This window comes from Cavia porcellus, unplaced genomic scaffold (assembly GCF_034190915.1).
Source record: "Cavia porcellus strain 051 isolate PalLab524CR breed Dunkin Hartley unplaced genomic scaffold, mCavPor4.1 scaffold_7, whole genome shotgun sequence".
Taxonomy (NCBI): domain Eukaryota; kingdom Metazoa; phylum Chordata; class Mammalia; order Rodentia; family Caviidae; genus Cavia; species Cavia porcellus.
Genome location: NW_026947490.1, coordinates 32,184,822 through 32,256,910, shown reverse-complemented (window position 1 = coordinate 32,256,910; position 72,089 = coordinate 32,184,822). Strand labels below are relative to the sequence as shown.

The 72,089-nt window shown below is 38.7% G+C and overlaps 1 protein-coding gene and 2 pseudogenes across 1 annotated transcript; all 3 read right to left on the bottom strand.

The window, feature by feature from the left end:
- Positions 1-34,101: 34,101 nt before the first annotated feature.
- Positions 34,102-50,335, bottom strand: LOC134476676 (endogenous retrovirus group K member 13-1 Env polyprotein-like). The gene is made up of 2 exons (XM_063252268.1): positions 42,633-50,335; positions 34,102-40,251 (listed from the first exon to the last, which is right to left on the bottom strand). The coding sequence occupies exon 2, from the start codon at positions 37,851-37,853 to the stop codon at positions 35,679-35,681; it is 2,175 nt and encodes a 724-aa protein (XP_063108338.1). The 5' UTR covers positions 37,854-40,251; positions 42,633-50,335; the 3' UTR covers positions 34,102-35,678.
- Cavporv1r-ps679 (vomeronasal 1 receptor cavPorV1R-ps679 pseudogene) lies at positions 34,856-35,161 on the bottom strand (annotated as a pseudogene).
- On the bottom strand, positions 43,235-43,862 carry Cavporv1r-ps680 (vomeronasal 1 receptor cavPorV1R-ps680 pseudogene; annotated as a pseudogene).
- Positions 50,336-72,089: the final 21,754 nt, after the last annotated feature.

Sequence of the window (72,089 nt, the reverse complement as noted above, 5' to 3'; positions counted from 1 at the left end):
TATGGTAGTTATTTCTTGATTTGTGAAATTTCTGTACAGATTTCCATAATGGCCATCCCACTTTATATGGCCACTGTTTGTATAGAAGGATTCCCACATCTCTATATGTGTACACAAGAAACACAGATGTTATTCTATGGCCTCAATTTGACCCACAGAAGCTATTTCTAATAAGACTGCAAACATAAAAAAATTGGGAAATTTTGGCCTAAACATGGGAGTCTTCCATTTTTGACAAACTGGAATGTCCAGCAATGTGAACTCCTGTCCCTATAGTGAGATGTGCCTGCCTCAGACCTGTGAAGATGATCTGCTCTTCTTAAACAGTGTGCAGGTCCAATTGATTATCTGACATCCAGTGATATCCAGTTTGGCACCAGTGATGTCTCCATGTAAGCAGACTTCCCCAAGTTGGCAAACACATCGAGAAATCCAGCTGTAGAATTCAGGGACTATCTGACTTTAAAAAATAAAACTACACATAATTTATTTTGCAAATGGCATCTATCACATCATTGAATGCATAAAATGAGACTTTGTGCTAAGTAATAACGTGAAGTATAAGTACACAGTCAAATATTTTACCATCCAAAGTGAGTTGGTCTTTATAATGGATAAAATTGAAAAGGCAACATAAGGAACTGGGAAACATGAAGTCTTACAAATTAAGTGGAAATGGGAGAAACAAGACAGTAAGTATGGAACATTTATGAGATTTGTTCATGAGTCCAATAAAATGTGTCTCATACATAAAAATACAGTAAGCTTGTGACAGTATTTACAGCTTTACACTACTGCACTATGCAGTAAGCACACAGCTGCACAACTGTGACAATGTCTGGTAGACACTTGAGCTACTCTATCACATCTTCCAACCTACAAATATTCTTTGTGAGGGTCCACTTGCCTCTTTCAAAGTTCAGAACTTGAAAGTTTGTAAGCTCGGCATATGCTGTACTGTAACATTATCCCAAGTTATCTGGCCATCTGAATAGTATTACACTTTCTACATTCTTATTTCATAAAAGGTTAATGGGTCCACAGCAAAAAAAGAATGTGTGCAGGTATTAACATGAGAAAAGAATCTCTTCATCAAGTAGAAACAGTAATAAGTATGTGATGCAGAATTCATTGGTTTTTCTTTTCAGTACAGGATTTGTCCGATAACAGCTTTTGAGCCTTACTCATCCCTTTCTCTTCTGATCTACATCTGGGAAACCTGGGAAGAAACACTGTAGGCTGACTCCTTCAGCAGTAGTGGGAAGTTTAAACCACAGTAAGGGGCCGCACCTAACGCCAACCTGATCATAAGAGTCCAGCTACACTTCCTTCCTTTGACACTGATATTTAAACTGTCTGAGAAGATCACCCTGCTCACTGCAGAAGCTCCTCAATATGAATCACCCATTTCCATACTATTGGAGTGTGTGTAACCCCATCACACTCAATAGATAAGCAAAATTTTGGATTCAAGACCATTCCACTTCTGCACAAAGCAGAAGTGAAAACTAATTAAAATGTTTTAAGGGAGAATATATAATTTAAAACAAACCTTAAACATGTCTTTTATTTTTAGGGTGTAACTCAGAATCTAAGTCATGATTCTTTTTTTTTTTTTTTTTATTTAAGAGGAAAAAGAGAAAAACACAAAACAAACCGAAGCGGCGTAAGGGTACACGCAATACAGAACTACAAAACAAAACAAAACAAAACAAAAAAACATAACAGTAAGAAATTACCTGCTAGTAGATTACACACTATCTTCTTGAAAATAGTTCCTCAAATCACAGTATCAAAGAACACAAGGTGGACATTCAAACAGGGAGACTGCAAACAGCTGTGTTCAATGTTCCAAAAACATTGATAAAGTCAGCTATTTAACACCCCCAAACACACTTGCTGTTATATCCGTTAGAGCTCTTTTTCTTTTTTTTTCCCTCTCTTTTTTATAACAAAATTTACACATATTGGATTTTATTACTCCTTAGTGCTTATTACTTTCTTTGGGGGGGGGGAGAATACAGTCAAATATGGCAAAACAAAGCTGTCAGTCAATACCAAGGATAGACATAGCACATGGTGTAGAACAGAGTACAAGTTTATCAACAATGGTTATCAACGTTGTCCCTTGTTTCCTTAAAAAGAATTGTCTATCTCATTAGATATTATAAAGTTGGACAAAACAGTAGAGAACAAGACCAATAAAACTTAGGCATTGTAAACATTACAGGACTTCCAAAGAAGACAATAGTCAAACCAGAATGGGTATCTTAGTGAATCTTATTGTCTTCAAAGTAGTTGCCTATGTTTTCAAACTTGATACTATCATATAGAATGGAACAGAGTCTAATCAGTCAAAACAAGATCGTGGGAGTACTACAGGACTTCAAAACAAGTTAATAGGAAATCAAAAAGAGTTACTATTTATATATCCTAATTTTTTTGAATTTTTTCTTTAATTAAGACAAACATAAGAAATGACTAAATAATTTTTTTTTGAAACAATAAGGGGGAGATTGAGATAAAACAGGACATAACAATATAACAATAGAGGTCACAGCATGACTGTTTCAACAACCTAGTACTTCACCACCTTATAACCTGACTTAATAGTAGTTACCATAGTGTCTTTTTCCTTGAAATATTTGGATAAAACTTCATATACTCTAGCTTCAAATATTTTCATATCAAGAAGCCCAGAATAAAGCCTTTCTAATTAATGAGTGAAAACTTTATAAGGCTTCAAGGCCACCTAATGGGGAATCATGATTACCACATATTTTTATATATTTGAATCATTATTTACATTAGGGAAACTATTCGGTATTCACACATGCGAGATTGATTTATTTCACTAATGAGTATGGTTTCAAGCTGCGCCCATTTATTGATAAATATCTCAATGTGATCCTTCTTTATAGCTGAATAATACTCCATTGTATAGAAATACCACAACTTTTTTATCCATTCCTCAGTTGACGGGCACTTGGGTTGTTTCCAAGATCTGGCGATTACAAATTGTGCTGCTATAAACATAGGTGCACATATATCACTGTGGTATGATGCTTTCAGTTCTTCTGGGAATATGCCTAGAAGTGGAATAGCTGGAATAAATGGGATTTCCAGTCCCAACTTTTTGAGAAATCTCCAGACAGATCTCCACAAAGGCTGTACCAGTCTACACTCCCACCAGCAGTGCAGGAGAGTTCCTTTTTCCCCACAGCCTCTCCAGCATTTGTTGTCGGTTTTCTTGATCCTGGCCATTCTTTCAGGAGTGAGATGGTATCTCAGTGTGGTTTTAATTTGCATTTCTCTAATGACCAATGATGATGAGCATTTTTTCATGTATTTATTTGCCATTTGCATTTCTTCATCTGAGAAGTGCATATTCATCTCAGATGCCCATTTTTGGATTGGATCTTTGAATTTCGGAGGTCTGAATTTCTTTAATTCTTTATATGTTTTAGACAAGAGGCCCTTGTCTGAGAGAGAGTTCACTAAAATCTTTTCCCAGTTTGTGGGTTTTCTTTTCACTATGCTGGAGATTTCTTTTGACATGCAGAAACTTTTTAATAAGAAGTGGTCCCAGTTATTGATTCTGGGAAGTATTTCCTGTGCGGTTTGAGTCCTGTTCATGAATTCTTTACCTACTCCTATGTCTCCAAGGTTTCTACCTATTTTGTCTTCCAATAGATTTAGTGTTTCTGTTTTAATATTCAGATCTTTGACCCATTTAGATTTTAATTTAGTACATGGTGATAGACATGGGTCTAGCTTTAGTTTTCGGCAAATGGAGAGCCAGTTTTTCCAGCACCATTTATTAAAGAGACTGTCGTTCTTCCAGTGAACCTGCTTGGCTCCTTTATCAAAAATAAGGTGGTTGAGTGTGTTCGTAGTTGTGGTTGTATCTTCTAATCTATTCCACTGATCTTCAGCTCTGTTTTGATTCCAATACCATGTTGATTTTATTACTGTTGCTTTGTAGTATAACTTCAAGTCAGGGATTGTGATGCCTCCTGCTTTGTCTTTGCTGCTTAGAATTGCCTTTGCGATTCTAGGTCTCTTCTGGTTCCAGATGAAATTTAGGAGTGATTTCTCTAGATCTATAAGGTATGTTGATGGTATTTCTATTGGGATTGCATTGAATCTGTATAACAGTTTTGGGAGAATGGCCATTTTCACAATGTTTGTTCTTCCTATCCATGAGCAAGGGATGTCTTTCCATTTTCTGAGATCATCTTCAATTTCCTTTTTCAGTGTATTATAATTTTCACTGTATAAGTCTTTCACTTCTTTCGTAAGAGTAATTCCTAAATATTTCATTTTTTTGCTTGCTAATGTGAATAGTCCAGTTTCTCTTATTTCCCTCTCTGTAATTTTGTTGTTCGTGTATAGGAATGCTATTGATTTCTGAGTATTGATTTTGTATCCAGCCACATTACTGAATTTATTTATTGTATCTAAGAGTATTTCAATGGAGTTTAGGGGGTCTTCTATGTAGAGTATCATGTCATCTGCAAACAATGATAATTTAACTTCTTCTTTTCCTATCTTTACCCCTTTTATTCCTCTTTCTTGCCTAATTGCTCTGGCTAGTACTTCCAGTACTATATTAAATAGGAGTGGTGATAAAGGACATCCTTGTCTTGTACCCGATTTTAAAGTAAAGGCTTTCAATTTTTGGCCATTTAGCATGATGCTGGCTGTTGGTTTGTCATAAATGGCCTTTATTATATTGAGGTAAAGACCATTTATTCCAATTTTCTGTAGAGTTCTTATCATGAATAAGTGTTGGACCTTATCGAAGGCTTTTTCTGCATCTATAGAGATGATCATGTGATTCTTATTTTTGGCTTTATTGACATGGTGGATTACATTTATTGATTTGCGTATGTTGAACCATCCTTGCATTCCTGGGATGAATCCCACTTGGTCATGGTGTATAATCTTCTTGATGATTTGTTGGATCCTATTTGCCAGTATTTAATTGAGGATTTTTGCATCTGTGTTCATTAGGGAGATCGGTCTATAGTTCTGTTTTATAGTTGGGTCTTTCTCAGGTTTTGGTACTAGAGTAATATTTGCTTCCAGGAATGACTTAGGAAGGATTGCTTCCCTTTCAATTTCATTGAATAGTTTGAGGAGTGTCGGCATTAGGTCTTCTTTATATTTCTTGAAGAATTCTGCAGTGAATCCATCTGGGCCTGGGCTCTTCTTGGTGGGCAAGGACCCAATTACATTCTCAATTTCATTAGCAGAGATTGGGTTATTCAACAGTTGTATATCCTCTTGATCTAGCTTTGGTACTTCATATGCTTCTAAGAATCTGTCTATTTCTTCTGTGTTATCAAACTTTTGAGAGTAGAGGTTTTTGAAATAGGTGTTGATTATCCTCTGTATTTCTATTGGGTCTGTAGTGATTTCTCCTTTTTCATTTCTTATTGCATGAATTTGAGCTTTTTCTTTCCTTTTTTAATAAGGTTGGCTAGGGGCTTATCGATTTTATTTATTCTTTCAAAGAACCAACTCTTTGATTCGTTGATTCTTTGGATTGTTTTCTTAGTCTCTATTGCATTGATTTCTGCTCTGATTTTTATAATTTCCTCTCTTCTTTTGGCTTTGGACTTGCCTTGCTCTTCTTTTTCTAGCTGTTTGAGGTGTAGCATCACGTTATTTATTTGTAATCGTTCTGTTTTCCTGATGTGGGAACTCAGTGCAATAAATTTTCCTCTCAGAACGGCTTTCATTGCATCCCACAGATTCCGGTAAGTTGTATCTGCATTTTCATTTTCTTTTAGGTATTGTTTAATTTCTTCTTTAATTTCTTCTGTGACCCACTGATTACTCAAGAGTGTGTTATTTAGTTTCCATGTGTTTGCGGAATTTTTGCAGTATCCTTTGTCATTAATTTCTAATTTCAGAGCGCTATGATCCGATAATATGCAAGGGATGATTTCAACTCTTTTGCATTTGCTTAAATATGTTCTGTGAGCTAATATATGGTCTATTTTAGAAAATGATCCATGTACTGCTGAGAAGAATGTGTATTCTGATGTTGTTGGGTGGAACATTCTGTATATGTCTATCAAACCCATTTGTTCACAGGTGTGATTCAGTTCTGTTATTTCTTTGCTCATTTTCTGTCTGGTTGATCTGTCCCTTGGTGTCAGTGGTGTATTTAGGTCTCCTGTTACAATTGTGTTACTGATAATTTGAGTTTTCATTTCTGTTAATAATTGTTTTATATAACTGGGTGCTCTGGAGTTTGGTGCATATATATTTAAGATAGTTATCTCTTCCTCTTGGAGTTTTCCCCTTACGAGTATGTAGTGACCTTCTTTGTCCTTTATGGTCATTGTTGGTTTAAAGTTTGCGTTGTCTGCAAACAGAATGGCTACTCCTGCCTTTTTTTGGATTCCTGCTGCATGAAGAATTGTTTTCCATCCTTTGATTTTCAGTCTGTGAGTATCTTTCTGGGTTAGATGGGTTTCCTGTAAACAGCATATGGTTGGATTTTGTTTCTTGATCCATTCTGCTAGTCTGTTTCTTTTGATTGGTGCATTGAGACCATTTACATTAATGGTTATTACTGTTAAATGCTGGTTAATTGTAGGAATGTTATCTCTCTGCTGTTGCATCTTTATCTTTCGGTTCTGTTTAATTATTTGCTTTGCTTAGTGGTTTTTTCGTTTGTGCATCTAAACTGTCTTTCAATATTTTTTGCAGGGTTGGTTTGGTGTTCATGAAGTTCTTCAGCTGTTCTTTGTCATGGAAGTATCGTATTGCACCATCTATTTTGAATGATAGTTTTGCAGGATATATCAGTCTTGGTTGGAAATCATTTTGCTTTAGGATCTGGAATACTTCACTCCATGCTCTTCTTGACTTTATCGTTTGTGCTGAGAAGTCTGCTGTGATTCTGATAGGTTTTCCTTTATAAGTGATTTGTCTTTTCTCTCTGACAGCTTTTAATAATCTATTCTTGTGTTGGATTTCTGGGATGGTGATTATTATATGTCTGGGTGTAGTTTTATTTTGGTTATGACGGTTTGGAGTTCTATATGCTTCACTGATCCTGATGTCAGTTTCTGATCTCATGCTTGGGAAATTTTCAGCTATTACTTCTCTAAATATCCTCCTGACATCCTTCATGTTGTCTCCCTCTCTTTCATTAATCCCTATCATTCTTATGTTATTCTTCTTTGCATCGTCTTGTAGTTGTTGAATTGTTGTTTCCTGGTTCCTTGTTATTTTCAAAAGATCTTTCCTTTCCTGTTCACTAGCTGCAATCCTGTCTTCAAGGTCTGAAATTCTATCTTCACTTTCATTAAGGCGGTTTTTACAACTTTCAGTGGAGTTTTTTATTTCCTGTATATCTCTGTGCATCTGCATTATGTATTCTGTTTGTTTCTTATATTGCTCGTCTAGGGATTCTATCTTTTTGTTTAGTTCCTCCAATTTTTTATCTGTGTTTTCTTTAGATATATTTAGAATCTCTTTCATTTCTTTTATCATTTCTTCTTTTATCTGGGAGATTATTTCGAGTTTGAATTTCTTTAAAGCTTCCTGGATTTGCTTGTCAATTTCAGTGGCTATTATGTCCGATATATGAGGTGGATGGGATATATTTTCTTCTATATACATTGCTCCTAGGGTTTCTTGAGATGGGCTGGAGGTTTGAGGTTGTAATTTGGTCTTTTGTTTTGTCATTTTCCTATATTTCTGTGTTTCAAGTGTTATTTGAAAGCTTCCTCAGGATCTGTTGAAAATCCCCTTCTATGTTTGGAGCTACTGAGACTCTGGTGCCACGCTACCCCAAGCCATTAGGCCTACAGAACCAGTGGCCCTCCTCTGCCTGCTCAGAACTCCGCAGTTCCAGACAAGCTGGGCCTCAGGGACACTGTGCGCCCGCCTGCCCCTTGGAAGCTCCACAGTTCTTCAATCGCAGCCGGGTTAGGGTACTCACGACAGGCCGCAGTGGTTCAGGAACCTGTGGACCCTCCCTGGTTGCAGAGATATCCACAGTCCTCCAGACACATGGAGAGGCCGATGCAGGCACCCCAAATCTGCCCAGCTCCTCCTCTGCAGACCAATGGCCAGGCGCGGCAGCTAAACAGGCTGGGCTAGGCTGGTAGTGTCGGCCAGCCCACCTATTGGGAGCTCAGCAGGTCTCCAAATGAAGCCGGAATGGGGAGGCTAATGTGGAAGCCTCAAACCCACCTCTCCCCTTCACTGCACCTGGAAGCCTGAGGGAACTCCAGCAGTCTGGGTGCCGATATCCAGAGTCTTCCAGACACGCAGAGAGGCCGGTGAGGGCACCCCAGATCTGCCTAGCTCCTCCTCTGCAGACCTATGGCCAGGCGTGGCAGCTAACCAGGCTGGGCTAGGCTGGTAGTGTGGGCCAGCCCACCTATGGGGAGCTCAGCAGGTCTCCAAATGAAGCCGGGAATGGGGAGGCTGATGTGGAAGCCTCCAACCCACCTCTCTTCTTAACTGCACCTGGAAGCCTGAGGGAACTCCAGCAGTCTGTGCGCAGATATCCAGAGTCCTCCAGACACGCAGAGAGGCCAGTGAGGGCACCCCAGATCTGCCCAGATCCTCCTCTGCAGCCCTATGGCCAGGCGCGACAGCTAAACAGGCTGGGATAGGCTGGTAGTGTGGGCCAACCCACCTATGGGGAGCTCAGCAGGTCTCCAAGTGAAGCCGGGAATGGGGAGGCTGATGTGGAAGCCTCAAACCCACCTCTCTCCTTCACTGCACCTGGAAGCCTGAGGGAACTCCAGCAGTCTGGGCGCAGATATCCAGAGTCCTCCAGACACGCAGAGAGGCCAGTGAGGGCACCCCAGATCTGCCCAGCTCCTCCTCTTCAGACCTATGGCCAGGCGCGGCAGCTAAACAGGCTGGGCTAGGCTGGTAGTGTGGGCCAGCCCACCTATCGGGAGCTCAGCAGGTCTCCAAATGAAGCCGGGAATGGGGAGGCTGATGTGGAAGCCTCAAACCCACCTCTCTCCTTCACTGCACCTGGAAGCCTGAGGGAACTCCAGCAGTCTGGACGCAGATATCCAGAGTCCTCCAGACACGCAGAGAGGCTGGTGAGGGCACCTCAGATCTGCCCAGCTCCTCCTCTAAGTCATGATTCTTTTCTAATTATTCTCATTGGTGGAAGGCCAATGTGATAAATATATTCATATTTATTTCTGAATTTTAAAATACCTTGACAATCTTCGTACGTTCAGTGTATTTTGTTAGTTTCACTACATTTAAATCAACACATTGCGAATGCAGGTCGTGTTTTCTCATATAACCACATGGCTTGTATCATGGATGGTAAAGCAGCTACTAGGAACACATAGTCTGACATTGTCGTCTCTGCTATTTCCTTTATCAAATTGTAAATATCTCTAGAATAGAAGTTGGAGAGAGTAACTGTAAATGAAAATTTGAGTACACATATTATTTAAAGTGCCTATTAGCCATGTTGAAAAAGAAATTTCATGTATACTGTCCTGGGACAACTGAGCTCTGGTGCATGAGAACAGTTACCAAGATGTCAAGACACAGGAGAGGCAGACAGAACTAGGACTGCGTGGAGTAAAATATATTAGGGAAATTAGAGATGTTCAGTCTTGGGCAGCATGAAGACCAGCTAGAACCCTGAAATTTGTGTTCTAAATATAGGCAGAGGTATGAGATGGGCACCCATGCATTCATTCAAGCTAGAACAGTAAAGTACCAAAGAGCCAGTCAAATTCCTGGCATGTGTGTGACTGCAAAGCTCTGAGCAGGATTTCAATTTAATAATTTGGTCATCTATCTTTATTTGTGAGTCTGTCCCAGGCCAAGGCCCCTTGTCTAGAGATGGGCAGCGGATTCATAGCAAGTAAACTGCTATGAATCACTGGACCTGATTGATGCCTGCAATGGCCTATGATCCCATGATTCCTCAAAGAACAAGACAAGGTCACAGGTGATGATGCCCGGCTCCTAATCCAATTAACTAGGTAAGAGCCCTTCACTGCAGGACCCACACTGCTTCAATAAATTTCAACCTAGACATAAGATAGTTATCCTGATTGACATAACGTATTTGTCTTTGAACTGACTCCAGAGGTCCTGCTCAGTTTCTGTGTTTTCATCAGTATTGCCTTCCTTTGTTTGAAAACCAAAGAAATAAGGATCATTCAGAGATGTTCTTTGTCTCAGACCCCCAGAGAATGGTGCATTCTGCTAGACAGTTTTGATCCTCATGGAGGCAGTACAGTCACACCACTTGCCTTTTTCATTTAATCCTTCACCAGGCACTCACTTGGGAGGCTGAGGGCCTCATCAGTCTGTGATAATGGACATATTTGTTCGTTTATAAATGTCTAAATATTATTTTCTATTTATATTATTATTTTCTGTTTATAAATGCCTGTAACCCTCTGAAGAAGAAAGCTAACTAGTTTTACTCTGAGGCAATCATGGCTGATACAACTCCAGATGGCTATAGTCAACCTGAATCTATACGGATACCATTCAACAAAGGAGTTGAAATAGGCCTGTGTTGTTCAAACTGGTTTAAGATTTATGAAACATGATTGATTTTTATTCATTGTGATGTATGGTATAAGATGTTTATCACAGGGACCTGTGACACCAGTCTGAGCTCAACAAATCCTCATAATTAGAATGTGTAGGATAAATGAAGTTCTCACAGTATAAAATTGTGACTTGGTGATATTATGCTAGTTAAGTCTCTGAATGAATAATTACAATACTAGCTAAGTTGGAGACTTTTTAAAAATAAAACAGGTGTTTTTGGTCAAAAGATTAGAGCTGGGCATGCCTATAATACCAGTACTCTGCAAGGCTATTAAAAGAGGACTGTAAGTCTGAATCCACTTGGGCAAATTAGCAACATAACAAGTTGCTGGCTCGAAATAATAAACATAAAGTGCTGAAGGTACATAATTAACATAAGGCTCAGGATGATGGCATTATGTTCAATTTGCAGTAAAAGATTAGAAACTATAAGGTACACTGGTATAAGCCTGGAATCTCAGCTATTCAGGAATCTGAGGCAGCAAGATTGAAAAATGAAGCACAGCCTGGCAAATTAGCAGAACTTTGTTTCAAAACAAAAAACAAATATGTACTGAACATATAGCTCAGTGATAAAATTCCCTGGTTTTCAACCCTGAAACTGAAAGAAGTTTTTTTTAAAAAAAAAAATTATAGTGAGTACTTGTGAAGATACTTTGAATTACTGTATACACATTATTTTCACTTCCCTATTCAATTTAAGTTGCATGTCAAATAACAATTTCTCAATCTTAAAATAATAAAATTAAAAGAACTATATGATATACTCTAAATAATATGCTACTGAAATACAATTTCAGTGGTAAAATAGAAATTCTACACATTCTACACTCTATGCTGATTCCTCAGGCTATTGTTTTGATAACTGGTATCTTTAGTTTTATATATTAGGACTAATTTTTCATATATGCTACAGAGCAGCAATTTATTTCCAATGAGAGAGTAACCATCACTTCTGTTATTTGTACTGCAGAAGTAATTCCCAGTAACCTTTCATACTCTCATCATGACATTCAGTTTCTTGATTTATTAGTCTGTTTCTGGCTAATGATTAAATTAAAACAGTACTTCCTAAAAATCACAGATACCAACAAATCTGGGGAAAGACGCTTTAACAAATTGTGGTGAACTAGACAATAGCTCTACATCTGTGATCTTCCACTTACTATGACCTCATTCAAATTTATACCATACGAAATTAATGGGAATGTACCATATACATTAGCTTTATAGTGTTTTTCATCATGCATTTTCTGATGTCTAGTAAGATTTGAAAATTGCATAAAGCTTTGCCACATTTATGACATATGTAAGGCTTCTCTCCACTGTGGAATCCCTTATGTTCTGTAAAGCTTTACATAGACCTTACACTTCGAGGGTTTCTTTCCAGTATGAATTCTCTGATGAAAGGCAAGCTTTGAGTAAGGACTGTATACATAGCCATCCATTACATTTGTATGGTTTCTTGTCAGTGTGAATTCTCTGTTACCTTCCAAGGTGTGAGAACAAGGCTAAAGCACTTGTCACATTCAATGCATTTGAAAGGTCTCTGTGCTGAATGAATTCTCTGTTGATTAGTGATAATTGAGCTTCTAAATACTCTCCACACTTTTACATTTGTTAGGCTTCTATCTAATGCAGATTCTCCTATGTTCCAAAAGGCTTCAATGCTCAGGAAAGGCTTTACTGAAAGAATTGTATCTGTAAGACTTCTCCCCATTATGAATTTTCTGATGATTTATAAGTTCTGAGTTTGAACTATAGCACTTGCCACAAAAGCTACATTTAAATGATGTGTCTCCAGTGTGGTTTCTCTCATGCCTGGTAAGGTTTGCAAACTGGGTAGAAGCTTTGCCACACTCATTCCATTTGCTAGCTTTCTGCAGAGAATGAATTCCTTGGTGAATAGTAAGGCTTGAGCTCTCTTTAAAAGCCTTATAGTGCTAGCAATATAGCTTAGCTGCACAAGTGCCTGCCTGGCAAGCACAAGGTCGTGAATTTGATCCTCACTAGAGCTGGGGATTTAGCTTAGTGGCTTATGCACCTGCCTGGCAAGTGTGAGATCATGAGTTCAATCCCTGGCACCAAAAAAAAAATCTTCATTTTAAAAGAAAAACACTCATTTTTCATGGCATACTCCTATAATCCCAGCACTCAAGAGGCTGAAGCAGGATGATCATTGCAAGTCCGAGAACAGCCTGAGCTACAAAGTGAGCCCAAGACCAACTGCACAGAGAGACTATCTCAAAGAGTCAAAAAAATAAATAAAAGTCTTCCTGCAGACAATATATTTATAAGCTTTTTCTCCATTGTGCATTTTCTGATATTATATAAGCAATGATGGATGCATTAAAAATATGTGTTTCCTGGTAATTTTATTCTCGACATAAGAAGTTCTTTGAAGTGATAAAGCAGAGGAGGAATGATTACTGGTGAACTCGACTTTATTACTGTTGTAGTCAGGAGTTTCCAAGGGAAAAGATTACAGGACACAAAACTGATAGTATTATTTTATGATATTCACCAAAGTACTCAAATGCTGAAGAGAGAAGGAGATCTCTCAACACACTGGAGAACTAAATCACCCAGCTGGGGTCCTGGGTCTCACAGAATTGTCATGGATGGGTCCAGCTGAAGACCTGGAGTACACGGTAATGTCTCATACAAGTCTGAATCAAGTATCTGTACTGGAAAGACCCACAGGTTAATGGAGGAAGCTAGAAAGTCTGCATCAGTGGAAGGAAGGATCTGTGCCAGCAGTTAAGGGGATGCAATAGAGACAGGAAGCCACACTCAAGGTAATAACAGAGTTCCCCACATAAGAACAGCAGTCATGCTCAGTGACAGTGAGGACAAGAGCTCCTCTCTGACGAGAACAGCAGGGTTCATATCAGGAAAGCCAGTGTGACAAGCTTCTACAGGAAAATTAACAGCACCATCTTCCTCTCTGATTCTTTTTATGTTGTGGTCAATAATCTTTAGGTGGACTTCCACACCCAGCACCATGCAGACTCAGTTCACCTGGGTGCTATGAGTTGACTATTGTTTAATCCACCATAATTACATTCATAAATTTTTCTTCAGATTCAAGTTTTTCAAGTTCAGCTCTATAGGGCTGAAAGCCTGTTTCAAAACATTTCTTATACTTGTTTGCTGCATAGGGTAATTTTTTATTTTGTTTTAATAAATATCTCATATATGACTTCTGTTTATGATACCAATACACATATTTCCTTACTGGAGCTTTCTGCACTAAAGAGACATCATTCCAGAACCTGTAATGTGGTACATCTCTTGAACCAGTGGGGCTTATTTTATGAGTCATAATTAATGCTTTGTCATTTTTTTCATTAGGTCCCCACTGACACTCAAGTTCCTGCATATTTTGCTAGACTGGACTAAAATCAAAATCTGCAACATCATTTCATTCATAAATTTCCAACATCAATGTCTGGATTAATTCTCCTAAGATCTTTCTCTGGTGATAATTTCTTAACAATGTACATTTTAGAAGTGTCTGAAAGATAAAAATCCTTGGGTTTCCTATTAAGTAGAAGTGAAAATAAGTATTTTATATTGAGAACCATATTACCTCATATTGATAATGAACAGAGGTATGAAGATTCTCAAAGTTTGCCAATGTTTAAAAATATAAACATAGGATATCTCATCCAAAATGGAGTACTTGTATAAAATTCAAATTATTTCCAGAAAAGCATCATCACAGTACTTTATGACCAAACCATTCTCAAAATAATTTATGTTGGCCTTAAGTCAATAATTACCTTTTTTTCAGTACCCTATTCATGTACCAATTGGTAGTAGACATGTGTATTTATCATATTAGAAGACAAAAAAATCAATGCATATTTCATGCATAATTACTGTTCCCACAAGGAAAACTAAAGGAGTGCATTCTCTACTACTAGCATGGAAAATAATCTACTAGCTTACCTAGTAAATAAATGATAATTCATAATTTAAAAATACAAATAGTATAATCAGGGAAATGAATTTTAAAATGCCTGGCTGAAAATTAGCATGCACCCATCTGAATTATAATTATAACACACAGATGTTAAAATCCATAGTGCCAGTAATGTATATGGAAAAAAGGGAATCAGCTGTCAATGAAATACAATATGGTATCTAAATATTCATTTACTATACCATGACATGAATGATGAATCTACACAAGGATATTATTAGAAAGAAACATTTAGAAACACATAAAATATCATTAAAATAGAAATAAAATCTAGTAAGTTCTATTTAGAAAAAATATATATTAGAAAATGCAAGGCATCTTACATAGTAATTATTGGTAAATCCATTCACAATCATGTATCACATAAGTTTTTGGTTCATTTAAGTGATGGTGTTCACATGAGATTATGTCACAGTATACTATGTGATGTCCATATAATGACAGATCTGTATAACAATTAATTTTTTAGAAATTGTCCCAGTCTTTAAACAAAGGCTGGCTATCATGGCATTTCTGGGATGAACATGCTGAGGTCACAACATATTTGCATTCTCAAAGGTTCCCATAACTCTCAATCTTAAAATTCTAATCAATTGGGTAAGATATTTTAATAGAAAAGACCAAAATAAAGTAAAACAGGGTCTAAGAATGTTTTCATAAAATTTTACAGTTTGAATAAGATTGAAGAAACTGATGCTAAGCCATAATTCTCTAAAAGGAAACCATAAAAGAGGTAAATCCTTTAAAATACATAAAATGTAATTATCAGCCAACCCAAGAGACAAATTGCACATATGAAACAGAAAGTTCTGTTGGCCATCAAAACTACAGAACAAATGAATAAAATTATTAATGTTTGTTTAAAATATAGGTTAATCATCAAAAATCCAAAAATATTCAAATATTCCAATGTCTGATAACTCTAACCATGATGAATTATGGTCAAATTCTAACATTGCTGTGAATATTGCAAAATCCTTCAAAACCTAAAATCTGAACATTTCTGACCTCAACCATTTTGGATGAAGAATACTCTTAATACATTTCTTCAAACTGCTACATCAAAAATGTATTTGTGTACAGAGAAGGAACAACTGTGTGTAAATGGCATAAACAAGTAGACATCAACAAGAGTTTAATCAACAGCCTCACAGGTATGAAGTCACTCTCCTCAGGCTAAATTTTTATACCTGTGATAGTCAGTTCCAACAGAATGATCACATTGCCACCATGTCCTAGAAAGAAATTCCGACACTGCCATTATATCCTCAAGAGACAATGTGATACTTCACAAAGCCAAAAGATGACCACTGATCTCCTAAGATTTCCCAATATGTGAAATGAGCATGAAAACCAGGCAGATCCTGATCTTAGAACCTTGAAGCAAGGATCACATAGTACAGAAAAAAATAATAAAAAGGCAAGTGGGACGCTATATAATAAACCTTTCCAGCCCTCTGAAAGTCAATAAAGCAAAGGGTTCACAGGAGCCAGATATCACAGTGTTACACATCAAAATGAAGATTTCCCTTGGTCTCTGCAGAAGGTAAAGAAATCCAAATAGGGCTAGGGATTTAGCTCAGAAGCATAAGCGCTTGCTTTGCAAGCGCATGGTCATTGAGTTCAATCCCTGATACCGACCAAAAAAAAAAAAAATCCAAATTGACTAGAAAATAAATGTACAATTCTACAGAATACGGTGGTGATAGGAATGGAAGCTTTCCTTTCAAAGATCATAAGATTGTTTCCATTCCCACAGAATTCTCATTTGTGGAGGGTTTCCAAATATGTAGAGGAATACAATAGCTTCCTCTACCCTCATCTGAGCTCTTACCTACATTCATACCTTTGCCACATTCCTACTACCTGACTGTATTTTCACTTTGATTACCAGTCTACAGCTTTTTCCTGTTCCAAAATACTCCAATAATACTCCACGCATGGAAAGAGATGCCTGCTTTTTAAAAAAGAGGAATATGATGAACTATGGCTTATCTGTAATACGTACCCTGCCTTTTGTTCAGTCAACAGGAAAGGATACCATATACAGATCTGGAAATATTCCAAAATTTTGTCTAGTGACTGTCTTTTAAATGCTCAGATACATTTTAAAAATACGCATATCTAACTCATCGTCAAAGAACTACAAAGTCAAAACACAGGAGAAAGATCAAGGAATTAGAGTACTTTTAAACACTGCTAGGTGGCTTTATGATTTCAGGCTTTATGAGGCCTCACTAATCTAGCATGAACTGGGGAAGTATCTGAAGATAGGAGAAAGTTACAGTCCAGGTATGACTCTGAAAGCCTTTCTTTTTCCATCAACATGGTTTCCACTTCTCCCTTAATAGGAAAGATCTGAAATTCAGTGAAGCAGGCTCCCCAAAGATTCATAAAGGTAAACACAAAGATGCACAGGGAAAATCCCAACCTCTAGAAGGATGTCATCTTCAACCAGGGGCCAGGTTCCTGCAGTACAACATCACCTCACTGTGTAAAGCAGGGTCCTAGCATTTCCACTCCTCCGTGGGGAATTCATTCATTCTCTCCAAGGACTTATATGAAAGCTCATTTCTGTCTTCCTTCTTTCCTATCTTTCTCCAGGCTTTTTTCTCAGGTAAGGTCAGTCTGAAGAAGTCAATCATGAGTGTTGAAAAGAAGATATTCAATGCTTAAGATTCCAACTATCTACCTCCTGCTACAAAAGCACACATATAGACCTCAATATGTAAAAGGTGGTCCTTCACTGCCTGGCAACAGGAGGGATTTGGGGACACACAATCTCACCAGGGACTTATTTAGTCCCCAGAGCCTTGGCCCTCCTAGTGAAGCCACACAATCCATTGATGCCTTGGTGTCCAGAACAGACCTTCATTCCAAGTCACGGTCTGGTCTCTGAACCCAACTAGTGCAGAGGACCAGCCCCAGATAGGGACTGAAGACAGTGGAACTTAGGGAATTAAGTGATGTATGAAAACTACGTGAAGGGCTCTGCACTAGGACAGAAGGTAGCATACTGCAGGCAGGAAAATAATTTCAATTACACACCCATGGGGGCCAAGACCTAGGGGAGCAAAGAACCCTGGAAGTATCCCACATAGCTGGCACTCACCAGGACACCGACAAGGTAGGTACCGTGATATTCAAGTCTGCAGAGACTCAGGACCCCAGGTTTATAAGTCAGGAGCTCCTGGAAAGGGAGACTTGGGTTTGAAACCGAAATCAGGCACTTTGGCTCCAGTTGTTCAGCAGGTCAATTAGAATCACTTCCAGGTCTGCAAAATGTTGAGCATGCACAGACGAGATAGGAAGCCAGCGTTAGGGGGAGCCAAAGCAGGGAATGGAAAGGGTTAGGGTCCCGGGTGGCCATCTTTGATTGGCTCAATCTGGAGATTGGGTCCATCTGAGTAAAAGTGCTCAGGTGTGAGGCTAATGCAGGCTGTTACTTGCTTTCCCAGGGTTCTGGGTCATTTGTATACTGTGAATAACCAGTGGTACCTGCTTGCTTGCATTTTAATGTTTGTGTCTGCTTTCACATAGACCCCGCATCTTGTCTGATTCAAAGTGTGTTTTCAAACGAAGGAATAAAGTTGTGAAGAACACTTCTGTGGGAACCAGAGATGTTTCTATCAATTTGAACCCACCTCAGATCCAAAAGCTCTGTGTGCCCATCCCTGGGAGAGTATCCTGCGACACCTCAATGTGAGGTGAGAACACTGTTGGAATAAGCAATATCACAGGAGCCCCCTGCACAAGGTAATTTCCATTTCTGATCACCTCTCACTTGCGAAGTCCCTGGGATCAGTTCCAGTGACACTAGAGGCCAGACTCTGGGCAGTGGGAGTTGAGGAATCCATCAAAAGAAGGAATGATTTGCAGATTCTTTTTAAAAATTGTATGTGCCAATTTCATGGCACTTCATATGAATTTTACATATGCTTAATAGACAATGAAATACACTGACATGGAATTCTATATTTTCTTTCTCTTGAAGAATATCTTTTATGTTACATTTGATAGAAAAATTGCATCACACACTTGAAAATGTTAGACCCACTCTGGGCAGTGTGAATCAGTATTTGTTACCTGGCTGGCACCAGATGGGCAGAAAGAAGCACACTAGGAGACATGTCTGGAGTGTGTTCTCATTTACATCCTGATCAAGGCCATTAATGTGGGTGCATCTTCCAACTACACTATGAGAATACATTAATAATTCCATGGGAACACACACCTTCACTTACAGATAGAACAGTAAGTCTATTGCTACAACCTCAATCAGCAGTAGGAACAGATATTTTGCTCCCCAATCTCCTCAACCCTATCAAAGGCCAGGAAGAGTCATTTCCCTTCCCTTCTCCAGAAATCCGTGTTTATCTTTTCATCCCATCCTGGTCACTGACACTATCAGGAAATGTGAAGTATCTTAAACTGCACACTATTTGAAAAACAAACTGTTAGCTTGTAAGTTTCAAGAATCCTCAAAGAAACCATGAGACCTGTGGATCTGACACGTTCAGGAAACTATTTCCTCAAAGAGTGAGAGAGAGACAGACAGACAGACAGACAGAAAACAGATTGTATAGATAGAGACTTCCACTATCATGTAAGGGTTTCTGTTTAACTGCTATTAATAAAATATATAATGTAGATTGCAGCTCATGTCACATATAAAAATAAAAGAAAGGCAATATGCATAGGTGAATGGTTAAGAGCCAGATACCACCCATCTCCAGTGAGCTCTGCACCATTTGCAGACTGTGGGGATGAGAACAAGAAGTCAACAAGAAGCTAAGACTTCGTGTGAGCTGGTGCCTTGCACAGGTGATATGGGGGAAGCCAGAAACCAGCCTTTTGGGCATATGGGCATGGAGACAAGAAGAGCCCACACTTTCCCCACAATATTCTGCATACCTTCCATAAGCAACTGGATGATCTGGAGAAACACAGACTATGATGATAGCACATGAGGTAAAATAGAACTTAATGCATGTAGCATTTGCTATTTCACAGACTTTGCAGGCCTAAAGCTGGTAGTCTGATCATCTATTCAGAGTATAATAGTATGCAGTGTAGCATATATGGAGGATCTCCTTTTGAAGGTGGAAGCTATTGTTACTTCCCTGTTTTCTTGATTGAAGGCCCTATATCATTCTCACTGATTTTTGGGGGGTTTTATACTGTTTTATCTTGATTGATTTTATTATGTCTGATGGCAGGGGTAGCTATTTCAAGGGTAACAGGACACAATATGATAGTCATTTTGGATTTACTATGTTTTGAGTCCTATATTGCATTCATTGTTTGTTTTCATTGGTACTATTGTTTTTTTTTTTTTGTTTTTTTTTTTTTTTTTTTTTTTTTGCTGTGTCTGAGTATATGGGCAGCTATTTTGAAAACAATAAGAATTTTGCTAATCTTTGTTGATTTCATATTATCTTGTTTTGAAATCCTGTGTCACTTAAAATGTCTTTTTTGATTGACTTTATGTTATTTTGTTTTGCTTATTTTTTATTTTCATTAAAATAAAATTCTAAAAGAATTTTTTATAAAACAGAAATACCCACAAATACTTGCATTCCACAGAGATTACTTATTGTTTTATGTAGTAAGTCACTAATAATGTGAGGAAATAAGGCCTTCTGAAGATTCAGATTCAGTAACAATCTAAACATTTTAGTGCTGTGGGATCTAAAAGACCAAGAAATAAAAACGATATAAAGGCTACTGGACACCTCCTCACCTAGGACAGGAAGAAAAGGCAGAGTGAGTAAAATTGGGCGTCCAAATATTTTTAGAATAAAATTGTGTGCCTGTTTGACAAAAGAAAATTAATAGTGGAACAAAACATAAGTCTGTTGTTTACATTTCCATATACTACTTTTCTATTGTTTCTTCCCTTACATTTAAATTTTACTTTATTTTCTTTACTCTTCTAATGAATCTTAAACCTTATGAAGTAATGAGAAAATGTAATGAATACTGTGCCTCAATGACCCAGATTAAATAACTCACCCTTTTCAATACATCTGATTTCATGTATAACTTTACCATCATCCAGTGTACACAAGAAAAATCCAAACTTTCTATAAAGGCATATCACACATCATCTGGAGTCCAGCAGTCAATTAAGTCCTTTTTCCTAGCAGAATCCTCTTGACCCTGGTCTTGCTGGCAGAATTTGAATTCTGGTCTTTTTCAGTCTGACAGAATTTCCTATCAAGTGCAAGATAAGGCACTCCAGCTCTACCCTTTTAGCTAGTATCCCTTAAGGTTTCAAACATTTTCTCCTAGCCATTCCCAAAGCCTCCTGAACCACATGGTCAGGTAACGTCACAGCAATGACACCACTTGTATACTATCAAATTCTGTCTTAGTTATTTTTCTCATTGCTGAGAAAAAAGATCCAAAACCCATAGTTAAAGAGGAAGTGTTTATTTAGCCACACTTTGTACAAGTTTCAAGTTTTTGTGATAACAACATTAAAACATGCTATTGGTAGTTTCCCAGAATCCAAAACTTTGCCTCTAGTATAGGCACAGTGTTTTACCCTAGATGCATTTAATTTACCCCTACCTACAAATATACATCGTTTCCCAATATCACATATAGGACAAATCCTGGTGACTAACAGTCTGCTTTTCTTTTCTTATTAACTATTTGTTTTATTGAACTAAAGTGTGGTTACCACATAACTTACAAGATTTTAGCACATTGACAGAATTGTACAGCCATGAGCACAATCAAACTTGAAGGATTTTTGATATCCCCAAACAAAACACTACTCATTACCTATCATCTCTCAATCCCTTCTCCCCAAATCTAAGAAACCATTGAGCTACCCTCTAATTTCATATAGCTGCTGGTCTGGAAATGCAGTTTTTATTTAAAATAAACCATGTTCATACTAACAATAAAGACCTTAGCATACACAGAGAAATGAAAATGCTGCAGTGAGGTCTCACACCACACTGGAATGAAACCAGAAGCTGACAGTAGAAATACACTTAGAACACAGTGACTTTTTGTCTCTCTTTTTTCTATTAACTTTTTCATGTAAAAGAAACCTGTGATATTCAAGCATGTGCATCTGATTTACTCTGCTTAACATTGTGATCTCATGGGGCATCCAATTTCCTACAAATGCTTCAAGTTTATCTTTCTTTTTGGCAGTATAGCACTTCATTGTATATGAACTTCTAATTTTCTTTATCCATTCATCTGTTGATTGGCTTTGCCAAGTTAAAAATATTACAAATTGTGCTGCTATAAACATGAGTGCACATACATCAATCACAATGATAACAGTTTTGGGAAGATACTATTATGGCTTGCGTCTGGATGTCCCCCCAAAGCCTCATGCAGTTATGGGGCTGGGCTTTTGTGAGGCAACTGGATCTAGAGTTTTTGATTGATTTACGGACTAATGCTGTGATTAAGGGTGTGAGTACTACACCTGCTCTCAGGAGGGTAGCCTTGCACACATTATAAAGAAAAGTTTCTCTCTCTCCTTCACTCTTGTGGCTTTCAGTGCCTTCCATTACCATCAACAGCTGTACCTCTGCTATGCCTCCTGCCTTGGAGCCAGCAGATTATGGACTGAAATCTCTAGAAACTGTGAGGTAAGTAAACCTTTCCCCCTTTAGCCTATGTTGTCAGGTGTTTTGCTTCTACAACAAGAAAAGTTGCTGAGACTGAATTCTCAAAGAAGAATAGCTAGGCTATGTGGAATTTCTATTTTTAGTTTTTTGAAGGCTCTCCATGCTGATCTCCATAGTGCTTTATCACTTTACATTCCCACCAACAGTGAGAAAGGATTTCTTTCTCACCACAGCCTCACAAGCAGTTATTCTGTGATTTTTTGAGAGAAGATGGAATCTTAATGTTGTTCTGATCTGCATTTCTCAAATGGCTAGTAATGTTAAACATTTTTCATGTATGTGTTGGCCCACTGTATTTCTTCACCTGAGAAATCTTTAGTTTTAGAAGCTCACTTTTGAAAAGTTCTTCAAATTAGATGGGTCCTAATTTTTTTGATTTCTATACATATTCTAGCAGTTAGTCCTTTATGTGAAGAGTTCATTATATAGGTTTTGTAGAACTGATTGTTCTCACCCAAGAACTGACCATGAAAAGAGACAAGAGATTATAACCATTTTACTGATTCTGAATATCTGTTTCCTGTGACAATGCCCACACTGTAGTCTAGAAAAAATGAATCCTGTTAACATTTAATGGAACTCCTATTAAATGTGCCCCAGACATTCTACCACTCACTGAGGCGCTTCACATATCTGGAGAAGTTTTCCTTGTTCACTCCCAGGGACATTTAAAAGGAACTGATCCTGTTTCTGTGGGCCAGGGAAAGATGAGTGAGAAAGGAAAGGCTGCGGCTTTTCAGCAGCTAGAGGGCCCCCTCTCGTGGCCAGCCAGGCTATTGCCTGCTATTCCCCCTGTTTATTCTGATCAAGAAATTCTACAAGACAAAAACCAGGGATGGGCCTTAATTGGTGGGATGTTGGGACACTCCCAAGGGTTGCCTCTTTGTAGCAAAAGGGTGGCACTGAAAGTAATTGAAAGTATCCATTGTACTTGTCCTACAGGACAGAAAAACACCATTATTGCAGTTACCAATTCCTTTCCAGGGGAAGGGCTAGATGACATGATACAAAAGGTGGTTAAAGGATGTGAATTGTATCTGAGGACTGTTTCTCAGAGAGCTTCATTAAGACCATCAGGAGTAAAATACTGAGGCAGTTACCGAGAAGACTAAATGATCAATTTCACAAACATGCCAGGAGTCTCCATACCATCAGTTCCTCTTAGTCCTAGTTGCTTCTCACAGTGGTTGAATAGTAAGCCTTTCCAAACCTTACTGAGAAGGCTCAAGAAGCAGTCAGAGCCCTTTTTCAGCAGATCATTCCAAGGTTTGGAGTGCCATGAAATCCCCAAAGTTTCTATGGGCTCATCTTCTGCACTACAGTCGCTTAGGGAGTCTCAAAAACTCTGGGTACTGAATATTAGTTGCATTGTGCTTGGTAGCCCCCAAAATGGGGACAGGTAAAACAGGTTAATGGGATACTCAAAATTCACTTGCTTAAGCTAGCACAGTAATACAATGCCCCTTGCAGGCAGCTCCCTCTGTGGCCCTTGTGCAAGACAGGAGCACACCCAGGTATCAAATGGTTGTCTCCCTTTGAACATCAGGATGGGAGACCTTTCCTCAGAAATGACATTCTAGGCAATGGTACATCCAAGGGAGCATGGAAAGCAGTTAGTTCTTTGGACCAGTTCCATCAAATCCTGTCGGCCTTGAGGCAGATCCCAGATTCACTCCACCCACCAAGCCTTTCTTCTTCCCTAGGATATTCATGCTAACCAAAGCCGTAGACATGCAGGATATAAGCAAACTCCAATGGAAAGGTCCCTATACAGTGGTCCTTTCTACCCTCACTGCAGCTGAGGAAACAGGACCTGACTACTGGATTCATCACACTTGAGTAAAGCTTTCTACTGCCTCCAAGAGCAACAACAGCAATACATTTCTGGATCCTTCGTAGACCACATCCTAGCCTACAGAAGATCTCAAGTCCTTCTTCAAAAGACAAAACAAAGCTAAGTGAAAATCTATTACAAATCTGTTCACTGTTCATAGAGATGATGTCCACTAGCTTACCCCACATTCAACATTTCCTGTGTGTCCTATTTCAAGAACGCCAACTTTATTCTAAAGAAACAAAAAAGGACCTGATGAAGCCATACATAATCTCTGGTTTCAGGACTCTTTTTCTGACTCTGCATCAACACAAATAGAATTCTTTGTCTTTTACACTGTCATCTTATATCAACTACTGAGGGAAAAATAAGTGCTGATGATTGATAAGGAGGGTCCTAAATATTCTGTGTTTCTGCAGTATGTTTTCTTGTGAGTTTTACTTATAATATTTTAATAACTCCAGTTCTTTCATCTTTTGCCTCAGCAATGAAATCATATCTTACGTTCATGTTCTACTTAGCCAGAACCAACCTCTGTCCATTTTCAGTGGTACAGAGACAACCATTAGGACCAATGGGGTCACATAGGAATTCACCAGATAGGAGCCCTGACCTCAGGATGTCTCAAATTTTGGTTCTGGTTAATGGACACTGAGGTGATCACAGCACTCACTTGGTAATCCTAGAACCTGTAAATACCCACAAGACTTTATTAATGATAGTCCCTGGTGTCTGCAAACACCTTACTATTCTCTTAACAGATGTTTTAATCTTAACAGGAGTCATAGAAACCTTTGATATATTTGACTCAACATGGTACACAAATATAACAACATATTTCTCCATTTTCCACTATGCAGAGAACCAAGACACTCACTAAATTGCCCTATGACCTCCACATATACCAAAAATTAACTCCATCCTATTCATCAATAGATGCACAGAATTTATAAAAAATAAAAAACTTCTCCCTGATTACTTTATGATACTTCTGAAGCACATTAATTTCCAATTCACATCCTACCCAGCATGAAATTCAGACTTTGTTCCCGCTGGCATCCAGCTGCGGTACTCATGGCCAGTGAGGATTACACTAGAGCACATCAGCAGTCACCAGGATTCAGCACAGGATCCTAGTCCTATAGTCCCCATCTGCCCACGGCTCCAGAACTGCTACTCCTGTCTTGTGTGGCTTTGGTGAATAACAGTCTTCACGTCAGAACAATCTGTATTCACACAAGAGCACTTGTCAAGAATCTGATGCCCCCACTCCTATAGCAGGCTCAACTCTCAGCCTGTAAGAAAATTCACCTGTCCCTCTTCCTCTGGCAGGATGGAGACCTCAGTGTGACAGAGACACAGCACGGGGCATGAGAGAAGACAGAGGCAGATACAGAGATAAACACAGGTGATAATGTGATCTCACCTCTCCCAGGACACAAATGGTTAATTCTTCTGTGGTGGTAATGACACCCTTGCTTCTGGTGTTCTGTATCTGAAAAGTTTTTCATAGCTCCAAATTCCCAGAATAAATTAAAAGTTCTTGGTGGTGGTGGGCATCTCCAAGGAGCAGAGGAGCCTGTGTTGGTGGTGCCTACTTTCCATCCTCCCTGGATGCACATTGTCATACTGAGGCAGAAAGAGAAGTAGAGGCTGAGGCTGTGGGGCAGATAGAAAATCACCTGGGTCCCCCTGGATCTAGAGCTCCTGTGGGAAGCTGTAGGCCCCACAGACTGCATTCTGTGCTTTTCCACTCTCCTATACCACACCTTCATGGATGTTATGATTAGAGGTGTGCAGAGACCTTACGGCATTATATAATATTCTCACAGTCTGTAAATTAAATTATTGGTAGGAGATTATTTAAATGTGGAATTAAATATAATAGATGTACATGTATTACCCAAAAGAACTAGAAAATATTAACTACAAACTGGCATAAAATAAAAAATAATTACAGCTCATAATCTAACAAATGGCTTCCAAAGAATTATTAAAATATTTTAGTGACACCATGTCTGAGGCCCATGGGGACCAGGAGTCTGCTCTGGCAATGCTCAGTCAGGCTACTGGTGCCTGGCAAGCTGGGTCAAGCAGCCCACTCACACCCAGACAGCATTTCTGAGCCCCATGAGGACTGTGAGTTTGAAACAAGTGATCCACAGTCATCCAAGGACCCTTGCGACTGGGAGCCTGTATCTGGCAACTCACAGTCATCTGGAAACCCTTGGTGAGGCCTGCAAGGACTGGCAATCTGTGCTCAAGCACCCATAGTGTATGATTCATGAATACACGTGGCTGTGTCTGTATTATGTGTTCCTAGGGTGGGTGGCCACGTGACTCTCTCAAAACACACAGTTCAAGCTACAGAATCAATCACATATCTCTATCCTATGAAGACTATTGGGAAAGTAAAATCAAAGCCACTACATGAGAAATTAAATAGGAAGGTGTAAATTAAATAAAACATGTGTAAGAGAGTGAGACTAAATGTTAAAAGTCTCAGTATCATTCTGAATTCATCATAGGAGAAAGAATGCATCAGACATACCCATGTATAGGGAAAAGACACACAATCTTAGGAGTATAGAAGGATCCTACATATGGGGTTGGGGGAAATACTGCACATGAACCCGAGGAAGAGAAATCTCCAAGAGCCCTACAAGGGCCCTATAAGGGCCCTGTGCCTTTATTCCCGCTCCCTGGAAGAGGACTGGCCTCTGATCCTGAGGGTGCTGGCCTAGAAGAGAAAGGGAAAGGAACTGAGAAGTGGGTGGAGAGGGGAGCCAGTGAGGAAGGAAGGAGAGGGTGCTGAGCCAAGAGTCCAAGGGACGAGGACTCCTGAAGGGCTCCACTGCCCTCTGGAGCAGGCATTGCAGCCCCCACACACAGAGAAGTTACTTCCTTTGCACAGAAGAGCAGGCAACCACACACCCTGCCCCCCAATCAGGGAAGAGGATGGCTGCAGCCTGGAGCTGATGCTGAAAGGAGGAGTCTGTGCTCTTCCACTGTTGGTCTCAACAGCCTGGCTGGCTGTGGCTCCCAGTTTACTCCCAAAGCCTGGCCTTTATGTGCCCCTTCCCTGCCCTTCCTCTTCCCTCCCTTCCCCTCCCTTCTCTTCTTTCTCTTACCCTCACTATGCTACCCTGCCCCATCACTTTCCCCTTCCCTGGTAACTCTTCACACCTCCTTCTCTTCTACTCCCCTCTCCCCACTGTTTCCCTCTCCCCTCTTCCCTTCTCTTCTCTACTTTCCACTCTCCATGCCTGCCCCTTCCCCTTCCCCTCCCCTAGCCTCTGTTCGCCACCCCTTCCCTCCCCTTCCCCTTGCTTCCCTTCTCTTCACCAACCCCTCCATCTTTCTCTCCCTCCCTTTTCTGTGTCTCCCCTCCCCCTCCTTTCCTTCTTCCTCTTTTCCCTCCCCAAATTTCCCACTACCTTCCTTTCCCCTCTACTCTCCTAGCATCCCTTCCCCTGCTTATCTCCTTCTACTCACCCTCCATAACCCATTTCTCTCCCTTCCCCTCTTTTCATTCCTCCCTCCTGGGAACAGTCACAAATGCACATAGAGCCCTCCTTCAGCACCTCCATTGTGCTTTATTGTTCAGACTTGGTCTGGGTCAGTCCACCTGATTCTTCCTCTGACCCTTCAGTCTTCGGGGGCCCTCTTCCCTGCAGCTCCTCCAATCCTGCAGGACATGGCTCATGGGCCACTGACCCCCTCCATTGTGGCCTCAAGGGTTGTCTTGTAAATCTCAGCCACAGGCTTCTCCTTAGGTGGCTCCTGAAACTCAATCACAGGCCTCTGCTCTTCCTCACTCTCTTCTTCCCTCTTCACCTTTCCCCGTTTGTACAGCACAATCACAGAGCATTGCAGTACCTGTGGGGACTCTGGTCCAGCATGAATAACACTTCATCAATGACACTTTGCCTCTGGAAGGAAAGGAGAGAGGATGTCAGGTTATTCTGGGCCTGGAAGGGCCTGGCCTGCCCTTCTCTGTCCTTCCCTCCCCACTGTGAGGAGGGTGGAGGAGGCCGAAGGGCTGGGTCCAGAAGGGCAGGAGGGCCAGGGGCTATGGGCCAGGGTTCAGGCACCTGGGAACCAGAGGCCAAGAGCAGGACACAGCCAGAGTCTACTCACATGCTCTGATTCCTTGCGCTCAGACTCAGCAGAGCTCTCTGCTTCCTTCTTCCTCTAGGCAGTGTTTCCAGTTTCATCCAGCTTGTCAATGGGCTTCTGGGGATTAACCCAAGTAACCACCCACTTGCCCTGTACCTGATGAATTTCCTCTGTCATGGCTAAGGCTTTAGACCTCTGAATCTCAGGTCAGAATCCTGCTTCTGCTGCTTCTCAGCTTTTCTGTGGCACTGGAAAGCTATGGAGCCTCACCCTTCCTTTGTTCCATCACTCAGCCTCTGGGTCAGCCAATGGGAGCCCTGGCCAGGCTGAGACATCACAAAACTCTACCATGAAAACCCTGGGGGGAGGGCCACTTGCCTGGCCAGAACTCTAACAAGTGCTCCAGACTCACCTGCTGCCCTGTCTCAGCTTCCAGTGTTCAAGTCTCAGGGTACATGTGACAGTCCCACGGCCACCCTCACTAGTATTCTGGGGTTCAGTAGCCCTCCCCATGGCCTGGTGTTTTCTGGCATCTGAAATCCCTCCAGGACTTTGTCAAAGGTGGGAACCATTACATTTTCTTCTACAGATCTGTCACATCCTACTTGGAACCCAGCTACTCCTAGGCTACTGCCTGGCAACATTTGACCTCACTGGCTTGGATGAGGTAGCCACACAAGGATCCCTCCATTTCCTCTTTCAGGTGTGAAATCACAACCCCCCTTCTAGCAAGGCTCCCAGTCTAAAGACCCACCGCCCACAAGGAATGTCAGCTGAACCACTGCAAATACTTGCTAAGAAACCATAAAATGCTGCTGATATTTGTACAAAAACACTGCAATGGATACTTTTTTGTCCCAGGTCTCCTGCTCTTGATTGCAGATGGGGTATGATGTTCATGACTGCAAAGGTGCTGTCTGGGCATCCACTGGATCCATCTGTGTGAGAAAGTGAAGAGGGAAGCAGATGTTCCTATGCCAAAAGTTCTCATCCACACCTACAGTCACAAGGCTTCCAATGATCTCTCAGGGTTGCCAATCACAAATCTAGTTGGTCTCAGGGATTAACAACTGGAAAAGTTTTTCATCCTTGTTCTGTTTCCCTAAGCCTGCACTGTCATTGCCAATAAAGATGAAATAATAATTGAAGTTTTATGGAAAGACAAGGTCCCAGAGTCACAATACTTTATCTCAAAGGAGAGACACAAATGTTTTGGCTGATGACAACCATTACACTTCGGACTGTGCAGTGAGATGCTTATTTCATCCTGGAGCAAAGCAAGTAAGATAAGTAGGCGTAGCCACCAGATGTAGGCTGTGCTCTATAGTGTCACATTAATGACTGTTGGCTTTTCATTTTGCATATTGTAATAAATATTTCAATTATTTATGATGCGGCTTCAGGTGTATGTATGACATATATGCATCATATCTAAATCTATCTAGTTAGCTATCTGAAAACTGTTGATTTCTCACACTTAGCATGTCAGTGGTTATTTGAATGCCTCCAATTCAGTGGTACTCACTTGAGGGAATGTAACAATACAGTGTTCTTTCTGAATTTAACTTCACCCATCTGTACAAGACACTTCAATTAGATTCCAGAAAGTTGTACAATTTGGTCTGTAATGGATTTTAATATCCATTAAAATGTGTCATGAGTTTAATATCCATTAAAATGTGGCATGACATCCTCACTTTCTTGGCTGTCCTTGCTAGGTATTTTTCTTTATCTTTGATCAAAATATAGATGATGGTGCAGCTTGGGAGACAGCGATGTAGGGAACAAGGATTGTGAAACAAACAGCTTCTCATGGGTGCATAACATCTGGGGACCCTCCTACTTTCCTATTTCATTCTCCCCAGGCTCAGTTCTCCATGTTCTCTGCTGCCTTCCTATGTCTGGCATGAGGATGCAAAGGGACAGCCTCACCACACACTCTCTGCTCTTTGGAGACACCCACCACAAAAGACAAACTTGTAATTTTCGATTTTTGGGGAGCTGCCATAGTGATTTCAATAGTGTACTAATTTACATACCTACCAGCAAAGTGGAAGGGTCTTTCTTCTCTACATCTTCACAAACATTTTTTTTTTGTTTTTATTTTCTTCACTGTCTTGCTGAGCAGGTTGAGATGGAATCTACTGTAGTTGTGATTTATGTCTCTGATGTCCAAAAGGTTTAAAAAAATTTTTGTACTTACTGGTTCTTTCTACTTCCAATTTTAGGAAGTGTCTTCTCAGTTTATTTGCCTATTTATTGACTGGGATATATTTACTGGGTTTTTTTTTATTTCTTTGAATATTAATCTTCTGTCAGATGAGTAGCTGGTAAAGACTCAAATTTTGTAGGCTTTGTAATCAATTTTTTGTTTCTCTTGTACAGAATTGTTTTACTTTAATCCAGTCTTATTTGTTGATTCTAGCTATTTTCCCCATACTATTGGACTTCTATTCAAAAGGTCTCTGCCTGTGTGTGTCTTCAAGTGTCTCCCATAAGTGTCAGGATAACTAGGACTTTGACCATTTTCAATCGACATTTATAGAGTGAGAAAAACTTATCCAGTTTCAATCTTCTACAAGTGTACATCGTTTTCACTGTTCCATTTGTTAGAGACTGTCTTTTCTCTAGCATGTATTTTTTCCCAGTGTGTATTATTGACTCTGTCCAGAATCAGATAGCTGTAGTTATGTGGGTTCCTTTCTGTGTTTTCTCTTTATTCATTGGTCTATATATCTATGCTTTTTACCAGTATAATAAACAATGTGTTACCATGGCTCCGTAATATAGTTTCAAATCAGATATTAGGATTTGTTTTTTTTTTTTTTTTTTTTGGCTTGGGTTAGCTTTTGATATTCTGTTTTTTTGTGTGTTTTTATATAAATTTTAAGATTTTCTTTTTATTTCTGTGCACACTTGTCATTTGTGTTTTGATAATGATTGCAATGAATCTTTAGATCATTTTTGATAATGTAGAAATTTGGGCAATATTAATTCTGCCGACCTGTGAACATGGGAGGTCTTTCCATCTTCTGGTGTCTTCTTCAGTTCTTTGCTTTAGTATTTTGAAATTTTCACTGTACAGTTCTTGGAGCATTTTGGTTATATTAGACCCTTAGTATTTTATTTTATCTAAATTTATTGTACATATAATTGCTTTTTCTAATCTATTTTTTATCTATTTGTCAGCTAGGCCATATAAAGCTACTCATTACTTACCATTGATTTTATAGCCCAATGGTTTGCAGACCTCATTTATCATCTCTAAATATCACTAAATATTTAGTGGAGTCTGTAGGGTATTCTATGTGTAGGTTCACATCATCCACAAATAAGCAAAATGCAATTTGACTTCTTCCTTTCCTATTTGTATAACTTTTTTTCTCATGACTGATTGCTCTGGCCAAATTTCAAAAAACATATTGAAAAAGATTGGTGACCACCATGTATTTTGGTGCAAGTCTGTAATCTCAGCACCTGAAAGTTTCAGTGGGAGGACTGACAAAAGTTTGAGGCCAGCCTGGGCTACACAGTCAATTCAGAGCCAGCTTGGACTACCTAGAGAACCTGTCTCAAAAAACAAAACAACAGAGTGGTGAGAGAGGACATTATTGTCTTGTTTCTGATTTGAGAGGAAATAGATTCAGCTTTTCCCCCTTTTCAATGATGTTTGCTGTGGGTTGGGCATTCATGGCCTTTACTGTATTGAAGAAAGATCCTTGAGCAGTTAGTTTCATTAGGGTTTTTCTCACAATGGGCTCGTCATTTTGCCCAAGGCGTTTTCATCGTCAATTGAGATTATCACGTGATTTTTAATCTCAGTGCTACTTATGTGTGTATTATGTTGATTAATTTCAATGTGAACTATCCTTGTATGTCTCAATTAAACTTGATCTTGCTGTATAATTTTTAATGTGTTGTTGTTTGTATATCATTTATGATTTTTACATCTACGTTCATCAAGGATATTGATCTATGATTTCCTTTTTCATTCAGTCCTAGTTAGGTTTTAGCAGCAGGGTAATGTAGGTTAGATTTTAGAGGCAGGGAAGTGAATTTGGGAGCACCCTTACTTTTGTGTCTCATTGAATACTTGTGGGAGCATTGGTATTATTTTTTCTTTAAAGATATGGAAATCTATTATGGTAGTCATTTTGATTTACTACCATCTTGCTTTGGAGTCCTGTATTACATTCATTGTTTTTGTTTTTTTATTAGTTCAATTCTGTTCTGTTTTGTTTGAGTTTCCTATGTCTGAAGGTCTGGGCAGCTGTTTTGAAGACAATGAGGAATCATGGCAACCACTGGTGATTTCTTAATTATATTGTTTTGAAATCCAACTGTTTTGTTTTGACGGGCTTTAGGGCACTGGATTTACACTGCTGGAGACATCTGAATACAGCAATGAACCTTGGCAACCAACTTCACAAAATTATAATGTGTAAAAGGTTTCTTTAGCAGCAAATATATAGACAGAGAAAACACACATACCTTAAAGGATATGTTTATTGATATCCGCCCATGTCCATGCATTTATCTTCTGTGTAGATGCTAAAATTTTTTTCCAAACAAATTAAGGAAAGGTAAAACTTGCAGGTTCAAATGGCTTTGACTTTGGTGATGGTTTCATGGGTGCAAATTTATCTCCAAATACATGGAATTACACACATTTAAACTCTGCAGATACCTTGCGCATGCGAGCCTGCAATCAGCCAATCTCTTCAGGCAACCCACCTGTAAGGACTTTCTATCTCTGCTCCTACACAGGCAGATTTACTTAAATCAAACATCTTTTTGACACTACTTTCAAGTGACACTTCCCAAAATACCTCTACTGCCACAAATCCAATAAAGCAGTCACCAAGGCACATGACAGGACTCTGTCATCATCAGCCATTCTGCTCTCAGATTTGACTCTCTTCTGGTCTCTACTGTTAGAGACTCAGATCAAGAAACATCACTCCTTCCCTGTTTTCTAAACCCATCTCAGATGGAAGCTGGAAGAAACTGGTGTACATTTCGTCTACTCAAACCATACTTTAATTTCTGGACACAAAACCTTGCAAATCCCAAATCTGAGTGGTCTCAAGGCATGTGAAGGGATTCACAAATGGTGAACACCACAATGAAATCCACCAGTGTTTTCTGTAAGATATGAAGAAAGATAACACTCAAAATTGTGACATGATTTCCTGAAATGTGGTTTAAGAGCATGGACACTTCAAATTACGTTGAGCAGGACATGGGGTTCAAGCTTGTAATTGAGCAGCTCAGGAGACTCAAGCAGACAGATCCTCACAAGTTCAAGGCCAGCCTGGGCTATATAGTGAGTTCAAGGACAGCCTGAGTGACACAGCAAGACCCTGTCTCAAATGCCATCCCTCCGACAAAAAAATTCTACCTGGAAATTAAGGACACATTTTATCATGAATTAAAGGATGGGATGTAGAATGAAAATTCCATTTTCATTTGGCTCATCTCAATCTGTAAGTCCAATCAAGAACTAAATCAAAATGTTCGCATAATTCTAGTAATACACATACATTGGAAGGAGCTGCTATTTATAGCTACAGTGTTAGTGTAAATCCTCAATACAGCCTAACCCGATATACTAATTTAATGCTGATATAACCTTGATAAAGTTTCACATTGTTCAGCTACAACTGGTCGTTTAGAAGCTAAAAGATTTTTCCTCTCATTTTAGGCTTCATATTACATGTAACCTATTATGCAGTAATCCACATGGCCAGGACAATGGACTGGAACAGACCCCAAAACCCAAGAAGCATGGATAAACCTTGCGTCTCCTCTCAAAGACAAGTGGCAAGCATTTCTCATCACCTTTCTCACTGACCACAGTGTCACATCCATTTAGCTAAAGTGATGCCAGTCAATAAAAACTGCATTGATCTCAGTTAATTTCAAAATATTGCTTTTTATTACAATTAAAAAGTATACCCCAAAAAAGTGACAAATCTTTCAATTAGGCAAATGTGGGAAGTAGCCAAAATTGTAAAGGAAGCACTCAGGAAGTAAAGACTGGAAGCTAACATGTTTACAAATATGTTCAACTCTGTCTGGAAATAGTTTTTGAAAAGTATGGCTAAGAAGCTGTACATATATAAATATGTGTTAATCATACAATAATGCAAGTTAAAATTAATAGTGATGTGTCAAAGTATAATGACTTTTTAAATAATTATTTACATAAAATAGATGTGGCATGGTAAAATGTAAGATGGAGGTCAGCATCTGACATATTAGGATACACCAAGGATCCTGCAAGAGTGGAGAGAAGAGACAAAAAAATACTAAATGATAAAAGACTGACTTAAATGTGTGGTAATTAATGACATACACACTTACACAGAATAAAAATATAATAAAACCCCTTCAAATTATTGAGGGTTGCAAAGAAATTCCAAATCAACAATACTCAAAATTTAAAATAATATTGTGTCAAAAAATAAAGGTTGTCAAAAAGTGAAATAAAGAATTTCACTTAGTATTGCTACTAATCAATTGATCTGGCTATCACTTTTAATAGACATCTCTCCGCAATCAGACTGGTTCATGATTGCTCTAAGGTTCTGTGACATTTGAGTTCATCCAAGACTGAATGAATGAAAAGTAGACAGAGTCAAAGGTCTAGAGAACTGAGATATTTGCTCACTTCTTCCAAATGAGCCTATATACACCAACTCCATGACTCTTGAGAATGAAAGGGCTCCTTTCCACAGTAGTGGGAAAAGAAGCATTGATGAAGGATGAAGTTCTGGTCAGCCACCAGGTACTCTCATCATAAAGAGAAAAAAAAGCATGGTTGACAGAAGACAGGGTGTAGAAGAGGAGGAAGACACTCACCAGGAGGAGGACACCCTAAGCGGCTTTGGTCTAGGGGGAAGGTTCTGAAGAGATGCTGTGTCTGCAGATATGGTGGATCCACTGATCATGCTTGTACAGTGTCGTGAGTATCTAGGGTACTCTGAACTCCGGGAAAGGTAAACACGCAAACACGCCTGATCGGGACACGGGGGGTGCAGCACTCGGAAAGGAAGACAGGAGAGACACGGCACCTTTACTGCCTGCACCGCGTTGCACTGCACTGCACGCACAATCTTTATTTTAAGATTCATATATAGTAAACCGGATCAGGTCACAGAGCCCAGATAATTAAGTAGTGAAAAGGCATTCTTTGTGACAAGCTACAATGTGACAGACTACAATGTTTATTCTAAACTATCTAAGTGAAGCAAATAATCACAATCAGTTCTCCTAACTTCTCTAGCCCAGGAAGAAATTCATTAGCTCAAGAATGTTGTTAATTTGTCTGCTGTTAGTGTCACAAAGGGTGGCCAGCCACTTCCTCAAGACTTCTGCAAAACAAAGCCAGCTCACAGTATGGTTTCCAGAGGGTGAGAGATCTCACTGATAACAGGCATTCCTGTCCTACCTCGGTCTCGCATACCGGGGGGCTATTGTAAATTGCAGGTTAGAGGGGGTTGGGCCTACAAAGTGACACCTCGTCCCCCACACTTCCTTCCTTTTTATTTTTTAACAACAATTTCCATAAGACCAGGTTATTAATAGTATTTCGTCTTATGCAGTAAAAATACACAAGAACTATGGCAGTGAAAACTATAATTAAACTAAGTCCCATGCCACTTAAAGTGTGGGTTATGCTCTGCCAGATTCCTTTGGAATCTAATCCTTTCAAAGATTGAGCAAGCAATTGCGCGAATTGTGCCAGGGATTCATCATCATTTTGCTTTGCAAAATCCTTGTCAATTTGATTATGCAAAGATTCTATTTCCTCCTGGGCAGAGGTGTTTCCATTTAGATACATTTTAATCACTTCCCATTCATGTTCTGTTTGATTATAAGGTCGTTGGGTTATACAGAAAGTAGTTGAATTCCAATCACATTTTAAAAACACTTGATGCTGAAGAGCCAATATTTTTCTACCCATCCATTCAACTGTTTGTTTAAGGAGGTCTATTTGCTGCTGTAGTTTGGCATTTATTTGCCACTGAGTTAACCAAAGTTCATGAGAATTTTCATGCCATAATTCTACAACATGTTTTTCTTGCAAAGAGGTTTGTAAAGCTATTCCTGAGACTGCTGCTAGGGAGACTACAGTTATCAGACTTAACAGTACAGCAACCACTATTCCAATAAATCTTTTTGTACGTTTTAACAGATGTTGAAAAAATTCAGTAGTAACAGAAATTACTGGGTCTTGAGACCATGGTCGAGTTAAATTTACAGGCAACCAAATATGAGTTTTTTGTTGTAACAGCATAGCTGTATAAGGCTTAGTGAAATTCAATGTGCTATTTAAACAGGTAAACAATTGACAATTTAAACAAGTACAAGAAAAATGTGTAAAATTAAAAGTTCCCACTAAAAAGACATAAGGCAGAGGTGCACAAACAGTAATATTATACATTTTAAACCTAGTAAAATTATAAGTAGTAGATACAGATCGACTAGTCCCTGAATAGGAAACATTGTACAAGGTTACAGGTTGCATAGCGGCTGGAATCTTCCAAATATGATTTTGGAGGTGATGAGGGTATTCTTCGGCTGCAACAGCAGGGTTAGCGATTCCACCATCTCCCCACCACAAAAGAGGCGTCTTCTGAGGCAAGATAGGAGCTCCGTCAGTTATTTTCTTTGGATCTGGAAGACTATACACAACAGAGAGATTACATCTTGTCTCATTCCATTCAGCACATCCATTAACGAATTTTCCAAATGGTCCCCAAATAATATATCCATCAATATTTTTAGCAAACTTTCCCATACACTGTTGCCAAATTATGGGATAATAAGAAATATTCTTATAAGTGAAATCAGGGCATACAGGAAATGTATCTGTATCAGGCGCTGTTAAATTTCTCCAGGTAACATTAAAGGTTTGAGCAGCCAAGGCTTGAAGCCTTGTCCTTTTGCTGCCTGCTTTTATTCCATGTTGAATCCAATACTGCCATCCCAGAGGGATGCAAGGTGGTTCTCCAATGCAAATAGGCCTTTGATTACCATAATAAGTAAAATTGAATAATGTCCCATCATCTTGATTGTGGGGGGTTAAATCAGCCCACGGTGCTGACAAAATTTCTCTAGGTGTAGTATAAAGTAAAATATCACTAGTTCCCCATTTTACAGGTTCTAATAAAGGGGGATTTGGAATATAGGCCCAATAAGAATGTGGGGGTACCTCAGTCCCCGATGCAACGGTGAGCAAGGCACATAAAGCTAAAAACAAGTTTTCAGGGTTTAAAGGCTTTCCTGCTTGAAGGACAAGCCGTTGCCCTTCTATGGTCAATTTCTTTATTTGCCCCCATGTAGGGAGGCGATTTAAATTTGGTCGCTGTGAGCGGCGGGAATTTCTTAGCTGTAATCTGGCCATGGCTGTGACAGGAACAAGCTCAGCATCCTCAGCCTCTAGCTGGTTTCGCGCTCGCTTCTGAAGACACGGTTCCTGGGGGAGTTGTCTCCGGGACTGGCGAACAGGGTCTGGAGGTGCGGATCCTGATCCATCGTCCAGGGACCCACTGCTGAATTCCATGTTCTGTGGAGATATAACCAAAACCTTTCCCCTTATAGAGCAGTGTGCCCTTCTCCCATTCAGCCTCTGGGGCTGTTTTAGTCCAAATAGGTTCATTAATTACATATGGCTGTTGTTGCTGTTTGAAATGTCTTTCAGCTCTTGTTAATATTTCACCTTGTGGTAAATTGAGAAAATTTAAAATAAACAATGCTTGATGCAGTAATGTTTTTGGACTGTTTTGCAATTTAAACAGTATTGGTATCTGAATATCCTCCTGACTCCTCCTTTTTAATTTTTTAATTTGCAACTTAAGAGTGCCATGTGCTCTTTCAACAATAGCTTGACCCTGGGGGTTATATTCAATCCCTGTAATATGAATAATATTATGGAGATCACAAAATTGTTTAAATGTTCTGCTAGTATAAGCAGGTCCATTATCTGTTTTGATTTTAGAAGGAATTCCCATAACTGCAAAAGTCTCCAATAAATGTACAATAACATTTTTAGTGGATTCTCCCTGTTGAGCAGTAGCCCATAGAAATGAAGAATAGGTATCAATAACTACATGTACATAAGAAAGCCGACCAAAAGAAGATACATGTGTAATATCCATTTGCCATAACTCATTAGGTTGAGTTCCTCGAGGGTTGACACCTGCGGGAATAATTCTTAAATGTAATGGTCTACAAATAGGGCAGGCTTTTACAATCTGTTTAGCTTCTGTAAAAGGTATCTTATATTTAAGATGCAAATGTCCTGCATTCGCATGATTAAATTGATGTTCTTCAACAGGTGTAGTGAACATAACTAAGGAATCCACTGTATTGTTACCTGATACTAATGGTCCAGGTAACTGAGAATGAGAACGTAAATGAGTAATAAAATAAGAATGATTTCTTTTTTGAACATGTATTTGTAAATTCTGAAATAAAGACAATAAGGCAGGCTTATTAGAATATGACACAGCTGAATAGATATTTGTCACTACTCCAACAGAATAGGCTGAATCAGCTATAATATTAATAGGTTGATCAGGAAAATCTAAAAACACTTGCAATATAGCAAAAAGTTCATTTTGTTGCACAGAGATAAAATTTGTTTGACGTACCCAATAAGATTTTTGAGTCCAATATGCAGCTTTATTTTTAGATCCATCTGTAAATATAGTCAAAGCTTGTGGAATTGGCTGTACAGCTAATAAAGTATTAACCACAAATTGTTGACGTCTAAAAAAATCCCATAATTTACTTTTAGGAAAATGATACGAAAAAGTTCCCATGAAATCTGCTAAAGCAATTTGTAAGGTTTCAGTAATTGACAACAAATATTCCCATTGTTCCTTAGTTAAAGGGATAACTATATTGTTTATATCTTCTCCTATCAGAGTTATAGAATGAGTTCTACCATTCATAATTAAAGCTGCAACCATATCGATATACGGTGTGACATTTTTAGATTGCTTAGTTTTAGTGAATACCCATTCTACTGGCATAGCATTCTGACCTAAAACTGCAGAGGGATATTGAAAAGTATTAATAATATATAAAGTTAAAGGCAATTTAGGATCAATCCTAATTAAAAATGCATCCTTAATTCGTTGTTCTACAAACTGTAATTCTTGCTCTGCTTTTGCTGTTAAAGAACGAGGGCTGGATGGATCTGAAGAGCCCTGTAGAGTAGCAAACAAATGCTGTAATGCATGGGTAGGAATACCTAGTGTGGGACGAAGCCAATTAATAATAAGCCCCTAATAATTTTTGAAAATCATTTAAAGTGGATAACTTATCTCTCCTAATAGACATTTTCTGTGGAATCACCTTTTGTCTAGTAAGAATATATCCCAAATAATGACTAACTTCTTCCTTTTGAATTTTATCCTGTGCTATTACAAGTCCAAATGGAGAAAAATATTGAGGTAAAGTTTTTAAAATATCTTCTAAAACATTTCTATCACTATATGAGAATAAAATATCATCCATGAAATGAGCCGTATAAACCTGAGGCCATCGTGCACGCACTGGTTTTAATGCTGCATCAACATAAATTTGACATATAGTTGGGGAATTTTTCATTCCTTGGGGTAAAGTTCTCCACTGATATCTTTGATAAGGTCTTTGATAATTTGTTTGAGGAATTGAAAAAGCAAACCGTTTTCTATCTTCTGGATGTAGTGGTTGTTAAAGAAACAATCCTGTAAATCTATAACATATACAAACCAACCAGCGGGGAGTGCTGAGGGTAAAGGAATGCCGGGCTGAAGTGCCCCCATTTGAAATAAGGATGAATTTACAACACGTAAGTCTGTTAAAAGTCTCCACTTGCCTGATTTCTTTTTTATCACAAATACTGGAGAATTCCAAGGAGATGTGGATGGTTCTATGTGATGTAGAGAAAGTTGTTGATCAATCAATTCCTGCGCTGCCTGTAACTTTTGAGTAGTCAGAGGCCACTGATCTATCCAAATTGGGTCATCATTTTTCCAATTAAGCTTTAAAGGATTCATTTCCCTAAGCTGTAGAAACATGTAAAATATTAAAAATGTATATGAGCTCCCCATTGTTCTAATATATCTCTTCCTAGAATAGAAACTGGCACCTCTAAGATATAAGGTTTAATAACAGCAACTTGACCCTCTTCATTTTTTATACGTATATGCATTGTGGCTTGTCCAATTGTATTTACTGGAGTTTTACTTACTCCTTTTATATTACATGGAATAATAGTATAAGTAATATGAGAAGGCCAATCAGTAGATTTAACAATAGTAATATCCGAGCCTGTATCTATAAGAGCCTGAATTTTCTTATGCTCAATAAAAATATTAATAAGAGGTTGTTGTTGAGATAATTTAGCTGTCCACATTACATTAATAGGGTTAGTGCTGCCGAACCCTCCTGTTCGCTGAACAACAGAGGATCCTATTGGGATATAAGGCAGTAAAATAAGTTGAGCTATACGTTCTCCCTTTAATAATTTATAATCTGTAAGTGAAGACATCAAAATTTGAATTTCTCCAGTATAATCTGCATCAATAATTCCTAAATGAACAGTAATGCCTTTCTGATTTAAACTAGATCGACCCGTGAGCAAGCCAAAAGTTCCTGCAGGCAAGGGACCAAAAATTCCTGTAGGAATTCTCACGGGAGATTGTCCTCCTATTAATTTTACATCTTTTAAGGCTGGTATATCCACTGCGGCGCTGTGTTGGGTGGCTGGCTGTAGGGAGAATACGGTGGGTTTACCCCATTGGTTTGTCCGGGGCCCGGGGTAAGGCCCGCTCTCCCGTTTCCCTTCTGTTCAGCTGAATTAACTTGTTTACTCCTGCATTCACGAGCCCAATGATTTCCCTTCTGGCACTTTGGACATAAGCCAGGAGCTCTAGATCTCTTTCTTTGATCATTGCCTAAAAGTTTTGGACAGGCTCTCTTTACATGCCCTGTCTGACCACAATTAAAACATTTTAAAGACTGTTCCTTTTTAGATTGCAAATTAGTCCACGTGGTTGCCATGGTTTCAGCAAACAGTTGCATTTTCCTAGATTCTGAATTTAAATCTTTACATTGTTTTATAAAACTGTCAATCATTCCAGTATCTTTAATTGGAATTAAAACCCTTTTGCATTCATCATTAGCATGTACAAAAGCTAAAATTTTTAAGAGATGTTGTTGTAAGTCTTGTCCCACTACTGTTCTTTCTATAACATTTTGAAGTCTTGCAATGAACTCAACATACGGTTCATTGGTTCCTTGCAGAACTTTAGCCCAAGATCCATATTCTGATCCTTTAGGCCGTATTTTATCCCAAGCTTCTAAAGCAATATTTTTTAATTGAGCATGAATCTCTCTTGGAGCTCCTGCCTGATGCTCAACAGTATCAAAGAAACCTGTACCAGAGAGCATGGGATAAGAAATGAGTCTAATATTAGGATCTCGATCGTCAGCATTTTGCCTTGCCTTTTCTGCACAACCTTCCATAAACCACATGTGCCACTGTAAATATTCTGGCTCTTTTAAAAGAATTTTGGCCAAGGCTTTCCAATCATAAGGAGCAAGATTACCATACTGATCTGCTACCGACATTATTAATTCTCTAGTGTAATGAGCCTGAGGGCCATAAAGGGTTACAGCTTTTTTAAATTTTGCTAAATCATCCATATTAAATGCTTCCCATCTAGGGGGAACTGCCGCTCCATCTACTGGCTGCGGCCTGATTACAGGGAAAGCAAAGGCAGACGTTTCCTCGTCAGAATTCCCTAATTTTGGTAGATCAGCCAAAGCTAGTTTGGCTTTACTCCAATTAGGGTTAGATGGAGGAGGTGCAGAGGGAGCTATAGGCGGGTTCTGCTTAACGGAGAGCTGTTTTACCTCTTGTGTTAAATGCTGTATAGCCTGTAAAATTGGGCGATTGTCATAATTTGATGTTGCTGCGGCAGCTAAAGCTGAGTCGGCTGCAGCGGATTTTACTTTCAGTTTGGACGCCTTTTCACTACTTAAAGCAATAGCGTCATTTTGAACTACATTCTGCTCCTCCTCTGTGAGGGGCAATTCCTGAATAACTGGTTTAATTTCTAGTTGAAGATTTTCTACAATATGTTCATCTTCCATAGCTTTTAATAAAGAGTACACAACCGACCAAATAGCCCAAAAACGTAAAGGAATCTTCTCCTCCTGTTGCATAGCCCTTTCTATACTAACCCTTGCCTTCCTCCATACTTCTACATCCAAAGTTCCTTCATCTGGAAACCAAGGATTGTATTCTTTAATTGTATCAATACACATATCCAAGTCAGCTGACCTGAGCGATATGCCATATATAGATAATAAATGTTTAAGAATTTTTAAGAAAGGAGAGGAAGCAGATTGTCCCATATCCCCGTAATAAAATTATACTTACCTTCCTAAGCAACCTTCGGAGTCCCTGAATTCGGGCGCCACTTGTCGTGAGTATCTAGGGTACTCTGAACTCCGGGAAAGGTAAACACGCAAACACGCCTGATTGGGACACGGGGGGTGCAGCACTCGGAAAGGAAGACAGGAGAGACACGGCACCTTTACTGCCTGCACCGCGTTGCACTGCACTGCACGCACAATCTTTATTTTAAGATTCATATATAGTAAACCGGATCAGGTCACAGAGCCCAGATAATTAAGTAGTGAAAAGGCATTCTTTGTGACAAGCTACAATGTGACAGACTACAATGTTTATTCTAAACTATCTAAGTGAAGCAAATAATCACAACCAGTTCTCCTAACTTCTCTAGCCCAGGAAGAAATTCATTAGCTCAAGAATGTTGTTAATTTGTCTGCTGTTAGTGTCACAAAGGGTGGCCAGCCACTTCCTCAAGACTTCTGCAAAACAAAGCCAGCTCACAGTATGGTTTCCAGAGGGTGAGAGATCTCACTGATAACAGGCATTCCTGTCCTACCTCGGTCTCGCATACCGGGGGGCTATTGTAAATTGCAGGTTAGAGGGGGTTGGGCCTACAAAGTGACACCTCATCCCCCACAGTACAGAATGAAAACCATGGCGCCCCTGGCCCAGACATGAGTGCCCAACATGAAATGTCATGAAATATGGATGTGCCAAAATCTGAACCTGAGTTTCTGTCAGGCAGGGCACTTGCACAGAACTAAAAATTGATAGCTTTCGTGATGTTTCTGGTGTTCCATTTATGGGTCACAAGCGTAGGAACTCTGGTGTTTAGCAGCATGTGCAGGACCCAGCAGAGGCTATTAGCCAAGCCAGGGCACTTCAGGGCTCTCACTTTTAGCTCTGCCCACCTGGAGCTCCTGGGGCTGATGGTGATGGCCTGGAAGACACTCAGCAGGCAGGTGCTGTCCATGGACACACCCTGCCCACTCTGTGAGCACAGAAAACAAGTTTGCATCCAACATTTCTGAGGAAGTGTCTCAACCCAAAATCTGACATGGTCTCTGGGAGTCCGTGGGAGAGAACAAGGGAGTTGTCCACCATCAGGTACCTGAGGATCACATCTATAGACCTGGATCTGCATCAACAGAAGCAAAGGAGGCAATAATGATACAAGAGTGCAAAATTCCCCGGGGTTCCGATGACGACTTGGAGAAGGAAGATCACTCCAAATTCCCAGTCCACTGAAGCCATTTTACGATTGTCCTGGACTTAACATTTAAAACACATGAGTCTGAATGGAAAAATAAATTGTGAGGTATTACATAAAATGTTAAATTCAAAATTCTTCACTTACCAATATTCTTCCTCACAAATTCACTGCTAAGAGGTTCTTCAAAGTCTTCTACACTCTTTTATCCTCTAGTACTGGACATTAATCCCAGGGCCATTGCACTGAGCTACCTCTGCAGATATTTGTTTGTTTTTATTTTGCGCATGTTTTCAATAAGTCACTAAATTTCATGGGCTAGCCATGAGGTTACATTCGTCCTGACTCAGCCTGCCAGAGCACAGGGATTACAGGAGTGTGGCACCAAGTCCACATCTAAAGGCTGATGTGTTTTTTCAGAGCACTCACAGTGCATAGGTCATAATACTTAATAATTACCTATTCCAACTTCTTTAATACACAGAACACGATCAGTTAGGGTTAATAATATTTTCCTTCTACACGCAAAAGTGGTTTAACCAAAAGCTCATATGATTCATCTTAAATACCCTTAAAAAACGGACTTAAATCTCACAGCCAGGCTGCATGAATCTTATGCTTTTTCTTGTGCTCTATTGTCATAAAGACATGGTGGTGGTCATACAGGACCACCCACACAGAGGGATAACTTGTCATTTTTAAGATCTGCTTATTGAATGATTTTAAAGGTGATAATTTTTCATTTATATATAAATGTTTCTTCCATATACCAGTATCACTTATGAATGAAGATTTAAAGACCATTAAAAAGTGATCCCCTAAACGATTTCCTGTGGCTAGATTATCATGAATCGATGTAAAGATAAAAACCATAATGATACAACATTTTTTCCATTAGTATCTATCAGAGAAACTGGTCATAATATCTGGATTTGGGTCTAAGCTAAAGTACATGAAATTTAAATGAGATAAAATATCTTATTTTAGAAACTAATGTAATCTGCATTAGATAGCCTATAATTACGTGTGTCTTATTTCAGAAAAACAAAGAAAATGTAATAAGTAATTCAGGAACAGTGGTAAAATACAAGACAAGTACACAGAACAAAATTCTGAGGCTTCAAATCTGCTGTGTGCCCAGGGCATAAAGGCAAAGTTTGTCCTGAAAATTGCTCTGAAAATTTTACAACCCAAAGAAATAACACAAGACACTTTTGAGTCTGAAACAACCAGAACTCCTTAATTTTGACATAGTGTGATTCTCTCAAGTACAACGTTAACTTTTCCTGGCAGTCTCTCTCTCCTACCTTCAGAGAGGAAAATGGCCCAACCTTGATCTACAGACTACAGATATTTTCAAAGAGATCCCATTATCATTCCCATTTAACACATCCAAAGCATTGAGGGAATTTTCTTATCACAGCAACTGCCATCCGATCACATCTGTATGCACTGATCCGTCACAGGCATTATCACACACACAGAATTTTACTTTAGTAACAATACTGCTCGTTAAGTTTTTCCCTGGTTTCTGTAGAACAAGTTGAATAGCAGACTGATTTCTAAATTACAGTCTTAAGCACCTTACAAATTAGACATCATTATGCTTGGAACAATCTCCCACCACAATCATCAGTGCTCATTATATGAAAACCCTTCGGAAGAAGCTAGAGACTGGTGCGGGTCTCTGACCTCCAAGCTCCGTCCACACTCAGGAATCTTCCTTCCTCCCTCCCTCCCTGTGTGGCTGTCACCACAAATGAATCACAAATGAATCACTCTTCCAGATGCAAGGCCTTGCCAGACACATGCTGGGATGCAGCTCATTTCCTTAAAGGATCTGGTTTCACAGACTGGAACAAGAAATACTCCTCTCTTTCCTCCTTCCAGAACCACACGCTCAGGTAGTGGTCATGACACCACTGGCTTTGTGGAGGAAGGCAGCCCCACTTAGAAATATGGGGTCTTGATTTTGTGATTTCAACTCCCCACAGAAACATCATTGTCATTTGGATGACAGTGCGTGCACAACTGGTCTGTGGAGACTAAGCTAAAAACAAAACAAAACAAAAAACAAAAAAGTTTTGACAGTTCCTAATTCCCAGAAACAATCAGAAGTTTCTCTGAGCATCTCTAGAGAGAGTTTCAATGCTTTGGAGAACCTCTTCCTTTGCCATAATGCCCGACAAGAGAACAGTGTAGTGTGGTGGAAGCAGAAAATGTTGAGATCTGAAAGATGAAGAAATAGCAGCAAAGTATATAAATTCTATGTTGTTGCAATTTTAATTGACACCTTAAAATGACACCTTTATTTTCTACAGCTCATTGGTTTAAAATACATATAAAGTGAGATGGCTATATTGACCTAATTAATAGATGCACTATCTCACATTTTTGTGATAATAACACATAATCTGTTCTCTTAGGGATTCACAAGAATAGAATACACTGTTACTGAATACTCAGTCTGTTGTACAATAGACCTCTTGAACTGACTCTAACTGAAATCTTACATCCTTTGGGAAATGTCTCCCCACATTGTGCCATGTCCTAGCCACTGGTAACCACTGTTCTACCCTTCATTTTTATGAGTTGAAACCTTTTCCACTCATATATTTGGGGTCATGCCATAGAGTATTTGTCTTTCTGTGTCTGGCTTATTTCGATTAACAGAACATCTTCCAGATTCTTCTATGCTATATGGCATTTGTTTGTTTCCATTGGGAAATAGCTCTTTGGGTTCTCTGCCAACTTCTTCTTTATGTTTTTTGTATTCTTATATTGATCAACTTGACAAAGGCAAACACCATGACAGAGAATTCCAAAAGTGGATAAGCATTATTTTTTTAAAAAGTAAGAACACTCTGATAAGATTATCTGCATATTTCCAGTAAAAACAAACAAACAAACAAAAAACTCTTTCAGTTTAGAGGGGACATACATTCAGGATGCTGATTGGATGAAAAACTGCCTCAAAGTAAAAGAAAAATTAAAATTTCCCAGATAAACAAAAGATTCAGAAATGTATTAGCACTGCACATGTTTTATAAGAAATGCTAAAGTAAGGCACGCATTTACATTGCAAAGTTAAGCAGCAACACTGAAATTTATACATAGGTGTTTCAACATATAAAAATAACCTAAAGCTCTCTATTAAGTGAAAATATATATACCATAGCATCGTAATGGTAGTGCATTAAAATTCTTTTAATTTTCCTGTATATTTTAAATAACAAAAGCATAAAAATACTCATAAATCTGTGTTGATGGATACACAATATAAAAGATCTCATTTGTGGCATCAATAATACACCATGCAGACATACAAAGAAGTGGAGTTTTATATATAAATAAAGTTTCAGTTAAAATATACTCTTGTAACTTTAGGATGCTTTATATAATACTTGAGATAATCACAAAGAAAGTCTCTATTGAAAAGAAACCAAAAGAAAATCAAAAAGAGATCAGAACATGTCACTAAAAAATAGTAAAGCACAAAGGAAGGTACCAAGGGAAAAAACAGACAAAACTCCTACAAAATCTATAAGAAGCCACTAACCAAACAGCAATAGGTCCCATTGTTTCAACAATTCCTTTAAATATTAATTTGTAATTATGAGTAAATATCGTATTGTTTCACTAATGTAAGAAGCCGAAAGAAACTATATATATAATACAGTTAAGATAGCTATACTACTGATTTCTCTGAGTTCATTGAAGAGAAATGTTTACACTGGTACTGTTAGGACAATTGAAAGCAGTTGTCTTTTGCTTTGAGTGACTGATTTGGGAATGGCAATATGCAATGTATGCATCATTGTTGTCCACTGATGTGTTTTGAAATTTTGGGTTTTTTTTTTTTTTTTTCTCTTTGAAGTAAAATGAATTTGGGAAAAAACCATGCAAGTAAAAAAAAAAAAAAAATATATATATATATATATATATATATATGTGTGTGTGTGTGTGTGTGTGTGTGTGTGTTAAAGCCCCTAAAGCAAACACATAATTTGGTTAGATGAGTGCAAGAAACAAGACTCAACTGCATGCTGACCACAAGACACTCACATTAGGTCTAGGGACACATGTGCACTAAAAGCAAAATGGAAAAAATTAGATACAAAAAGTGACCAGGAGAAACTACAGGTCCTGATAGTAAAACTGAACAGAACAGACTTTAAATAAAATATTAGAATATGAGACAAACATATTAGATTTCTCATTGCCAGACAAATTATCTGGCATGCAAAACTCAAAAGAGGAAGAACGTATTTTGGTTCACAGCTTCACAAGTTTCATCCTATATTCTGCTGGCTCCAAATCAGAGACAGCATGGTGGGAGGGCCTGGAGGAGAAAAGCTTCTCAACCCATGACAGCCATGACAGCTTCTCTACCTCTGACAAGCAGTGACAGGACAGAGGCAGAGGCAGCGATATACCCTCACCTGGAGCCATCTCCTCCACCTGGGCCCCAGATCCTAACAACAGGTGTGTTTATGAACTCATCCACTGATGAGAATAGCACTTCTGTGCTCCTCTACCTTCCAAAAGCTCCCCCTCAGAAAACAAAAGATTTTGAGCAGATCCTTTAGCTCTACAACATGCACTCTAAATTATCAGGACAAGGAAGAACATACACAATTGTCAAGAACTCACTCACAAGGAATATATGACAACCCAATGTCAGGCCTCTGTCTTAGATGAAGCTCCACTCACCCAACTGAAGCAAGAATATACAGCAACACAATAATAGGGTCTTGAATACTCTGCTTTGAATCAGAAAAAAAGCAGAAAATCAACAACGAAAGAGAGGGCTTGAGCAACATTTAGGCCCAATTAGACCTGGCAATCATAGGTAGAACATGCCAGCCGAGAACAGCAGCATACTCTCTAGAGTCAACACATTTAAGAAGATGTAAATCATATGAAGTCAACACATTTAAGAAGATGCAAATCATATGAAGTAATGTTTCTGGCCAGAATATAATGAGACTAGAAGCCAAAACCGGAAAGAAAACTGGCATATCCTCAGTTATCTGGAAATTAAACAACACACTCATAGTCAAGGGTTAAAGACTTAACAGTGTTAAATTGTAAATACCAACGTTCTGGGTAAAATGGCAGAATACCAGTATCCTTTGTGTGACTGAGTAAGAATTAAGAGTTAGAAAGAAAAAGTCATACGAAGAAAGAGATGACATTCAGGAATTAAGAAACAGGTGTCAAAGCTCTTCGTTGTACCAGTAATCCCAGCACTCTGGGGGATGAGGAGGATCACAAGTTCAAGTCCAGCCAAGGAAATTTAACAAGCCCTTTTCAAAATACAAATTAACTTCAACTCAAAAGCCCTGGGTGCAATCTTCAGCGCCAGGCAGGGAGGGAGGGAGGGAGGGAATGCAGAACACACCCAAGACTGACTCACCCAGTTACCTCCAGGTGAACTACATTTTCCAGAAGTGGGGCACAGCACTAGTAGGACAGCAAAGCGTTGCATGCCGGGGAGCCTGGCGTCCCGCCTCTACGTCTGAGAATTCCCTTTATGCTAACTACATTTATTTCCCAGAGGACTCTGCGGCGCAGCCCAAGGAGGCGCATGAGGAATTGCATGCTGGGAAAAGGGACCCTTGCTCGCGGAATTTTTAAAATGGATTCCGCCTGAGTCGTGACGCGGTTCGCCTGGAACTACGCTTCTGTTGCTATCTAGGAGCAGGAAGTGGGGTTATACCCCAACCGGTATGACAGCGAAGAAGAGGCACTGTGTAAAGGGAAAGGGAAACGGCATCCGGACCCATGGCTTTGAACGCGGTGGAGAAGGGAAGTGCGAAGTGTCCCAGGCCTGAGCCTACGCGGCGTCCCCAGTACTGGGGCCCAGGTACGCGGGAGCGATCGTGGGGCGGAGGATCTGGGCCTAGAGCGGCTGTGGACAGTAAAGCAGTCGGGCCGTGCCTTCCGCTTCACCGTGGCGTGCGGCATGCGACTTGCGAAGGGGTGGGTGCCGCCGCGAGGGTGGCGCAGCCGGCGGGTGGCTCCTTCCCTGGGAGCTGTGTCCTCCGCGGGTGGGGGTAGGGTAGCCGTGAGAACGGCTTGTTCCCTTGTTCCGGGGCCACAGATGGACTTGAGCCTAACCTGCATCCAGCGTCTCTGCTTTTTCCGACTTCACTTTCCAGACTTGTGGGACCGGTTGGGAAGCAGTGGCACCGGAAGGACATGACGAATGACGTATTATCATGAAAATGACCAAGAAGAAAGACAAAAAACATTGCCATGAAATTGAAACTTTTAGAACCGGAAATACCCGTTATGCACAATTTAACGAACAGAGGAGAGAAGCTGAGGTATCAAAATTACGTTTAGGGGGAAAGACTTAAGGGAAAGGCCAGTTACAGCTTTCAGAACCTCAGCTGCCCTCTAGGTTTTAACGTTGGCTTCGTAGAAACTTCGTGCCATAAGAGCCAAAGGGAAAAAAAAAGAGGAGGCTGAGGTTCAGGTAAACTACCTTGTGCACTCAGAAGAGCTGAAAAGAGGGGAAGCGTGAGGTCAAGGAACCTGGTAAAAGTTGTCAGGCTGCATGCTACTGTCAGAATGTCAGAGCAATCTACAACCTCTTCACCATCTGATCCCCCAGATGGCCTCAGAGAGATCCATCTTTTTCCTAAGGAAAGCATTCCCCATCAGTCCTTTGCTCTGGACCTGTGCCGTTTTGGTTAGTTCTGTTCTCAGCTGTGGCTAGGTGTAACGTGTGTACAATAAACCATCTTTTCTGCTGCATTAAAAAAAAAAAAAATGACTTACTAGAGTCTACACCACAGTAATCTCTGAACACAAATCCCAGGTCCCTCTTATTTTTGATTGATTTGAATGTGTGCTGGGGGCAAGTGTGTTTTGGAAGGTGTTTTCTAAGACAGCTTGTATCCAGAAAGGGTCTTGTGTCTCATTTTTATCTTCCTTTTCACCCGTGGCCAGCTGTTCTTTAGAAAAAAAGGCAACATAAGCAGGAAGACAGATTGTATCACACCTTAAAATCAAGGTTCCAAGGGTCTGGGGATTTAACTTAGTTCAGTGGTGTGAGTTCCTGCCTTGCAAGCACCAGTCGTGAGTTCGATCCCCAGTACCAAAAAAATAAATAAGTTGTAAAATCAAGATTCCGGTGAGTTTCCTTTATCTTCTTTAAATGAGCAGTGTTTCACAACTTAGGACCATCTGCTTTCCTTGGTGCCAGCTGTTTTTCCTGATAGCACCCTGGACCAGTGATTCCCAACCAAGGACTGTGATAAGCTACACATGTATGTCCACCGCTGTAATTGCCACTGGTCAGCACTCCCTAGTGAGTATTTACAGACCCATTTGGAAAATTGTCCAGCTCTGCTTTTCTAAGAATCTAAGAATCCTAAGCTAGGTGTAGTAGTGCACTCCTCAACACTTGGAGGCTGAGGCAGGAGGATCATTGCAAGTTCAAGACCAGCCTGGGCTACAAAGTGAACCCAAGGCTGCCTGAACTGCATAGTGAGACCCTGTGTGAAAATGACACACACAAAAATTTTTTAAATATATATACCTCCTAAGTCAGTGGTGTCGAAACTGTGACATGCATATTATTTGTTTTTCTACACTGAAGCCTCAGCATTCAGGTTTATTTGCAGCATTGGCACTCTGCCATGAATAAGTGGGTTTTGAGTTGCAGCTTGGGCACCGACTCTAAAAGATCCACTTCACCATCCTTGGTTAGTGTTAACCTTAGGGTGTGTTGGAAAGGAGATCAGTTTGGGGATGAAGTCAGACATCAAACAGCTTTGGTCTTCATCGTGTAGGATTTTTCAGGGCATAGCCACAATGGCGACAGTTTGGTTGTTTTACCAGGTAAATGACAAAAGTGTCTGCTTTTAAGAGCAGGATGGAGGAGCTCGAGATGAAGGATGTAGCTCGGCAGTAGCATGTATGGCCTATGTGGGGAAGGGCTCAATCCACAGTGGCCAAAAAAAAAAAAAAAAAACCAGGGACATTTCAGGTAAGCAGTAAGTCAGAATTGGCTTCGTTAAGGAGGGCTTCCTGAGCCATGTGGCCTTGGGTGTTTTCAGTTGCTTTTTTGTGTGAATGATAATGTGCAGTATGGTTTGATTTAGTAATTAATTGAGAGTTTAGAACAAAGGTTTGACAGTTTTTCCATAAAGGGCGGGTAGTAGATATTTTATGGTTTGTACACCACCAATGGCTGCACATTTTTCTTCTTCTTTTAAAGAGGTTTTGTGTTGTGTTGTGTTGTGTAGTTTATATTTGTAGATTTGCAAAGATAGTACCAAGACTTCCCTGGGCACCCAGTTTCCTCTCTTAATAGATTTGTAGGGAGCAATTTTAATGCATTACTATTCATTAAGATTCATGACATAACCCATGTCCTTGGTATTTATCTCCTTGTCTTAGTCTTTTCCAGGACAATGCCTGCCATTTTGCCATCACATTTCCTTAGATCCTCCATGGCCGTGCAGTTTCTCAGACTTCCTTTTTGATGACCTTGACAGTTTCCAAGGTGAAGCATTTTGTTGGCTTATCCCCTGTTGCTTGTGATTGGCCCAGTATTTTTTGCAAAGTTAGAATGGGAGTATAAGTTTGGAGGAAGCTGATCCAAAAGGTAAACTGCCATGCCAATCACATGAGAACAAGGATACAGACTAATGATTGCAATGGTTCCGTTGACCTTGACCACCTGAGAGGCCACGTTTGTCAGTTTTCTATATTGTAAAATTACTCCTTCCCCTGTCAGGGGTTTAGCTTAGTATCATAAGTACTTGCCTGGCAAGTGTGAGGTTGTGAGTTCAATCTCCCATACCAAAAAGAAAAGAAAAAATTACTCCTTTCACCTTGTCCTGTCTTATTCCTTAGATATAAGTCACTATATTCAGCTGACATTTAAGGAATGAGGAATTTTGCTCCTTCCTTTGTTTCTTGTGTATTTCCACTTATAAACCCCTTAAGAATGTGAAGATGTTTCTTGGCCATTCATAGTAGGCTAGGGGCTGAATTCACCCTGTAGTTTGCTGAGCCTGATCTGTGTCTGAAGACAAGATTATGATGAAGACATTAGGTGTTTGTATACCTGAAGGCCATAGATCCAGCCCCAGAGCCAATGTCTTTAGTAACTAAGGTAATTGTTATGTGGGAATCCTGAGTGTTTGGAGATCAGTCAACATCAAGTGAAGGTCACTGAAGGATCCCAAGAGGTTCACATACTGAACCAGAGCATCACCTGGTCTAGAACAGACATCTCTAACCTGCCTGTAACTCCAGGTAAATTGCAAACACACTGATGATGTATGTTTGTAAATGTGGCAGTGTTACTCTTATTTTTGAAGATGACAAGCCTATAATTGCATAGCATTAGCAGAAAGGTATGTGCTCCATGAAATCTATTCTCCATCTAGAATCAAAAACTTTCCTGGTCCACAGTTAGTATTTATGATAATGGCCTTGCTTTGTTGTGAAATAATGTACTATGCAGCTATAAAGAATTATGTTAGAGGGCTGGGGATATAACTCAGTGACAGAGTACTTGCCTGGCACATGTGAGACACTGCTTCAATCCCCAAAACAAAACAAAACAAAATTAGAGATACTCATATAAGGGAAAAATGCATGTGACCATACAAATAGTTACTAAAAATGAGAAACTTAAATCACTATAAATTCCATTTTAATAAAAGCTTTGTAAATACCACGTCCAACATAACATGTTAGTGATTATTCAGAGAAGGATGTGGCCACAGATCCCAAGTACTCTCTGAACCAAACACTTTACTCCTTGCCTTGCACTGAGTGGCTCTGTCTGCAGAGGCACTTAGCTGTGTGGCTGCACTGGTGTGTTGAGTGTAGTCCTGAGACACGGGAAAGAATGTTGAAAAGATACCAGTCAAATGGTTATTTCGTTACTGGGCCTACATCAGTTCCCCTTTGCGGCTGTAAGATATAACCAGACTTAAGAGATTTAATACAAGATTAATACCCTGTAATCCCAAAAGCCTTAAATTGGTTTCTTAGGGCCAAGCCAAGGTTTTTAAGCTGTGCTCCTTTTAGAAACTCCAGGATCCATCCTGGCTCCTGCCTCCCCAGCTTCCAGAGGCTGCTGTCCTCTTAGCCCTTGTGGTGTCTCCACGGCCCCCTCAGGAGGTCAGGTCATTCTCCTATCACTTCACTCTGACCCCACTTTTCTCATCACATTATTATGTTATTCTGCCTGTCTCCCAACTAATTTTAATAATATTTATGATTCTATTGGGCCTGTGAATAAGTTACTTTTAGATTGTGTGGTAGAAATTTAAGTCCATCTGCCATCTTAATTCTTTTGCAGTGTAACAGAACATGCTCCCAGGTCGTCTTACTTTCTTGTTGCTGGGATAGGATCCCTGACACCCACAAGTTAAAGGAGGAGAGGTTAATTTTGGCTCACAGTTTGTAAAGGTTTCAGGGCACAGTTGTCTGGATCTAAGGCAGGGTGGCATGGCAGAGGAGAAGCAGCTCATGGCAGGGCCTTTAGGAAGCACAGAAGGATCAAGGAAAGAGGAGGGAGAGAGACTTGCAGGCCACCCCGCAGGGATCTACCCCTTCCAACCAAGTTCACCTCCCAAGATCATACCCAGCTAATCAATCCACTGATGAGTGTCACACCCATTATCTAGTCACCTCCCCATATCCTCTCTCATGAGCTAATGAAGCTTTGGGGAGACATTTAATAATGTAATGCAGGTTGCAAACTAGGATAGGGCATCCTTGAGAGATAGTTATTGTACCTGTTACCAACCACTGTATCCAAGAAGGTGCCACCTCCCCCACAAGGCTGATCCTCCATTGTTTCTTTAAACTTGAGGCTTACTGAGACCTACACTTTTATGTACAGACATTTCTTCTCAGATGGGAAACATGATTGAGCCCCTGGTCAGTGTTTTTGGTTCGGTGTTTTCTTGGGTTAGATTCTTTGAACTGGATTTGTAATGTACAACCATGTGCTTGCCTATCTCCTCACAGACAAATAGGAAACATCTCACCCTTACTCACCTTAGACTCTGTTTTGCTAGTGTTGCTTAGAAGAAACCTCACACTTAAGATGAGGCTCTGAACAATGTCTTTAGTTGGTATGGATTATGTAGATTGCAAGATTAGGAAGCATGTATTTAGGGTGGGGGAAATAGTGAGCTCTACTTTTTATATAAATGGGATAAGAAATGTGTGATTTCAATAAAAATAGCTAACTTACATATTGCAGTGTAAGTATCCCTAAAGAGCAACAGTGTTTTCTGCTTTGGGGATTGTCAGTTTGGGGAATATTTACATAGTTTTCTTCTGTTTAACACCCATTAATTCTGTCAGGCATGGTGGCACATGCCTGTCATCTCAGCACTTGGGAGGCTGAGGCAGGAGGATCAGTGGAGGTTTGAGACCAGCCTGGGCTACAAAGTGAGCTCAAGGCCAGCCTGAAGTGCATAGTGAGACCTTATCTCAAAAAGACCCCCCCCAAAAAAAAAATCCATTAATTCAAAAACTTAAGCAATTTTTTTTTAGTTGGTACATTTTAGATACTCATAGTGATCACATTCAACATAATATTTTGTTTTCCCCAGTACCCTCCTCCCTAAAATCCCTCTATTTGCAGGTTTTATTTCCATTTTTTCTTCTATTCCCCCCCCCCATCCTCCTTTGTTCTTCCCATTTGAACATTTTCTTCCCATTTCCCAATGTCTGTTGCATATTTTGGTCCATATTTACACTTAGTTTCTCACATTAGACCAACAGTGCAGTCTTTAAGCACGTGTATCCAGTTTTGTGTCACTTAAGAATATGGCCTCAAGATGCAACCATTTACCTGTAAATGCCTTATCCTTTTTTTATAGGAGAGTAGCATCCCATTGTACAAAAAGACCATACCTTCTTTACGCATTCATCCATTGATAAGTGTTTGGGCTGATTCCAAGATTTAGCTATTACAAATTGTGGTGCTATAAACATGAGTGCACATATTTCGCTGTGGTATGATGCTTTTAATTTTTCTAGGAAGATACCCAGAAGAAAAATACCTGCGTCAAATGGGACCTTCAAACTTAGTTTCTTAAGGAAGCTCCACACTGATTTTCGCAGTGGCTGCACCAGTCTGCACTCCCACCAATAGTGCAAATGGGTTCCTTTCCCCCCACTCCTAGCCCCGCCAGCATTTGTTACTGTTTCTTGATAATAGCCATTCTTTATAGAGTGAGAAGGAGTCTCAGTGTTGTTTTAGTTTGCACTTCTTCAATGATCAGTAATGTTCAACATTTTTACATATATGTGTGTGTGTGTGTGTGTGTGTGTGTGTGTATGCCATTTCTACTTCATCTGAGAAGTTTGTATTCATTTTAGATGCCCAATCTTGAATTGTGTCTTTTTAAATTTGGGGATCTGATACTTTGAGTTCTTTGTACATTCTAAATGTTAGTCATTTAACAAACAGCTGCCAAAATTTTTTTACACTCCTTGGATTTTCTCTTCACTCTGGTTTCTTTTACTGTGTAAAGTTCTTTATTGAGATCCCATTTGTTGATATTTTATATTTCCTATGTGATCAGATTTTATTAACTCTTTGCCTACAACTGTTTCTTCAAGAAGCCTGCATATTTTGTCTTCCAGTAGATTTAGGGTTTCTGTGTAGCACAAACATCTGTGAAGCATCACCCACAATTGAGAGGCAGATTTATTTACTTCATTGAGCACTGACTTCTAGAACAAATGTTAAGCTCTGAAGGTGCAGGGAGGGAGGTTTTCATGTGATTGAAAATGGGAATTCAAAGGTAAATACTTGGCTATCTTTCACTGGTTTTTACAGTATTTATAGTGACCAACCATTTTCTAAGTAACAAAAGTAATACAAAGTATAACAGCAGCTGTTGCCTGGGCAGTGAACAGAAACTGAAGTACACTGGTTAGGGGCAGCATTTTCTGATATGTATTACACAGGTGGTTTTGGAGAAGTGATTCATTGGATCACTCAGCAAGTCCTCAAAGAGGTTGAACCAGTAGATGTCTTGGGAAAGATTCAATTGTTGGTACCTAAACTCCAGAGATACAAACTGTCATAAACAGAACTGTCATAATGCAGGATTCCTTGTCATGCACAGTTTTAGGTAGCAGACAGCCATGGGAGTGTCTGATACCTATCCACTGAGAGGTTTATGTTAGGGAGGCTCATGCAGTAATGAAAGATGTAACAGGCACTGAGATGGGTGATCTCATCCACTCTTCTGAGAAACAGCACTGTCCTTCAATTCTTTCATATGAGGTCCAAACTTATATACACTTCGGCTGGAGATGGCAAATGATTCCCAAAGCTATCCCTACTAAAAAATCTTGAGATTTGATTTCTCCATCACCCTCAGTGGCATCCTAGGTATAGTTTTGATTGGGTAAAAAACTGAACTGTTAGCCTTGATGAATTGGTAGCTGTGGCCTTTCCCAAAGGTCAGCCTATGTAGGAGCACAAAATACAAAATAAATGAATAAATAAACAAACAAATTTACCCTGTCAAGTTTCAAAAGCATCAAAGAAAGGGGCAAAAGCTCATCAGTGGATCAAAACTTATTACTGTGACTCAGAAGCCTGATAAAGCTCTTCAGACTTTTATTAGAGACTGTGTCTGCAACTCTTTGACAGTGAGGTGGCAGCAAATCTGCAGATGGTAGACACAGTCATCATTGCTCAAAAACACCTGTTCCACAAGAGACTCCAATCTGATAGACACCAGTACCCTCTCACCAAAGATCAATATGCAACACAGAAAGGCTAAGTACCCTAGAAAATATATCCACATTCTAATTTAAAGACAATGACTCTCAACAGCTTCAACCTAGATCAGATGAAAACCTTATAATCAGTCTGACAGGATCAAACTTGACAAAACAAGGCTTCCTTCAGCTGTTATTAGTGGCAAACTGCAGTCCACATCCATGTCAGGGATCAAGGTACAACTTTCCCGGGCAACAGGAAACATATTTGTCCTCTATCAGAAAAAGTCACCAGGGAAACCGGGGCTCTGCCTCTCACCCCTTCTACCATGCAAAAACTTACAGCCTGAGAGGATCTCTCACCAAATATAAACTCTGTATTTGACAGAATGCCCCTATGTCACTTCTGGGAAGAGAACTTCTCACCAAGTTACAAGTTACCATCAGTTAAGGAGAAGGTCTAGGCATGTACAAGACTCTACATGTACACCTATCCTGTTTGCATTACAGGGAAAAAGAAAGAGAAAAGAAATTACTAGAAAAGCAAGAAACATTAAAGAAAAATAAATAATAGCAAAGTGACCAAAACAAGAACATATAGGCCTTCAAAACAAAGTGGTAGGGATGTAACTAAGGTTGTTATTTTACGTAGTAACCTTCAAATGAGTTCCTCAGATTACCTGACTCAAACATGCAATATTGACCCAATACTGCAAATGCTATTTTGTTCCAAGAACTAACAGAATTTGTAGAACAATCATCTTAAATATATTGCATGTTTGTACAGATTTAGATAGTTTTTCTTTTCCATTCCTTTTTCCCCTTATTTTCCTTGAGATATTACTTTCCCCCTTTGAACAGATTCTTACCGTATAACAGTATTTATTGAGGATTTTATATCTTATGTTCTCTTAACATTTCCTACACTAGGGAGATAAGATGGTATTTACATGTGAGTAGTTTAATTTATTTCACTTGTGAGTATGGTCTCAAGTTGCATCCTTTTAGATATAAAAAAATCTCAATGTGGTCATTCTTTATACCTGAGCAGTACTCTGTTGTTTAAAAATATCACATATTTTTATCCATTTCTCAGTTGATGGACATTTTCATTGTTTCCAAGATCTATTACAAATTGTGCTGCTATAAACATGGGTGTGCATGTATCATTGTGATATGATGTTTTCAATTCTGGGAATATGCCCAGAAGTGGAATAGCTGGTCAAATAAGACTATCAATACCAGATTTTTGAAGAACCTCCAGAGTAACCTCCACAGTGGTTACACAAGTCTACACTTCCACCAACAGTGCAGAAATGTTCCTTTTTCTCTGCAGCATTTGTTGTTGGTAGTTTTCTTTACCCTGGCCATTCTTTTCAGCTTCAACATACATGAAGTTATGGACAGCTCTTTTGAAGAAAACAAGAGAAATTAATTATCATAACAATTGTTGATTTTCCTATTGTCTGGTTTTGAACACCTGCAATGCCTTCATTGTTCTGTTTTTTTTTAATTGAAAAGAGATTAAAATAAAAGAGGACATAGAAACATAATACAGGTCAAAATAGAACAATTTAAGCAATATAGTGTTTCACCACAAGTAACCCTACATAATAGTAGTTAACATAGTTTCTCTTTCCTTGAAATATTGGAGTATATTATAGCATCAAACACAACACGACAGTGTAAAACCATTCCAGAGAATGAAAGTATTACGGGGAATTTACAACCAACTAGCAATAAATGAACAATGGTTTCTATATTATCTCCTTGTCTATAAAATATTTTGTTTATACTATCACATATAATAAAATTCAGTAAGATACAACATGATAAACTGATGGAGACAGAAGAACAAAAGCTTCATGGTACTTCAAAAACAGATGATATTAAATCAGCACTAGCTATTATATTGTCTTTTTTCTTCAAAATAACTGTTCATACCATCACAAAGTGAAATCAAACAACCCAGAATAAAACCATTCCAGTTAATGAATGAAAACATTATTAGGCTTCAAAGTAATATAATGATAAACCATGTTTAACACATACTTTTATGTATTATTACCATTTCTTACACTAGGGAATCTATTCGGTATTGATACATGTGAGTTTGATTTATTTCGCTTATGAGTATGGTCTCAAACTGCACCCATTTGTTTATAAATATCTCAGTGTGATCATTCTTTATAGCTGAGTAGTACTCCATTGTATAAAAATACCACAACTTTTTTTTATCCATTCCTCAGTTTATGGACACTTAGGTTGTTTCCAAGATCTGGCTATTACAAACTGTGCTGCTATAAACATGGGTGCACATATATCACTGTGGTAAGATATTTTCAGTTCTGGGAATATGCCTAGAAGTGGAATAGCTAGATCAAATGGGGCTTCCAGTCCCAGCTTTTTGAGAAATCTCCAGACTGACCTCCACAATGGTTGTACTAGTCTACATTCCCACCAACAGTGTAGAAGAGTTCCTTTTCCAAACAGCCTATCCAGCATTTGTTGTTGGTGGTTTTCTTGATCTTGGCCATTCTTTCAGGAGTGAGATGAAATCTCAGTGTGGTTTTAATTTGCATTTCTCTAATGACCAGTGATGGTGAGCATTTTTTCATGAATATATTTGCCTTTTGAATTTCTTCATCTGAAAATTGTTTATTCATCTCAGATGCCCATTTTTGGTTTGGGTCTTTCAATTTTGGGGGTCTGATTTTTTTTTTTTAATTCTTTATATGTTTTAGACAGAAGTCCTTTATCTGAGGGGCAGTTCACTAAGATTTTTTTCCCAGTTTGTGGGTTTTCTTTTCACTATGTTGGAGATTTCTTTTGACGTGCAGAAACTTTTTAATAAGAGTCGATCCCAGTTATTGATTCTGGGACGTATTTCCCGTGCAGTTTGAGTCTTGTTCATGAATTTTTTACCTGCTACTATGTCTTCAAGACAAATTTACCAATTTGTCTTCCAATAGATTTAGTGTTTCTGTTTTAATATTAAGATCTTTGATCCATTTAGATTTTATTTTAGTACATTGTGACAGGCATGGTCTAGTTTTAGTTTTCAGCATATGGAAAGCCAGTTTTTCTAACATCATTTATTATAGAGACTGTCGCTCTTCCAGTGAACATGTTTGGCCCCTTTATCAAAGATAAGGTGGTTGAGTGTGTTTGTATCTTCTAATCTATTCCACTGATCTTCGGCTCTGTTTTGTTTCCAGTACCATATTGATTTTACTACAATTGCCTTGTAGTATAACTTCAAGTCAGGGATTGTGATGCCTCCTGCCTTGCCTTTGCTGCTTAGAACTGTCCTTGCTATTCTAGGTCTCTTCTCACTCCAGATGAATTTTAGGAGTGATTTCTCGAGTTCTGTGAGGTATGTTGATGGTATTTTTATCGGAATTGCATTGAGTATGTATAACAGTTTTGGGAGAATGGCCATTTTCACAATATTTGTTCTTCCTATCCATGAGCAAGGGATGGATGTTTTTCCATTTTCAGAGATCATCTTCAATTTCATTTTTCAGTGTATTATAATTTTCCCTGTATAGGTCTTTCACTTCTTTTGTGAGAGTAATTCCTAAATATTTCATTTTTTTGGTTTCTAGTGTGAAGGGTGTTGCCTCTCTTATTTCTCTTTCTTTGACTTTGTTGTTAGTGTATAGGAATGCTATTGATTTTTGAGTATTGATTCTGTATCCAGCTACATTAATGAATGTATTTATTATATCTAGGAGTCTTTCAATGGAATTTTGGGGATCTTTTATATAGAGTATCATGTCATCTGCAAATAATGACAATTTAACTCCTTTTCCTATCTTTACGCCTTTTATTTGTCTCTCTTGTCTAATTGCTCTTGCCAGTATTTCCAGTACTATATTAAATAGGAGTGGTGATAAGGGACATCCTTGTCTTGTGCCTGATTTTAAAGTAAAGGCCTTCAATTTTTGGCCATTTAGTATGACATTGGCTGTTGGTTTGTCATAGAGGGCCTTAATTATATTGAGGTAAAGGCCATCTATTCTAATTTTCTGTAAGGTTCTTATGAATGAATGTTGGACCTTATCAAAGGCTTTTTCTTCATCTATAGAGATGATCATGTGATTCTTACATTTGGCTTTATTGATATGGTTGATTACATTTATTGATTTATGTATGTTGAACCATCCCTGCATGCCTGGGATGAATCCCACTTGGTCGGGGTGTGTGATCTTCTTGATGATTTGCTGCATCCTGTTTGCCAATATTTTATTGAGGATTTTTGCATCTGTGTTCATTAGGGAGATCAGTCTGTAGTTCTCTTTTTCAGTTGGGTCCTTCTCTGGTTCTGGTACTAGAGTAATATTTGCTTCTACAAATGATTTAAGAAGGATTGCTTCCCTTTCAATTTCATTGAAAATTTTGAGGAGTGTTGGCATTAGGTCATCTTTGTATTTCTTGTAGAATTCTGCAGTGAATCCGTCTGGGCCTGGGCTCTTCTTTGTAGGTAAAGATTTAATTACATTTTCAATTTCATTAATAGAAATTGGGTTATTCAGTAGTTTTACATCTTCATGACCTAGCTTTGGTACTTCGTATGCTTCTAGGAATCTGCCTATTTCCTGTGTGTTATCAAACCTCTGAGAGTAGAGGTTTTTGAAATAGGTGTTGATGATCTTCTGTATTTCTATAGGGTCTGTAGTCATTTTGCCTCTTTCACTCATTGCATGAACTTGAGCTTTTTCTTCTCTTTTTTAAATAAGGTTGGCTAGGTGTTTGTCGATTTTGTTTATTCTTTCAAAGAACCAGCTCTTTGATTCATTGATTCTTTGGATTGTTCTTTTGGTCTCTGTTGCATTGATTTCTGCCCTGATTTTTATAATTTCCTCTCTTCTTTTGGCTTTGGGCTTGACTTGCTCTTCTTTTTCTAGATGTTTGAGGTCTAATCTTAGGTTATTTATTTGTATTCGTTCTGTTTTCCTAATGTGGGAACTCAGTGCAATAAATTTTCCTCTGAGGACAGCTTTCATTGCATCCCACAGATTCCGGTAAGTTGTATTTGTGTTTTCTTTTGTTTGTAGGTATTGTTTAATTTCTTTTTTAATTTCCTCTGTGACCCACTGATTATTCAAGAGTATGTTATTCAGCTTCCATGTGTTTGTGGGATTTTTGCAGTGTTTTATCATTAATTTCTAATTTCACCGCGCTATGGTCTGATAGCATGCAAGGGATAATTTCGACCCTTCTGCATTTATTTAAATATGTTCAGGGAATTAACATATGATCCATTTTAGAGAAGGACCCATGTACTGCTGAGAAGAATGTGTATTTTGATGTTGTTGGATGATATTCTCTGTATACGTCTATTAAGTCCATTTGTTCACAGGTGCTATTCAGTTCTTTTATTTCTTTGTTGATTTTCTGTCTAGTTGATCTGTCCATTGGTGTCAATGGTGTGTTAAGATCTCCTGTTAGAATTGTGTTACTGCTGATTTGGTTTTTCATTTCTGTTAGTACTTTGTTAGTACTAGTTCTGTTAGTACTTGTTTTATATAGCTGGGTGCTCTGGAGTTTGGTGCATATATATTTAAGATAGTTATCTCTTCCTCTTGAAGTTTTCCCCAGTATGTAGTGTCCTTTGTTATCCCTTCTGATCATTATTTGTTTGAAATTCAGTTTATCTGCAAACAAAATAGCTACCCCCACTTTTTTTGCGGGGGTGGGGGGTACCTGTTGCATGAAGTATTGCTTTCCGTCCTTTGACTTTTAGTCTGTGAATATCCTTTGGGGTTTGATGGGTTTCTTGTAGACAGCATATGGTTGGATTCTGTTTTTTGATCCATTCTGCCAGTCTGTTTCTTTTAATTGGTGCATTGAGACCATTTACATTAATTGTTATAACTGTTATATATTGGTTTGTTGTTGACATGTTATCTTTTTGCTATTGCATTTTATCTTTCTGCTCTGTTTAGTTGTCTGCTTTGTTTAGTGGTTTTTTTCTAAATGTATCTAGGCTGTCTTTCAGTATTCTTTGCAGGGTTGGCTTGGTGATCATGTAGTTTTTCAGCTGTTCTTTGTCATGGAAGTATCTTATTTCTCCATCAATTTTGAAGGACATTTTTGCAAGATACATCAGCCTAGGTTGGAAATCATTTTGCTTTAGGATCTGGAATACTTTACTCCATGTTCTTCTTGACTTTATTTTTTGTGCTGAGAATTCTGCTGTGATTGTGATAGGTTTTGTTTTACAGGTGATCTGTCTTTTCTCTCTGACAGCTTTTAATATTCTATTCTTTTGTTCAATTTCTGGCATGGTCATTATTATATGTCTGGGTGTAGATTTATTTTGGTTATGGCTATTTGGAGTTCTGTATGCTTCATTGATCTTGATATCAGTTTCTAATCTCGTGTTTGGGAAATTTTCAACTATTACTTCTCTAAATATCCTTTTGACATCCTTTATGTTGTCCCTTCTTTTTCATTTATCCCTATCAACCTTATGTTGTTCCAATTTGCATCATCTTGCAGGTGTTGAATTATTTCCTGATTTCTTGTTATTTTTAAAAGATCTTTCCTTTCCTGTTCACTAGCTGCAATATTGTCTTCGAGGTCTGAGATTCTATCTTCACATTCATTGAGGCGGTTTTTAGAACTTTCAATGGAGTTTTTGATTTCCTGTATATCTCTTTGCATCTGCTTTATTTATTCTGTTTGTTTGTTATATTGTTCATCCAGGGATTTTATCTTTTTGTTTAGGTCCTCCAATTTTTTAACTGTGTCTTCTTTAGATATGTTCAGCATCTCCTTCATTTTTTTTTATCATTTCTCCTTTTACCTGAGAGATTATTTCTGGTTTGAATTCCTTTAAGGTTTCCCAGAGTTGCTTCTTTATTTCAGTTACTAATATTTCAGGTATTTCAGGTATGTGGAATGTGTTTTCTTCTGTGCATTTCGTTCCTAGGCTTTCTTGGCATGGGTTTGATGTTTGATGTTGCATTTTGGGCTTTCCTTTTGTCATTTTCCTATATTTTGAAGCTTCAAGTGTTGTTCCAAGTGACGGAGAGAGTTCCCCCAGACCGTGCCTAGGCCTGACTCGCTGGTCCTGGCAGGAAACCGCAGGCAGATCCCCAGGTAATGAAGAGAGTTCCCCCAGACCGGGGTGGGATTCCTGGGGCAGAATTCCTTGCCTAGGTCCCGCTCGTTGGTCCTGGCAGGAAACCGCGTGCTGGACCCCAGGTGACAAAGAAAGTTCCCCTACACTGGTGAGGATTCCATGCCTACCTGACTCCCTGGTCCTGACAGGAAACCTTTTAGACATTTTTCATTGTTACAATATAGTATTAAAATTTGAAGTGCACTGTGTGAAGATCACTCTTATATAGTTTCTGTCTAGTTCTCTGTTCGCAGTGTGTTTTCAGAGGTGGGGGAATATAGAGTGTGTGATTCAATTGCTACTATTTTAAGGGTACAAGCATGTATATAAAGGCAACTGTATAAAGACTGGAAACACAGTTATACTTTTTCTGGTTCTGGGAATTGAACTCATGACCTTGTGCTTGAAAATAGGCACTTACAACAACTAGTTAAATCTCTGGCTCTGAAAGCACAGTTATAAAACAACAAATTTATAAGAAATATCATAACAAGTTAAAAGATAAGCACAAGTATCTGTCTATGTTCCTGCTGCTTGTCACATAAGCACCTTGTTAATTCAGTCAGCTTTAACCATGTCGGACCAGTTGCTTTTCTTCTAATAATGTACTGGGCCAATTTGACTATTCACACCTTGTGTTTTCCTTCGTTAAATTATATATTGCTTCCATTTGGTTCAAGGACATTGATTGGACCAAAGTAACCCAGGAAACAACACTTTTAGTCTTGCTTTCTCTGCTTAAACACCCTCCCTTCACCCTCAGGATGTTCCTACATTATCGTGAACTATTTATTTTATGTAAATCTATTGAGAGTTAATAAGCCTAGCAATATGTGTCTTAATTCAGTTTCTGCAACCAATCATGCAAAACCTGTCATATGCCTTGTACTTCTTGCCTTAAAACCATATGTAAAATGTAATTCAATACAATGATTTGGGTGCTGTTAATTAAACACCATCCTGTTGGTGTTAAGAACTGTAAAATTATCTTCTTGATTTCTGGGTGAATAATCTCCCTTCTTGTTTGTTATTTCTTTCACAGTAGAATGACTGTACCTGACTTTTGGTTCAGGAGAGTTTGGCCTTTGTCACTGAAAGGAGTTTGGAAATGTTTGGAGTTACTTAATGAAAAAGTTCTGCTGAAACATGTCAGACTGCATTTAAGGAAGATTCTGGTCAGAACTCAGAAGAACAGAAATGCAATAAAGTCAAGGCTCAGGAAGTTTCTGCCGGAAAGATGGACTGTATTGATGATACAATTCAAATAATGTGTGTTATGGCTTGGCAGAAAACTTTTCATTTTTATTATGCCCAGGACCTTTCTGTGAGACTGAGATTAAAGGAGGAGAGTTGACAAACTAATCTTGTAGAAGAAATGTCAAGGCAGCCTAATTTTGAGATTGCGACATCCTTCATGTGGGAGTCTCAGTAAGATTCATGTTGAAAATAAAGAGAAAAGTGTCTGGCATAATGATTTAAAATGCTGGGAGTTTGAGCAGAAAGGAAACTAGTAAAGCTGTGAACTGCAGAGGTAGAGCAAAGATGACCTTGATTACTGAGAAAGAACAGAAAAGTCAAAAAGATGACCTAGGGATCTCAAAAGAAGCAAAATTCTACTCTTTGCTGGCTCAAAACTGCCAAAGTGACATTTTTAGAAGAAAGCCCTAGGTCACCTTGTTCCAGAATGGTCACAATTGAGAGAATGTGTTCCTCAGAACTGGATTCATAGTGCTCTAAAACTCTGTTACTCAATCTCTGCAGCCAAGGGAGATGGAACCCTGGATCCTGTTTCATCATTCATGTGGTGCTAGATTTAGGTACATGCAGAATGAAAGTGTTGGCATGTCAGGAGAGCTTCCACTTAGGTTTTAGCAGAAGGGCTGAGAGGACATACATGTGCTCATGAAAGGGCAGTGTGTGAAGCTGTGAGTGTGATTATGAAGGTGCATTGCATACCTCAAAACTGTGGAGAAACCAGGGAACTTGGATGGTGTTAAGAAAAACTACAAGCAAGAAGTGAAACTAGATGAAAAGATGAGGCATGGGAGTTACAAACACAAGTTGAATCATAGTGGCAGAGCCATGAAAGCTCTCTGCAAGTCTCATCATCCTTCGTCTTTTCTCAGATGCTGCTCACAAAAGTACAAGACTTAGTGCTTGCCCTGCTGGAGTTTAGACTTCCTTTGGTCCCCTTCCTTTGTATTACACTCTTAGTAACTTACAATGGAAATTTCTATCTTGTCCATTGAATGTTGAATGTGTTTAAATTTCTTTTCATTTTTACAGACTCACAGCAAAGACTTTGCCTTATATCTCAGAGGAAATTGAGATTTGGGCCTTTCAGCAATACTGAAACTGTAAGGACATTGGCAACTCTTTGAGATAAACTAAATGCCTTTTGCACAAAGGGATATACATGATTCTTTAGGAACTGTGTTGAAATATTTTGTTTCATGTTTAGATGTCCCTAAAGCCTCACTAAGTGATAGTACTTATTCAGAGGTACCTAAATCTGGAGTGTATGATGCTGGAATGAAGGAAGTGATTAGCAATGTCAGTTACTTGGTTTTGCATTAGTTCTGGCCCCATTCAAGTGTGTGATTGCTACATCTACCTTATGGTGGGTAGATTTCAGACAGTCTAAGGTGGGGGGGGATGTCTTTTATTTCCTTTCTCATGCATTCATTGTCTTTGCCTCTATGAATGGTTACCCTTCCTACTTGTGCCACCCTGCTTTGGAAATAGCCAACTATAGGCTGAAACCTGTACAAACTGTAAGCTGAAAATATGTGTCCTACTTTAATGTTAGGTATCAGGTATTTTGTCTGAATGATGAGAAATAGTAATATGAATATTGAGAAGTACAGTAAACAAATGATCATTGAGTCATATCCTTCATCTTAGTTGGTTTTTATGATGGCTGATAAATAGTAGAAGTGTAAGAGAAGAAAACAGACTTTGTTTCCAAATCAACACATAGCATGAATTATAGAAAATTTTGAGATCTTTTTCTCTTTTTGGAAGTTGATAGAGTGGTACCTCAGCTAAGAAAACTAATTTGTTCCACAATTTTGGTTAAAACTTGAATTAGATGACAACAAAACCAGTCCAAATTCAGTGGTGAGATTTAATGTTGACCTTGTGGGGAAATATGATTCTGTTACTATTTGATGTAGTTTGTGAGAATAGTGTACATACAAATAAATATAAATTTGACAAATGTAACTAAATAATTCTGTTCGTGAAGCATATATTTATGTGTCCTTCATTTTGAATGTTAAGCTACTTAGTAAATTATTTGGTTGAGATGAAAATTCAACGTGAGGAGGTAAAAAGAATAAGGCATTATATGATCATATGCTGTGGAAATTTGAGCTGGATATAGTGGTGCTCTTCTTTAAAAGACACATGCAGAGTGAGGGAGTAACATAAATTAACCTTGGAAGCTTGCTGAGACTATTTTCAAATTAAAGAAATCAAAATTGCCTGACAGTGTAGCTCATTGTGGATGCTCTCAATTTGTTTTCCAAGGATGTAAAACAATGTGAAACACAAAAATTCCACACTCATGTGCTCAACAAAACACAAGGACTTTTCTGTTTCACATTCTTTTAGTAAAAATACAATGATTCAGTATTACTCCTCCTTGAGTTTTTATGAAAAATACTTTTAACTAAATCAGATACATTGTATTCCATGCAGGTATACAGTTTATATTATTTTGTATTAGTTACCATTTATGATTTTAAAATACCTGTTGTTTTTCTATGATACCTTAAGAGATAAGTTAATTTGCATTTGAGTATAAAACACATAGTAATCTATCTTAAATCCTCTTTGACTTAGTTTCAGCAGTCTTAACCAGCAATATTACAATGAATCATGTAAGCTCTGTAAAGGCCTAAGGGATTCCTCATCCTTTGTGTACTGCTTTGGTGCAGAAAAGAATCTTTCAAGCAGGTTTTCCCAAGATAACAGCTCTTTCTCTCAACACTGACACTCTTGCTTTCCCTGCGAGCTCTGCTTCTCAGAGGAAAAATCATACCTGTCACATTTCCACTACCAGGATGGTAACATGGGCCATTGTCTGTGTCAGAGGAAGAAGCCAGATACAGAGATAAACACAGATAACAGTTTGTCTTATAACCCCACAGGATAGAAAGGATCCAATCTCCTGCAATGTCAGCAAGATTCCAGTCTCCAGAGTTATGCATTTGAAAACTTTTACTTAATTTCAATTCCCAGAAAAAATTAAAAGTTTCTTGTTTGTAATAAACATCTCCCAAGAGCAGAGGAGCATGTGATGGAAGTTCTGTCTCTATCCTCCTTGGGCAGAGGCTGTGTTCAGGAAGCTGGAATCTGAGCCTCAGGGAGAGCCAAGCAATCACATAGGCCCACTGATTTCTGTACCCTGTGAGACGTTGTTTATCCCTCAAAACTGCTTCCCTACTTTCTCTCAGACCCCAGAGCTGCACTATCATTGATAACCTGATTAGAGGAGTAGAAAGACAAGAGAATGAGCCTTGGGAGGATGGAGATGAGTGCCATCACATCAAGATCCCATGTGCAAAGGTTTGTTCATTTATGCAACTCTGTAAGCTCACAGGATGGTGAGCTTAAAATGAGTGTTAAATTCTGCAAGAACAATGGGACCCACGTTCACTCAAGCTTTATTGGAGAATTAATAAAGGCCAGCTATGCTGGACAGCTACAGGGATGAATCAACACAGATGATATGTGATGATGTGATATGTATGGAAGGAAATACCTAAAATAGTGCGCAACACAAATAGTCCAAAGGGATTCAACCTGAAACTACAGGACATAACTTATGTACATACCTGCTACAGTCATTTACAAATTTCAATGGAGCAAGATTGTGGTTAATTTTTTATGAAACAAATATAAATTAATATGGCAAAATGTGAAAATTGTGCATAAAACCTAATGAGAAATAGATATGCAAGTCAATTATTTTGCTGAAAAGAAAAAAATGACATTAAAAATGAAGATTTTTTGTTTTTGGATATATTTGTAACAAAAAGACATACAAAGTCAAGAACATACTTTTTTAATTAATATGTGCAGACTAAAATTATTATTTGATTCACTAAACTCACATGTATGTGTCAACTCACGTAGATGCTACTCAGCATGACAGCACCTGATATCGATTTAGCTACCAGGTTTGAGCACAAAATAAAAAATTATCATGGTGTGTATTATTAGATCTTTAGAAATATTCATCCTACACAATTTTAAGTTTAAATATACACAGACATCTTCTGTGCAATAATATAGGCATTGGTAGCTACCGTTTTGCTTTCTGCTTTTATATATTTAACTTTATAAACTTCTAGATATGCTTGGTGCTTCTCAATATTTGTTTTGGTTTTCTTTCCTCTGTGCCCAAAAAACTTCAATGTAAACATGAATATAAACATCTTTTCTCTAAAGGTAAATAATGCTCACAGCATATATATATATATATATATATATATATATATATATATAAATAACCCTTTCATCGTGCAGGGACATGTTAATGGATGAAAGATTTTTCTGAATATTGTATAGTGCAAATCATGCATAATATGATAATGGACATAGGCATAAAAATTCATAAATAAGGAAATCATCTTACTGACAGTTTCCCAGAATCTCCAGCATTAGATTCTATGTTAACCTTACTTTAAATTTTGAGGAGTCTCACATTCTTTTCCATAATGGCTGTTCCCATTTTCCTTCCCATTAATACTTCAGAAATCATAAAAAAGTGGGGTGAATGTGTACATTTTTTTCTTTTGAACATGTTACTCTTTATTTAAAAGCATTTTTCTTTCATTTTTTAAACTCATAATGTTTTTAATAAGAGTAGAAATATAAATTTAGAAGTCTTTTTACCAAGCAATACTAGACTTGGAAACTAGAAGTAATTGTCCATTGAGCTACATTCCCAACTCATCCAATTCTTTTGACACAGACCTTGCTAAATTGCCCATGCACTTCTCGGATTGTGCCTCAGCCTCACCTTCCACATTATCAGGGATCGTAGGGCTGAATTTGTAAGCACTTTACCTGAGTATCAGAATGATCTGCTCAATTTAATGATCTATAAACCCTACCCTCCTCTACCTTCCACCAACTGTGCTCAGTGGAGAGCTTGATGAATCAGAGTCAGCTCCTGTAGCTCAGCAGTTTCCTTATAATGTGCTTGTCTTATCCTTCAGCGATGTGCAATGTTCCACTTCTCATTTCATGTTTCAATGAGTGCAGCTCTACCTATTCAACCTCACGGGATAACAAGGCAAAAACAAAACAGGGCTCTGTTCTACATATATACAAGATATTTTTTATTCAAATAGTCCCTATCTTATCTTGAGGATGTCCAAAGTGGTACAGACACATACAATGTTTCATATGCCATACTACTGCGGACTCTCCTATTTTCAAGAATTCAGGTGACTTTGGAAGTGAAATGTTGAGAACACAAACTCAAGCTCTTCAGGGCAGCATTGGTTGGCCATATGACTTGCACCCCATGAGGTATATGCAGGCAGAATCCCTGGCCTCCTTTATATATCCAGTCCTTCCTTCTAGTTGTAAGTTACAACTCAAGTCATGTCTCCATACATTTGCATTGTATTAAGTGATATAGAAATCAGTAAAACACCGTTATTTTTAATAACTACAAATGTAAAATGTATTGATATACAATTACCCTAGTAGCACAATTATCTGAACTCAGAAAACTGTAAATATTAAAAAAAAAATTCAAGGGGATCCAAATAAATGAAATACCATCCTATGTTGTTTGGAAATACCATCCTATGTTGTTTGTATTGTTAAACAACAGTGCACCTAAAGCAGTTTACTTCTGTTGATTTATTTATTTAATTATTTATTCATGTTTTAAAATATGCATTATTATTTTATTTTAATAACTTATTTATATTTAATTTATTTTATTTTTAGTTTTAAAGAGAATAAAAGAAGTAAACCATTGCAATGCAAGTCAGAACAATGCAAGCAATATAGGACTTCAAAAGAAGACAACAGGAAATCAACAGTGGCTTTCATAGTGTCTATTGTTTTGTTTGAAATACCTTTCATATCTTTTACCCACAATAAATTCAAACAAAGCAAAGTATTATAAAATCAATCAAACAAAAGATTGAAAGTATCATGGGCCTTCAAAGCCAGAAAATAGGACAATCAACCATGGCTAACAAAATGTCAAATGTTTTCCTCAAATTGCCATAATTTCACATATTTCACATAATTTCACATATACTGAAATCAAATAATAGGATACAGAGTAGAGCCAATCAACACAAATAATAAAAGCATTTTTGGACTTCAAAACAAAAGGATGGGAAATGATTAGTAGTTACCTTCAGATCTC

Bases quoted from the DNA above. Each gene is read 5' to 3' on its own strand.
- LOC134476676 (XM_063252268.1), bottom strand. From the start codon at position 37,853: ATGAACCTATTTGGACTAAAACAGCCCCAGAGGCTGAATGGGAGAAGG.